The sequence below is a fragment of the Zingiber officinale genome, chromosome 7A (assembly GCF_018446385.1).
Source record: "Zingiber officinale cultivar Zhangliang chromosome 7A, Zo_v1.1, whole genome shotgun sequence".
Lineage (NCBI taxonomy): Eukaryota > Viridiplantae > Streptophyta > Magnoliopsida > Zingiberales > Zingiberaceae > Zingiber > Zingiber officinale.
The window spans coordinates 129405852-129475605 of NC_055998.1; the positions used below are offsets into that span (position 1 = coordinate 129405852).

General features: G+C 41.9%; 7 protein-coding genes and 1 pseudogene across 10 annotated transcripts in view; 5 read left to right on the top strand and 3 right to left on the bottom strand.

The window, feature by feature from the left end:
- Positions 1-2811: 2811 nt before the first annotated feature.
- Positions 2812-6186, top strand: LOC122002522 (mitochondrial import inner membrane translocase subunit TIM10-like). Of its 2 annotated transcripts, XM_042557722.1 has the most exons (6): positions 2812-2949; positions 3401-3515; positions 3674-3726; positions 3997-4035; positions 5513-5582; positions 5928-6186. In XM_042557722.1, exons 2-6 carry the CDS (start codon positions 3459-3461, stop codon positions 5976-5978), a joined length of 270 nt encoding a protein of 89 aa, XP_042413656.1. In that variant the 5' UTR covers positions 2812-2949; positions 3401-3458; the 3' UTR covers positions 5979-6186. The 2 variants fall into 2 exon arrangements, with proteins under 2 accessions (XP_042413656.1, XP_042413657.1); XM_042557723.1 differs by lacking the exon at positions 3401-3515.
- On the top strand, positions 6017-9313 carry LOC122002520 (universal stress protein PHOS32-like). 2 transcript variants are annotated; one of them, XM_042557719.1, is made up of 5 exons: positions 6017-6153; positions 6851-7224; positions 7316-7425; positions 7514-7632; positions 9001-9313. In XM_042557719.1, exons 2-5 carry the CDS (start codon positions 7059-7061, stop codon positions 9068-9070), a joined length of 465 nt encoding a protein of 154 aa, XP_042413653.1. In that variant the 5' UTR covers positions 6017-6153; positions 6851-7058; the 3' UTR covers positions 9071-9313. The 2 variants fall into 2 exon arrangements, with proteins under 2 accessions (XP_042413653.1, XP_042413652.1); XM_042557718.1 differs by lacking the exon at positions 6017-6153 and having other exon boundaries at positions 6454-7224.
- On the bottom strand, positions 9311-10361 carry LOC122002521. Of its 2 annotated transcripts, none has more exons than XM_042557721.1 (6): positions 10202-10361; positions 10066-10123; positions 9803-9978; positions 9653-9719; positions 9556-9574; positions 9311-9452 (listed from the first exon to the last, which is right to left on the bottom strand). In XM_042557721.1, exons 1-5 carry the CDS (start codon positions 10259-10261, stop codon positions 9558-9560), a joined length of 378 nt encoding a protein of 125 aa, XP_042413655.1. In that variant the 5' UTR covers positions 10262-10361; the 3' UTR covers positions 9311-9452; positions 9556-9557. The 2 variants fall into 2 exon arrangements, with proteins under 2 accessions (XP_042413655.1, XP_042413654.1); XM_042557720.1 differs by having other exon boundaries at positions 9317-9452; positions 9521-9574.
- Positions 10362-12637: 2276 nt separating this feature from the next.
- Positions 12638-16520, top strand: LOC122002523 (ras-related protein Rab2BV-like). The gene is made up of 3 exons (XM_042557724.1): positions 12638-12795; positions 12960-13143; positions 15746-16520. The coding sequence occupies exons 2-3, from the start codon at positions 12979-12981 to the stop codon at positions 16235-16237; spliced, it is 657 nt and encodes a 218-aa protein (XP_042413658.1). The 5' UTR covers positions 12638-12795; positions 12960-12978; the 3' UTR covers positions 16238-16520.
- Positions 16521-19047: 2527 nt separating this feature from the next.
- On the bottom strand, positions 19048-19893 carry LOC122002525 (small polypeptide DEVIL 11-like). Its single transcript, XM_042557725.1, has one exon. It carries the CDS (start codon positions 19530-19532, stop codon positions 19275-19277), a length of 258 nt encoding a protein of 85 aa, XP_042413659.1. The 5' UTR covers positions 19533-19893; the 3' UTR covers positions 19048-19274.
- A 33974-nt stretch (positions 19894-53867) lies between these two features.
- LOC121999721 lies at positions 53868-63071 on the top strand (annotated as a pseudogene).
- Positions 63072-63359: 288 nt separating this feature from the next.
- Positions 63360-68405, bottom strand: LOC122002526 (triosephosphate isomerase, cytosolic). Its single transcript, XM_042557726.1, has 9 exons — positions 68271-68405; positions 67366-67441; positions 66768-66891; positions 66505-66589; positions 66035-66167; positions 64974-65068; positions 64667-64745; positions 64378-64460; positions 63360-63595 (listed from the first exon to the last, which is right to left on the bottom strand). Exons 1-9 carry the CDS (start codon positions 68307-68309, stop codon positions 63557-63559), a joined length of 753 nt encoding a protein of 250 aa, XP_042413660.1. The 5' UTR covers positions 68310-68405; the 3' UTR covers positions 63360-63556.
- A 1285-nt stretch (positions 68406-69690) lies between these two features.
- Positions 69691-69754, top strand: part of LOC122002527 (probable protein phosphatase 2C 23) — a 2490-nt gene continuing 2426 nt past the window's right edge. The window contains exon 1 of the mRNA XM_042557727.1: positions 69691-69754. This exon is cut by the window's right edge and continues 1450 nt beyond it. The gene's annotated coding sequence lies outside the window, so the exon portion shown is untranslated.

The following is a 69754-nucleotide window of genomic DNA, read 5'->3' on the forward strand; positions in this document are numbered from 1 at the left end:
GAACTCGTTGAGGGCTGGTCGACCTAAGATAACCTTGTAGGCTGACTGTGCGTCTACCACAATGAAGTTTGTGGTCCTTGTCCTTTTCAGGGGCTCTTCGCTGAGTGAGATGACCAACTTGGTCTGGCCGATCGGCAACACTTTGTTATCCGTGAAATCGTAGAGCGAGGTCATCATCGGCAGCAGTTCGCTTCAGTCGATTTGCAACTGATCGAATGTCGTTTTGTATATGATGTTCACCGAGCTCTCTGTATCAACAAAAGTTCAATGGATTGTATAATTGACAATTACCGCTCGGATGATTAGTACATCGTCGTAAGGAATTTCCACTCCCTCTAAATCTCTAGGGCTGAAACTGATCTCGGGTCCTTCAGCTCTCTCCATGCTGCAACCAATAGTATGGATCTCAAGTCGCCGAGCATGCGACTTCCTTGCTCGGTTAGAGTCTCCGTTGATCGGCCCACCGGTTAGCATTCCTATCTCTCCTCGGGCGGCGTTACTCAGGTTTTCTTCCTCCCGTGCCGACGGTTTATTCCGCTCGGCAGAGACTCGAGCGAGACTTGGATTACTCCCACGCTGAGGTCGATGGTGGCGTGGTTCGACTGTTGTCTTATCTTCTTCCTATCGGCCGGTTGATCGGCGCCTTTGTCGCCCATCGGGTGATGGGGATTGATGACGATATCCCCGCAGGGCCGACCTGCTAGTTGCCAGGTCATATCAGTCCCGGGTGTTGTGTGTTGCCGACTGGTGGAAGGAGTAGAACATCGGTGTCCACATCTTGCCTTTTGCAGCCTTTGGACGAGCGGTCGCTACATGCTGCACGGTATGTGTCTTAGGTTTATTCGGTGGGGCTCCTCCTAATAGAGGCCCCTTGGGGGGTTGATGGCTACTCGACTATCGCCGTTCAGACACTCCTGCTGGCTCGGTGGGCGTCTCCTTATTCCTTGTCGCCTGGGCTTCTTCCATGTCGATGTATTTGTTGGCCTTCTTTTGTGGGTGGCCAAAGTCCCTCGGCGGGCTCCAAATGAGTGACCCAAAGAACTCTCCTTCGGTGAGCCCTTGGGTGAAGGCGTTCACCAACACTTCCGAGGAAATTGCCAAGATGTCCATCGCCACCTAATTGAAGCGCTAAATATAGACCCTTAATGTCTCTCGAGGCTCCAGATTCAATGAGAATAGATTCACACTTGTCTTATGATGGCAGCGATTGCTAGCGAAATGATGCAAGAAGGCCGTTTGGAAATCTTTGAAGCTGCGGATTGAATTGCTCGACAATCGCGTGAACCAACGTTGCGCCGATCCAGATAACATGGTGAGGAAGACCCGACATTTCACCTCATCCGTGTACTGGTGAATTGTGGTCGCATTATCAAACTTGGCCAAGTGGTCGTCAGGGTCGATCGCTCCATTATATTCCTCGATCATCAGTGGAGTGTAATACTTCCATAGAGGGTTATTTAGAATCCCCTCTGAAAATTGTTGATTGACCCACTCGGGCAAATTATCCTCTCTAGGTGCCTTCCTTTTTCTTATGTCTCAAGTGGGTGCCTCATCTGAGGAAGATCCCCGGTCTCTGTCCGCTCAGGCTCTCTCTTCTGCTGGAGTCCATAACGGCGCTTGGTGGAATGGGACCGGCGCATGAGGGGCTTCCCCATAGGTGTCGATCGGCCTCTTTTTTGGTTCCCGAATAGAAAGTTGTTCCGGTTGGTCCCCTCGCTCAGACTGACGTGCTGCTGTGGAGATTGCAGGCTCTTGCGCTTGATGCTCGACCAACGTCTGTTGTTGCTGTTGTTCCACTATCTTCATCGCTCGGGCCTGTATCAGTGTGTTGAGCTCATCTTGTGTCAGCGTCACCGTTGTGAATCGTCCGGTGTCTTCCATCTTCTCGTTCGGATGCATGTTATGTTCCCACAAATGACGCCAAAATGATCCTGTCAGAGACTGTGAAGCTGGAAAACTAGGGATGTGATAGTTTCGCTGAGTGGATGAAAACCTCGCTGCTATCTACAAAACAAACCAAACCAGGGAAGGGGTCCTTGGCGTTGACCCTCCGACGCTTAAATTAGAAACAGAAGAGAAATTGAAAATAATAGGGATAGAGATGAATCATGCCTTTCTTCATACCTAGCATACTCTTTTATACCTTTCTTAGTGACCTTCTATCTTCCCCTATTTAATGATATTAATTACCAACAGAAGATATTTTTGTCTTGACTTCTTCGCATTCAATAATAGATGGAGTGCTCTATTTTATTTTCTCTTCCCTTTATTAAATATATCAATTTTTCCTCTTTTTTTATTTTATCGGTTTATTACTAATATGTACGATGCCAATGTCATATCCCGAGTCAGATGAGTGGCCCGCTCGACCTGCTCTCCTGCCGACTAGGTTGATCAGACGTTGGTTCACCAAGACGGTCATATAGTGGTTCCTCTGATCGACTGATGTAGCATTTTCCTACTCGGGTCGTGCGGACGAACCTTACTTTCACCCTAATATTGATCGCCTTAACTTTGACCTAAACCATGATAATTGACTTGGGTCAGGTAAACTACTTATCCCCACATCAATTATATTTATTTTATTAGATAAATTAATAATGTTAATAGTATAAAAGATGATTTTATTAATCCGTCGATTTTATTTGAAGTATGTATTTATGAGATAAAATAATTAAGGGTTATTTTATTAATTTTAACTTTAAGGGGTATCTTGAAATAGGTGGTAGGCTGTTGGGGTCAAAATGGTATTTTGAATTTCAACCTATTTCATGTTTCAAAATAGAGACTATTCTTCGGCCGCTATGGTCAGTTTCTGTATACCGGAGCCCAACATAAACCCTAAAACCTGGAAGAATAATCTCTCGCAATCTTTCTCCACCGGATCGCTCTGGTGGTGCTCGTACGATGGGCGACGCAAGTTCGTCGGCTAATCTACTGAAGGAACAGGTACCCTTTCTTCTCTTCTTCAATTCGTCTAAACAACTTCATGCGGTGATCTCTGTCATGGCAACCGATCTTATTACCAGTTTAATAGAAAGAGTGCTCTCGTTCCTCCACTCTTTGTTCATTCCATTTCATGCTTTTGCACTCTGTGCCAGTCCTTCAGTCCCCAGCTGGACTAAATATCATATCTCGATCAGGATTCAGGGTAGTTGAATCTTTGTATTGTTTTAATGTTTCTATATCTGGCAAGTGGTAAACACAGGTCCGAATAGCTTGTTTGGAATAACTGTTAACAAAGAAATTAGTTTTTTGGTTGTTAAAAATTATTTTTTTCAAGACAGAAAACTCTAACTTTGTTTTTGGAGACATAGAAAATAGAGTTCTTTTTAGCGTTACTCTTCTGAATTTTACTAAACTGACGCTGTGCCTATCATTTATGATATGCTGAATTAAGGAATGGGCTGCGTAAATAAAAAGGACCAATAATCTCTCTGAAGATATTTGGAAGTTATATGATGCATACAGGTTGGAAAATTTGTGTCACCAGCTTTCTTGACCAAATCCTTCAAGTAATCTTTCAGCCAGGCTTCATTTTTAGGTGTCATCAGATTTGTTTTAAATTGTATTTTATTTCCTCCATTTCACAGTGCTGTCAATGCCATTATATGAGAATTGTTAATTTGTTATTTTCTTACTATTTTATCTCGTTTTTTGTTGAACATTGCAGAACCTTGTGAAACTGGAGCGAGAGCTAGAGTTCAGGATAGATCTTTTCAGCGGGTAATGACTTTCGATGTTTTCTAAATTCATTCACTTGTGAATTAAAATATCATGATTCAACATTAAAATTACAACTTATTCTTCTGGATTCTGGATCCTTTGTTTCACATTTTGTTTCTTATTTTGGTTTGTTGCTTGGTATCTGTCCATTTTTTTTTTGTTATTCTATTGATGTTTAATGTCGAGTTATATTTTCCTTGAGCAAATCACATACCTTTCTATTTTCAGGCAAAATCATTTCACAGCCTTCTTTATTTTTTGATTATGCAGACTTGTTAAGACATGCTTCCATAAGTGCATCGATAGAAGGTATACTATGTTCTCCTTCAATTACAACCATTCTTTTTAGTATAAGATTTTCTGCTTTGGTGTCTTGTCCATGGCTATCTTTTTTGATAATTGATACAAGAACAACAATTTTTTTTTTTCATAGATAGAAGGGTTAATATCTAAGCAAATCGCCTCCGGTCAACAACAACAACCTAGCTTTATCCCACTAGGTGAGGTCGGCTATATGGATCATTTAACAATAAAAAGGATTAATATCTAAGCAAATCGCCTCCAATCCAATTACAATAAAACCTGTGTTCAAATCCTTGGTGGTAGAGGAGAGATGACTTATAGAACTTGGTCAAGGATCATAAAATCATTGAAATAGTTGGAAGGAATGTGTCGACACCAGGTGCTAATGAGAGTGTTGTTGCCTGTGTCCACACCAACTAATGCAGCTGCAATACATATCAAGCAAGCATGAATTGTGGCTATCAGAATTAGCCACTGCACTTTCATTAAGATAGATACATTAAATTATTAGAAACTACAACCAGTATTTCTAGAAAAAGAAACATATCCAAAGTTTAGAAATTTATCACCAATGCATACTCTAAAGTCTCACCCATATGACTAATTTATTATCATCAGCATTTGTGAATGCATATTTTAGCTGCTCTCTGCTCTCATCTAAGAAACATTATTTTAGGGTCGTGTATAAAAAATATAATAGGACTTTAATACTGAATATGAGTCAAGAGGTTATATTGACTTTATGTTGATGGTATACAACGTGCTGATAACAGATGAGACAGTTTCTTCTTCTTCCGACAATGCTTTACTTTACTGCCTCGTGCTGCACAGAACCCATCTTACTGATGAGCAAAGACCTTTCCCATTTTCTCCCTTGTACACCTCCCATGGAAGATGCTCCATCACTGTTTAGTATCTCATTGTCTCTATCTTCTGGATAGTTGTTGCTATTTAGTAACTTTCCTCCGTATTTCCCTTCACTTGAACTGTAACAACTATCTAGTGCCAATTTTTTTTCTACATGAGGCTCCCTCCTATGTGTAAATCTTGCCCAAGATCATCACTTTCCAGCACTCTTGCCTCTTACCTCAGCATTGTGGGCTCAATGAGCATTGAGGTTTCTGTCACCACAGCATTGAGAGCTTTTCATATTGATTTATTCTCATGATAACGAGCAAAGGCAAGGCTAGCAATGAAAAATCATGAATCAAATTACTAATGCCTGGCAAAACTTAGGTTAATATGAAGCATTTACTGGCAATTTTCCTGTTTGAAGGAGACCCAGGAAAGTTCCAGCAAGTTAGCCAAAAAGCTGTAATTTTCGAATTGTAGTTGGACGGGGATTACAGTCTTGACAACATCAGATATTAGCATGCATAAAGTGATTATGCTTGCTATCAATAACGTCTAAGTAAATTCAATGTATTTTTTTTTCTTTATTATTTTCCAAATTTTTAAATATTATCAATATTTTTTTTCTCAGGTATAAAGAAACTGAACTATATATTGGTGAAAACAGTTGCATTGATCGCTGTACCGCAAAATATGTTCAAGTAAGTTCATTTCTTCGATTGCCCATTTACTCCGATGGAAAAACAATGTATTTTCTTAGAAAGGGAATGGAATTGCTTATCCTTTTGATTGTGTATATTATTAAAAGAATTAGTTTCCATTTTCATAAATGAAAGATTTGAAAGAGTGAAGTACAGAAAAATTGCCAAGTTTCCTCAATGTATCAAACATTCAAAAAGATTTACAATTTACATTAGTTGAAATTTTTTTACTTTTGTTTTTTTCATTATCTGTTCAAAAGCATGCCTTCCAGACTTAACATTTCTGTGGGTCATAAATTCTGCTTTAAAATATTAACATTTTTTTTTACTTGATCGAAATTTCAGGCATCAAATATGATTGGGCAAATTCTGGCATCTCAGAAACCATCTCCCTGAAGATTTGTTACTAAACTCATCATAACACCAGAGCTGATGACAAGATGAGATTTTCTTTTTCAACTTGGATCACATTTGTGAATTAATTTTGATTGAGATTTATAATTTTTTTAATAGCTATTGGCAAATCAATTTATGTTGCCCCATGAGATGTGGGAAACAATGAAATTCCAAGGTAATTTTAAGAACGCAGAGGAATGGATTTTGAGAGAGAATGTTGATCCAATATTTGTATCTTGATCATTTCCTGTTTTTCTTTAAGATGTTAACCATTTGTCTGTTTAATTGACAGGATAACAAAACTGACAATTATTAGAAGGAAAATTGAACAATTAAGCTTCTCTTTTCCTCTTTATATTTACACTTTTTATTCTTTCTATTAGGAATTCTTTAATGTACTTTAGGGTCTATTTACATCGTGAAAAATATTGTTCATGCCTCTGAAATATGATAGAGATGGGTTGTTGTTGTTTGTAGGGAGGCAAGAACTACTAATTTGTTTAAACATTTCCGAGGCATGAACCAAGCATTCTATCTCCTAAATTGGAACTAAAACGACATTATTTCTCAAATTAATTTTTTTATAATATTCATTTATTTTATAAAGAAAATAAAATCACTCTTGTTTTACTTCATATCATCATCCCTTTTTTCAAACATTCAATTTGCACTAATAAATGAATTAAAGGTCAGCTCAGGACAAATTTTTTCTAATTCTATGAATAAATCTCTCTCCTTTTTTGGTTGATTAATAAAAATATATATAATTTTTTCATAAACAGTAGGTCATGCATAATCATTTTAATCATATGCGTTTCTTTCTATTTATTAAATTCTTTTTTGTAAATGTCGTTCTTTCTTGCTGGCATCAGGAAGTGCGCCGGAAAAGAAGTCAAGCAGATCATATCTTCCGCATCTCTGTCGACGCCTGTCTCATCTTTGCTAGTGATGGGTTCGACCAACTCCACATGAAAGCCAGGGCATTATGACGCAATGGGATCTCCTTTTTCTCCTCATTTCTTCTCTGGGCAGTTAGAGGGCAAGGTCGAGCGACCGTAGCGGAAGAAGCAGGTGAAGGCAATGGCAGGCGATCGGAAGATAGGGGTGGCGCTGGACTTCTCCAAGAGCAGCAAGCGTGCTCTCGAATGGGCCATCGACAACCTGCTCGGCCAGGGGGAGACTTTCGTTGTCCTCCACGTCCGACATCCCAAGTCATCCTCCACCGCCGATCTCTCTTCCGACTCTGGTACGCTTTTGTATCATTCTACGCGCTCTCTTTCTCCATTCAACTTTGCTTTTCCCCTGATGACCGGACTGCATTTGTTGCCGATCTGCAGCTCTGATTCCTCTGGCGGAGTTCCGTGAGCCGGAGGTGTTGAAACGCTACCATTTGGAGACGGACATTGAAGTCCTTGACGCGCTCGACACAGCGGCCAGGCAAAAGGAGGTCGGCGATCTCGTCGCTAGGGTTTCACTGCATTGATTTTCTTCCCATCACCTTCTTTAGATTGAGATGAAATTAATGGATGAATCAGGCCAAAATTGTACTGAAATTGTACACGGGGGATGCGAGGGAGAAGCTCTGCGAGGCCGTGGAGGAACTGAAGCTGGACTCGCTGGTAATAGGCTGCAGGGGACTCGGCATGATCCAGAGGTAACAAGTAGCGTTGATATCATACTTGTGGAAACCCTGTTTCTTTCTTTCCATTATTATAGTCTTTGATCTCCTTTTGGTGAATTGCTTGTCGATATTTGCTACTCGATAATCAAATCTGTTGATTGGTGTATCATCTTGAATTCTATTTGGGTCATCAGTTGTTTTCTGCGTAGGATCATCAAATAATCTTTTGCTAGTATTTACGCTTAGTTCTTCTAATTTCTAGTTAGCTTCCAAATTTTTGTTGAAGGAGATGTTCCAAATCCACTTATAGTTTCAGTCTGCTTATCCATGCACGTTGAGTTTATGGAAGTTGCGGATAATAGAATGGTTCTAGTGTTTCTCATAAATATACGACTTTACCTGTCTAGAGAGGAAGAGTACTGTCGTCGTCACTTAGACTCTAATGAGGCAAAAATATAGGTTGTCAAGAGACTAAAGGTTGGATGTTTAGTTGGTTAGATCTTCTATGTTTCGTACTTGGATAATAGTTGGAGTCATCAGCTCTCCTACAGTTTCTTGATTTAGTATCTATGTGGAAGTGATCGAGGTTGCCCATGTGGAGGAGCACTTGCATTCTCAAGTCATTGGATTCGATTTCACCAATGTTTGTATTGCTGAGATCGTAGATTATTTCTTTCGCTTCATCGAATACTTGAGCGGGTGTTTTTACATCCCACAACTTTAGCAGATCACTTGGCCCCTCATCTATTAGGAGAATAAGATCAAAGGTTTGCAATTAAACAAAGTCCTGATTGAATCTTCAATTTCTTATGATCAAATATTCCTGCTCCACTTAATGCCTGAGTGGAGTTACTGATTACTTTCAGCATGATGTTGATATGGAACTTTTTACTACAAATAGCTAATGTTTATTGTTTCACAGATATCATACTTTGTGATGGTATAATTTGTAATGAAAGAAAAATGACATGTTTATTCATATGTTTTTATGCTAGCTTGAATTAGAGAGGGAATTTCTAAATAACTATTGATCTTAAGTTTGTTTAATCTGATGCATAGTTGTCTATACAAATGGCATATGAACTGATTGGTTTATCGCTAACTTTGGGAGGGAGCTTGGTTAGTTAGCATCTATATATTAGTTAGTATCTATATATTATTTCTTCTATATATTAGTTAGCATCTATATATTAGTTAGCATCTTTCTACTTGCTTTTTTCTTGTTTCAATTGTGAAGTCATGTATCGCCTCTACTAACTGTTGATTGCTTTAACAAATCTTATCTTTTGATGGCTGTCTGAATGCAACATTTAGAAAAAGGAATGGTACAAACTGTAGTAGGAAATTTGCTGCAATTTCTAAGTAACTACTATTAGTCTTCCAACTCCTTCGATGTTCCAGGATTCTTCTGGGCAGCGTATCGAGCCATGTAGTGATGCATGCAGCATGCCCTGTTACCGTCGTCAAATAAACCCTACTTCAAGCATTAGCAGATCCTATGTCCTTGACATACGTCACAGAGTAAGCAGAAAATTCATGAGTGAAGAACAGCATCCCTGAAGAGCATCCTTCGTTCTAAATAAATTTACGCGAAGTACGCGAACATTATATACTAGTCTAAAACTAAATCTTGCGAGCTTGAATGTTTCTTGAACTATGCCGGTAGTCTTATTGCAGTAGTATTGTTATTATTATTCTCTACTTGTGAAGCAAACACATGAAAATTACTGGAACAGATTCTTGCAAATAACAGACCAATTGATACAGTTTGTTGCTCACAAGCATCCTATTTTACTTAACAACACAAGCAAAGAAAACAATCTTTAGGTCACATCCGTCACCCCTGATAAAACCTGTGATCACCAATAATTTCTTTGATTATAAAAATATTTTTTCAAAAATAAAAATAATACTACTATACCTTCTATCGACATGAGGTAGAATAAACTTGCTCACCTTCAATAGTAAAGTGAACCTGGAGGAATAAACAATAAAAATAAATAAGAGACCCTCCAAATCTAAAGCTTAATACTTAGCATTAACTCCTACATACCTTGCCACCATTCACCTCTTGTGGCAAAGTCTGAACTTCCCAAATCATTCCCTCCATCTTTCCTATACTGTATAAACACAATTATATTATGATGTAGGAGACTTGGTTTAGCAAAATCGCAATCCAATGTTTAGCACACTGATGACTTACAGTGCTAGGAGTCTCAGAAGTGTTCATGATCAGGGAGCTTGTGTAGAAATCCCTGGCACCGTAATTCACCGACGAGCCGAAATAAGCTGATTCGATCGGTTCAGCCGGCTGTGCTGGTCTCGCATCTTTGCTCCCTTGCCTTCGGCTTGCACAACCCTGAGATTTGCCATCTTTCTCTGCAAGTATGCATTTTATGTAAAGTGGCAGCTCTATCAAAGGTAAGACCACATGAAGTAAAGCAACAAAAGGATTCAAATAGGAACCTGAAACCACTTTCTTTATATGATTCTCAGAGGTCGGATTATATTTACTCCCCTTCACCTAATGAAACCATAAAAGCATCACGTAATATCTAATTAAGAGTGAACATATTAACACATAGAGAGAGAGAACCAATACCGCAGGAAGCTTGGAGGTGGCACCGGCACCGGCCGATAGTGAAGTTTTCTCTCCTTCCATGTCTCCCCCCTTGTTGCTTTGCTATAGCTAGCCACTCCTTTTATAGACCTTTGAAAGCCACCAAATCTACAATTCATAATCTTTTGAGATTTATTCCAAGATTCCCCTAAATCTTTATCCTAAAACTGATCAATTCAATGGCATCTTGGGCTTCAATTCATAATCTTTTAACGATCCATGCTCAAATGGATAAGATTCATGCTGGTCCCGGCATGATGAGGCCAAGCAAGTGGATAGGCAACAATCAGGTTCCATCAAAGCTCGTTATCTTCTTCTATATCCCCGATAGAGATGAAACAGACGGCGGCAATGATCACTTTAGTTCGTTCATTAGTTTAAGTTTAACCTCGTCAATATCTGAAAAATCGAGTGATCCTTAGTTCGGGAGCTCGAGAACTCAATGATTGTGGTTATTCATTGAAGCCATAATGAAGGAAAAATATCATAACTTGGGATTGCTATAGAGCACAAATTTGAGACATCATATAATTGAAATTAAACAAATCAAAATTAGTGGCGCCATGGATATTATATTCGTGTGGGTCATAGTGGGAGGCCCACCTCAAATGCCCACCAGTATTTAAAGTGAAGAGATAGACTAGAAATAGGCCATGAGAGGAAAGTAGTGCTGTATTAAAAAATTTTTTGCCTACCTAGCGTTCACAAAATCAATCAGACTTAGCTAAAAATGAATCAAGGTCGAATGTCAATTAGTCCCCCGGATGATACGATAATTGAAATATAAAGTATTATCATATAAAGTTTTGGGATCAAAATTAGATGCGTTCGAGTATACCTTTTCTCATGTCTTGACCACTTGCATTAATGACTAGTGGTCATCCGTGATTAATTTTTTCCATATTAACCTAAGGATAAATTGATGAGAATAATAGGAGTGAGTGAATCATCTTTTATCACATGAAATCGAATGTCAATTAAGAACAAAACTAGCACATCGAGCCCACAAACAACGAAATCCTTACACATGTGTTTTTTTGGGTCTAAAGGGGCACTCAAATACCATGTAATTAGAATTCTCACTCGTTCATATTAAGTTTTGTTGGTAAATTAGAATTTGATGATATGGTAAGATTATTTGAAATGATAATTAGGATCATAGTACACAAGATTGATTTGAGATCAGGATCAAATCGATTAGAGTTGAATCAGTCAAGATCAACCGTGGAAATTATTGATTCCATTGATTTAAACATGAATATAAAAAAATAATCAATAAAAATATGTTGATTCAATAAAATACATATTAGGAAATAAGTATCCAAAATTCATAATTTTGAAAAAATGAATGAAAGAAAATATTCTTGAGGATCAAAACTATCAAATAACAACTAAACAAATGTTTTAAATACTCTCAAAACTTTAACTCTATAAAAAAACAAAATCCTAACTCTACAAAAATACAAATAACCTCAAAGAATATAAAGCATGAGTCTATGAAAAGGAATTAAACAATGTTCTTTGAGTTCAAAATAGGATAGTTATGAGTTACATCCGATAACAAATGTTGAGATATGAAAGAGCTTCAATTTGAAATATTATGGATCATGTGATTCAATTCGAGTAAAAAATTATAACATCTTAATATGTAGAATAATTATAATGTAAGATCGTATCAATCCTACTAATTCTGTTTTGACTTCGTTAAAAAAAATAATTCCAAGTGCTCCTGAATCGTTTTGGTACTTCTAGATCTTACGATCATAAAATCCTACGATCCGGATTGTTATTTTGCAAATCATGATTAAGATTCTCTTAGGTCTAAAAATTTATCTTATATTCATTTGATCTATGCTAATATCATATTAAATGGTCTTGAATTAGAACATCCACATTAGTTATCCTATTTAAAAATTTTACTCTAAATTTTGAATAGGATAACTAAAAATCTTTTGTATCATAATATAGTGAAAAGTGGATATCTAAATTTAATAAAATAATATTTTTATTCTAAATTATGTATTTTAGATAAAAAAAGTTGATGTGAATGCTCCAATATCAATTAAATTTACTTGCATCATAACCCTAATTATAATCAAGATTGCTCAAGTCGTAACCTAATTATATATAAACCAAAACACTACCAAGCATATTAGTTGAGCCAACCTCAAAACACTACCAAACAAATTTGTCATTTGCATTTCAACACCGGAAAACAAGTATTTAAATTAATGATTATTAAGTGAGTCTACTCCTGACAACTAGCAATGCAATTGGAGTCTTTAAATTACTTAATCCGAATTATTATTATTATTAGTATTTATTTTTTTAAAAAAAATAGGAATCAATTCAAAGCGTGTGAAACTTTTGCATATTTTTGGAAAAGAAAGTTTCAGAATTATTAACAAATTAGGCACCATTTTTATTAATTAATTCCCTTATTTATCATCGCAGAAGATTCATTTCCGTTCTCCTCGCCGTTGACGTCCTCACGGTTTCCTCCTCCTCCTCCTCCTCCTCGAATCTTCAAATCTCGCCCTTCCCCTTCGCTTCCTTCGATCCGATCTTCGATTTAGGTAACGTTCTCATCTACCAATCCCTTCCCGTTGCTTGCGTCTCCCGTTCGATTTCCGTCGTAATTCGTTGGTTTCCATGTTCGATTCCATTTCTGATCTCTTCGCGCGCCCGTTCCTTTGTTCGGGGATCTTTCTGGTCGGATCTGATGCGGATCCTGGGACAGGGAGGAGGAGGCGGTGGAGATGGCGCACCGAGTCGACCACGAGTACGATTACCTCTTCAAGATCGTCCTCATCGGGGACTCCGGCGTGGGAAAATCCAACATCCTTTCCAGATTTACACGCAACGAGTTCGCCTTGGATTCAAAGTCAACCATCGGCGTCGAGTTCGCCACCAAGACTCTTCAGGTGAGATGCCTCCGATCTCCGAATCTCTGTTTGCGCTCTTGGAGTTAGATCCGAACGTAATGATCTGTGAACCCTGCCATCCTTGTTTGCTGGTCTATTATGCGCCTACTGAATCTATTTCACGACTGTAAGCTCTTTGTGTGTGCCTCTTTCTGTACACGATCTATTGCCTTTTTGTTCATCGGGAAAAAATTATTCCTTTAATGTTTTGTGTTATTTCTTACTCTTCAATCTTCACCATGCATTATTTTCAGATATATACTTGTTGCAACGTTAAGGAGAATATGTAGATTTATATTGCCTTTTTTAGTTATGTTATTGCGATGGCTTGAGATTGCAACTGCCAATTGTTAAAAAGATCTGCTTGTCTTTAGCTACATGCGAAATTCCTAGTTCAATCCCAAACTTAAGCTGTCCTCCAATTAATGATTAAATGTTGATGGAATGAGCAATATTGACCATAGGCAACTAAATGAAAGCAACTTGACAAATACCCCTTTAGATGTTATCTTTTTTGTCCTCTGCTCAATCACTTAGCTTGGCGTTGGTAGATTTTAGGGTATGCATGACAGCATTCAGGATCGACTTAACCAAATATGAAGTTTAATTCTTCAATTGGTCAGAATTATCTTAAGTTCTCCTGTTGTTCGGGATTATCTTATTTACAATTTAGTCTTAAAAATAATATTTATGTTTTTATTAAATGCAAACATTGCTGCTAAAGTCTGCAGCAGATATAGAGCTGCTGATTGTGGGGGTAGACGTTTTATTCATCCATGTGTGGTAATTGGGCAATTAATCTTCAAGGTTAAACACTGTCAAACATCCTAGTAGGCGTAGTTTCTGGTATATACCTAAATTGTGATAGTTGTGTTGCATCTCTGTTATTGCATATCCATTCTTTTGCTTATCCTGCCTTTCAATTACTTTGAACAATGTCCATGTTCCTTGGTTCTTTGTGTATGACTTCAAATTGATTTATCATGATTCTGGTCATTCGTGGACAATCTATTGACCCTCTAAATGGTCTCAAGATGTTTGTGTTCTTTGATATTTTATGTTTAGATGTCATTGTGGATTCTTCCACACACGCTGCTAGTTGATACAAAATTGTCATTTTTCACCATGAATTCGTTCAAATCAGCTGGCGGGGTCAAAACTACAAGTTCATGAGAGATTAAAGTGTGAGGGATTCCTTTTAAGACTCACTTAGGTTGGAACTTAGGAAGGTATTAGATATCTAATTCATTTCATAAGCTGATTTGCAATTCGCTTGCATTTGGATTTCAGAGAGAACTTGAAAATCAAGATTAATATAAGAAAAAAAAAATGGGGCTTAATTAGGTTTAAAATAAACACTGGGATGTAATTTGGCAAAGAAAATACTAATAAAAAGGGTGTAATCTGGTAAAATGGACAACGCAAAATAGTATAGGTTAGCATTTCTTGCATAAAAAACATTTCAAATGGGAAATGAACGTAAATGTTCAAAACATCTCCAGTTATGCTTATCTTTAAAATTTCACAAAGTTCAAAAATGGAATGGAGTAATACTCTAGATCATTGAGATAAAAAAAAGTAAGGAAAATTTAATAGTTCATCTGAAATTACATAAATTAATCATTACTCTAAATGTGGCCAGACAATTATCTGTTCATTCATTGTCAATGAATTAGAAGTAAAGGCGAGGTATAAAGTATATCTATCTCCTCAAAAAGCAATATATTTTATCTGAATTAACTGGATCTTGGAGGAACCACTTTAAAAGAAAGCTACAGGGCTTCATGGGTAAAGAGTGCAAGACACTGTCTACTTTAAAATCCAACGAATTATTTCTGCGCATTCCTAATGACTTCCTTTCTCTCTCCCTTAACAAAGTCTTCGATCGTGATTTTTTTTTTTTCCGAAATTCATGCCACAAGATGATTTGCAACTTAGCTGTTGGGCCATTTTGTGCTATTTTTCACCATCTAAGCTTATTTGCCTGCAAAGTCAAGACCTCAGTTTATACAGAAGTAAGGTGTGAGAGAGGTCTTGTTGACCATCTTAAGTGATAAGGAACTTAAATATCCAGTTGTTTTTGATAAATTATGACCTAAGTTGATTTGAATCAACCTCTGACATGCAATTTTTCATATGTAAGTTGATTTGCAAATCAATTGCATGATTAAAATCCCGAGTTTATGCAAAATTAAGATGTAAGGTAGCTATTATTGACCATCTTAAGTTGGAAAGAATTTAAATATATCTAATTTTTATCTAGAAATCATTGCGTAAGTTGGTTTGCAAATCAATTTTCTGGATCTTTTATGTCATTTTTCTCCCAGTAAAAAATCAGCCTACGAGTGTAAACCCTAAGCTTATCAAAATAAGCTCTGACGCCCTGATAGCCATCTTACGTGGGAACTTAAATATCTAGTTTGTTTAGTTGTCAAGTTGCAAATCAGTTTGCATTTTGATTTTAGAGAAAACTTGAAATCCAAAGATAATTTGTGAAAAGTTTATGGTTGGTGTATGTTTGGCAAAGCTACTTTATATGCGAATTAAGAGTACTCTTTCTGATTCAATTGATTTCTGAACGCCAATTATTGGAAATTAACAGATAGAAGGGAGAACAGTGAAAGCACAGATTTGGGACACTGCCGGTCAAGAAAGGTACCGAGCCATAACCAGCGCATACTACCGGGGCGCTGTGGGAGCTCTTCTCGTCTACGACATAACGAAGAAGCAAACCTTCGACAATGTGCAAAGGTGGCTCCGGGAACTCAGGGACCACGCCGATTCCAACATTGTCGTCATGATGGCCGGCAACAAGTCCGACTTGACGCACCTAAGAGCCGTCTCCGAAAGCGAAGGCCAGGAATTTGCCGAAAAGGAGGGGCTCTCTTTCCTGGAAACCTCAGCTTTGGGGTCACTCAACGTCGAGAAGGCCTTCCAAGTGGTCCTCACAGAGATCTATCACATCATGAACAAGAAGGCCCTTGCAGCACAAGAGGCAGCGAGGAATGCCGGCCTCCCTGGTCAAGGCACGACCATCAACGTGACCGATTCTTCCGCTGCTGGTAGCTCAAAGAGTTATTGCTGTTCAAGCTAGAGATGGCTCCCTCACCTGGTAAGCACAACTCAGTCACACTGAAGGGTCTGGAGAATGGGAAATATTTGTAGATTGTATTATTTTTGTTTGCACTGTGTGTGGTTTAGAGCTTAAAAAATTAGATCTCTTTGGGTAAAGAAATTCCTCATCATGAATCAGTGTCATAGCACTGTGCAAATAGCTGAGTTTAGATCGTCACTTGAATTTTTCTTCATTGAGACGTATAGTTCAATTTGTGTTAACCTTTGTGTGCTTTCTTAAAGATGAACTAGCTTTATGTAAATGTTGTTTATGTTATCCGTGACACAACCCACCAAGTCCACTCTCTTTGGTCAAGATGGTAGTCAGTGCCATGGCAGAGCCTGAGTCACAAGTGGAAGTCAGGGCATCGCATGACTCCATTGCCTGCCTGCCTCGGTACTCTTCCACACATCGCCTCTCTCGACTGCTCCCTCCCTTGCGTGTCCTCATCAACCCTTGACATCGCACATCATATTTTACAGCTCACACTTAACCCTGCTTAGCTCTGTGCTTGCCTGCTATATATATATTTAAGCCTGCAAAGTAAGGAGGGGGAGGAAGAAGAAGGATTGGAAGCCATGGCATGGTTTGTGGTAGTGCCACTGTTACTATTGTTATGTTCGAGCGCTTTAACCGAAGGCATCGTCGCTTCTAGTGATCGAGGACAAGAAGAGCATTATGTTACCTTGGGTTACTATTATACTTCTCCTCCGAACTCCGGCCAACCTCCGGCAGAGCATGGCAGGCCATCCGCCCCACCGCCACAACACGGAGGCGCAGAGAAGAAAAACCCGGCGCCGCCTCCGCCAACTCCTTCATGTGGACGGCCGGTGCAACCGCCTCCGTACGGCAAGCCACCTCCGTCGCCGCCCCACCACGGACGCGCTCTGAAGAAGCCGCCCCCGGCAGGCGGCGGGCCGCCGTACGGTAAGCCACCGTGTCAGCCGCCGCCACAGTGTGGACAACCGCCTACGCCTCCGCCCTGTGCTCAACGGCCGGTGCCTCCACCGCCTCCGCCGCACAAGAATCCTTCTCCATCCCTACCACCGCCGTACGGCAAACCGACACTGCCATCTCCTCCCCGGAAGCACCCGCCACCGCACCATGCACGCCCCCCGCCTCATCATGGCCGCGCGCCAACAAAGCCACAGCCATGTCCGCCGTCCCCACCGCCACAAAGACAACCGCCACCTCACCATGCTTATCCGCCCCCGGCCTACGGTGCCAGTCCGCGGCCACCTCCGACGTCCTACTACCTGCCGCCTCCGCCGCGACGAGTTCCAACTCCGTCGTCGCCATACCAGCATCCACCATCGCCGCCGTATCTCAACTAAGTAAGCCTGTAGTGCAGTAGCTAATCAATATTGTTAAGCATAATATCGGAGATAATTATGTAGGCAACCGCGCGAAGTTAAGAACCATCGACGACGAAGAAGAACTACTCGTGTTTTAATTTGCAGTAAATAAACTGAAATAATTGCATCAAAATCCAAACTGTTTGGATCCGGATCAATGTCGACTCGGTTCAATGTTGTTTAACTCCATTAGCAAGTCGAGTCGCGCAAAGTTGTAGAAATCATTTATTAACGGAAAGATTGGCCTCCCAGAGGCCAGACGTCATCTCTCTAATTCGCCACGTCCACGTGACGGCACCCCGGTGTTCCCCTCCTCCGTACGTACGTTAGAGCGACCGTTCCTCGTGGCCCAATGGAATCGGCACCCGCCTTTACAATCGCGTGGGGCCTGCGTGCTCGGTGGTGCGGGTGCCGGTCCAATTCGCCACCAATTTCCGGTCCGTTCCTCTGATCCATTTTCGCCACCAAATGAAGATAAAAAAGGAGAAAAACCTAGTTCATTTGATTTTTTCTTTCTATTAAATTATTTTAGATCAAATTATGAAATTATAAAAATAAAATTTTGGATCCTTCGTTTTAGCGGTGATCACCGGTGGCAGGAGCCCACACGAACACATGCATCCCACGTGCCCTCAACTGCCAAACCGTACTCGACCAATCATGTGCCGATCACGTGACGTTATTATCGGTTCGACAAAATCTCCCAACGGCAGCCTCAAGGACTTCTCGCTTCCCTCTCTCCGTCTCGCCCTGTTCCTGTTCCTGTTCCTGTCCCTGTCCCCCACCAAGCATCTTCATCAACTTAATCCCACCATTTCACCGTTCAAAATCAATGATTTCCTCGAGTTCGATCTCCAAAAGCGCACCAGGAGACGATGGCAGTACCAATGCACAGGAAGAATCCGAGGCGAGGGAGGGGACGCATTGCAGTCGCAGACAGCGCCATCGGTTCTCGAGCCGCCCAAAGCGTCGATTTTGATCTCGATTAGTGGATTAAACTGTGCGTTATTTTTTGATTAATCGATGGAATGGCTTGTCAGATTGGGGAGGAACAGGGGGGAAGAGGACGACTGCGAGCAGCATCGCGAGGCCCCCCTTCTTCCGCCACACGTTGTTTGATTCCTTCTCAGAATTCCCGACGCCCTTAATTTATGATTCCAGCAGCTCCTCCGTTCCCATACGCTCCACTGACGCAACCCATTCAATGCGAGAAATAAACAAATAATTCGTCGCGGAAACCAACAACTCACCGTGTCAGTCGACGCCATCACCGCCACCGCCACCGCCACCGCCAGCTAATCCATCGGTAAAATCTGTCAACTCGGATCGGCGCGAAGAGGAGGAGGCGGAGGAGGAGGAGGAGCACCTAAAAAAGTGACGTTTTTGAGCAGAAATCGAATCATTCAACCAGCACGCACAATAAAAAAACAGAGGTTGAAGAAGAAGAACCAAAATTAATCAACTTAAAAAGGTGCCTTTTTTACGAAACACACTCGCTTTGTCTTTCCGCTCCTTGCCCCCCATTTGAACTCGACAGATCGCTGCGTTTTTCCCTAAAGCGGAAGAAAAAAAGGGGGGCAAAATCGAAGGTATGCACAAAAAACGAACAGATCTAATATATCATCATCTATCCTATTGTCTCGCTCCGATCGTTCGATCGATCAAGAGTAGTCCCGCCAGCAGATGAGCATGGTGACGCACCGGCGCACGATGTAGAACCTCGCGCGCTGCTCCTTCACCATCCCCGCGCAGCGGCTGGAGAACGACCTCGTCGTCGCCGCCAGCGCGTGCCTCCGCCGCCCCGCCACCTCCTTCGGTTTCAGGAACGCGCCTCCGGGACCTCCTTCGCACGCGGTCCTGCCCGCGCTCCGCCCGTCCTTCTTCGAGAGCCTCCACTTCCCGTCCGTGCACAGCTCCATGCTGCTCACCTGCCCGATGAAATGCTCGTGTGGGAACACAGAACAGAGAAACACAGGGCCGTTCTGCTAAGTAAGAATCTCAATGATGGAGTTCATAAAAGAGGAGAAAGAGAGCATAACCCTCTCTGCTGACTCTCTTACATCAGTACAAATTCAACATCTTTATTAAACAAGATAACCGGCAATTAAAAAAGCAATTTCTCTTCTAAATCCGAAAAGACAAATAGACAAATCTGGAAGTGAAGAAGGAGAACATGAGAACAAAAGAAAGAGAGGCAGGAAAACGACTTGAGAGCTCAAAATAGCCGCTCCTGCTGTTGCGCAGCAGTCGCCTGTTGCATGATTAAATCAAATTTCTGCCCCATCTATATAAATATTGAATGAGAAGAAGGAGATTCTTCAATGGAGAAAAACGGAAGAGATATAGAATTTTCATTATGAATAGATTTTAGTTTAATATTGAGAGCTCTAAGATAAATAAATTGATTTATATTGATTTACATGTATTAAAGATGTGAATAAATACATGAAGAGAGACTCTCTCTTACACATAGGTGCACAGGGGATATAAATTCAGGATCTGGATTACACTGAACCATGTTGACGTATACGGAACAAGCCGAATGCCGGGTCGATCGGGACAAAATTTGTTCAAATAGAACAACAAACATTTTCCCACGTAAACTTTTTTACTATTTGTGTAACGGATGCGTTAAAGAAAGATTAATACAACCGAGGGAAACAGATGCATTAAAGAAATATTAATGCAGCCGAGTGAAACGTATTAGGATCGATGGTCGCGGCTAGAGAGGGGGGTGTGAATAGCCGACCCCAAATCTTCGTTTCTTTCTACAAGTTGACGTTAGCGCAGCGGAAAATAAAACAAAGAAACAAAGACAAGAAGATCAAACCTCAACACGCAGCGATGTAACGAGGTTCGGAGATAAACTCCTACTCCTCGGCGTGTCCGTAAGGTGGACGAAGCCTACCAATCCGTCGGTGGATGAGGCCCCGGAGAACCGGCTAATGAACACTCCTTCTGGGTGGAGAAACCTCGCCACAAACTTTGCAACAGCAAGCAGAAGTACAAGTACAGCAAGAAGCTAAGAACATAAATGTAACAACACTAGCTTGCATTCTTCTCTTCAACTGGATGAAGCAGCAGCTTCACAAGACGCCTACAACAGCAGGAACCAGCCGATGAAGCTCACACGAAGCTTCAAGCAGAAGCGAGCTCAGCAAAGCTCAAATCACAGCAGCGAAGAAGAAGAAACAGAAGCTTCGAACCAGAAGAAAAGTATCTTGTAGCAGCCCTTGATCTCCTTTATATAGCCTGAACCTGCAACTGCAGCAAAGCAGACATCGAAGAAGACGGAGATACCCGTTGAATCTCAACGGATATACCTGGACCGATCAGGCTCCACCCTGATCGGTCCGAGACCTCCCTGATCGGTCTTGGGGACCGATCAGGGACCTATCTTGTCGGTCCCGGACCGATCGGCCTCTTCATGAAGAACTCGCCCAACTCTCGATCGTCTCCGATCGGCGTGGACCGATCGTGCATGGATCGGTCCACGCACCGATCCTCCTTTCTCTTTGCCTTTTGCTTTCGATCGGTGCAGACCGATCGATAACATACAAGAGCATACTTGTTTGATTCGATCGGTCACCGCATCGATCGATAGCTATCACCGATTGATCCATCGATCGATCCAGCTCTTGGTTTTTGTCCAAACCAAGTCCCACGCCTTCCAAACCAATATCCGGTCAACCTTGACCTATTGGTATCTCATGCTTAGCATCTGGTCACTCCCTTGACCTGCTAAGACTCCCTACCAAGTGTCCGGTCAATCCCTTTGACCCACTTAGACTTTTCTCTTCGTGCCAAGTATCCGGTCACTCCCTTGACCTACTTGACCTTCACAACACCAGATGTCCGATCAGCCTTGATCCATCTGGATTTTTCCTTGCCTGGCTTTACTCACCAGGACTTCCCAACTGCCTGGCTTCACTCACCATGACTTTCCCCAACTGCCTGGTTTCACTCACCAGGACTTTCCCCAACTGCCTGGCTTCACTCACCAGGACTTTCACCTGGCTTCACTCACCAGGACTTTTCCGTCTGTCTGGCTTCACTCACCAGGACTTTCTATCTGCCTTCCTGGTCTAGAGAACGAGCTACCGAGCCCTCTCTGACCTAGTCCGGAGAACGAGTTACCGAGCCCTCTCCGACTTCGTCCGGTCCAGAGAACGAGCTACCAAGCCCTCTCTGACCTAGTCCGGAGAACGAGCTACCGAGCCCTCTCCGACTTCCACATCCGGTCCAGAGAACGAGCTACCGAGCCCTCTCTGACCATAGTCCGGAGAACGAGCTACCGAGCCCTCTCCGACTTCCACATGCCAAGTTCCCATACTTGAACTTCTCCGTGCCAAGTCTTCATACTTGGACTTTCTCCCGTGCCAAGCTCCCTGCTTGGACTTTTCCCGTGCCAAGCTCCCTGCTTGGACTTTTTCGTACCAAGTCAACTCACCTCGGGTCAACCAGGTCAACCTTGACCAAGGGTTACACCCACAACCTCCCAAGTTTCTGTTCTTGTCAAACATCAAGATACAACTTGAGTCAGGTCAACTCGAGTCAGGTCAACCAGGTCAACCTTGACCTAAGGTTGTACCAACAATCTCCCATCAAAATACAACTCTTCTGTTCTCGTCAAACATCAAAATATAACTCGAGTCAGGTCAACTCGAGTCGGGTCAACCAGGTCAACCTTGACCAAGGTTGCACCAACAAAACGTTGGCGTTATACAGCTGGCAAATAATGATCATTAACACTATCATTGGTCTGAGCTCTTATATAAGGAAACTGCGACCACAAGCAAAAGGTTACGCAAATAGAAAAGCAGTAGAAGCTCTCCACTTACGTTCCCTCCTCCTATGTGGTGCAACTTTTGCTCGACGGAGCCCCCGTGATAGTTCGGGTACTACTCAGTTCACCGTGACCACCAGTGCTTGGGGGAATCACAGTTTACCGTTGTATCTTGGAAAACAAAAGTTCCGAGAAAGCCTCGAAGCACAGCCAATGGTGGGGCAAATATGTTTCAAGGAAACTGCGTTCGTCGCCGGCCTCGGTTCACTCAGTTCACTCGTCCAACCGCTTTCTAGCCTTCGCCCCGCTAATCGCATCGCTTAGTTGTTCGCTTACGCATTCGCTCGGCGGAAGCTTTCGACTCACTTGGCAGCAACTTGCTCGGCAGAAGCCTTCGGCTCGCTCGGCAGTAACTCGCTTAGTAGAAGCCTTCGACTCGCTCGGTCGGACTCTTCACTCGGTTGGCCTCTTGGTTCTATTGAGATGACTACATAACAGAATGTTGAGGTGCAACAGACCCAACACCTGAAGGCTCCCTCCGCCCCGATTTGAACTGTGCAAATCAATCATGGCGAAAAGCCAGAGAAATTCAATGGACTGAACTTCAAGGGGTAGTAGCAGAAGATGCTCTTCTACTTGACCACACTCAACCTGGTTCGTTTCTTGATCTAGGACCCTCCCAAGCATGCTGAGGATGTTGATGCGCATACCATCAGTCCAGTGGAGGCATGGATTCATTCTGAGTTCCTTTGTTGAAACTACATCCTCAACTGTCTTGCCGACTTGCTGTACACTGTGTATAACATGAAGAGAACGACTAAGGAGTTATGGGAGTCCTTGGACAAGAAGTACAAGACGGAGGATACAGGGGCCAAGAAGTTCATCGTGGGCTGATTCTTGGATTGCAAAATGGTTGACTCCAAAACGGTGATCAACCAAGTCCAGGAGCTTCAGGTGATCTTGCATGAGATCTATTCAAAAGGGATGGTTCTGAGTGAAACCTTCTAGGTGACTGCTATCATTGAGAAGCTGCCTCCCAGCTGGAAGGACTTTAAAAATTACCTGAAGCATAAGCGGAAGGAGATGAATGTAGAGAAATTCATTGTTAGACTTCGCATCGAAGAAGACAACAAGAGTTCAGAGATAAAGTTGTTCTCTTAGGCTACTATGAAAGCCAACGTGGTTGAGCACAGTCAAAACTCGAAACAAAAGAATCCCAAATCTCCCAAGATGGGACCCAGAGGAGGCATCAACAAGAGGAAGTTATCTACAAAGTGCTTCAACTGTGACCGAGTGGGTCACAAATCTTCGTAGTGCAGGAAACCGAAGAAGAAACAAAATGCCAACCTGAATGAGGGAATAGAAATGCATGACCTTTGTGCAATGGTCTCAGAACTGAACCTGGTCGTTTTAAACCTGCAACAATGGTGGATCGATACTAGAGCCACTAGACATGTGTACTGCAACAAAGAGTTGCTCCATAACTTCGAAGAAGTCACTGGAGACAACTGTTCATGGGGAACTCAGCAACCTCAGACATCATGGGCTAAGGAAAAGTAGTGCTGAAGATGACATCGAGCAAGGACCTCACTCTGAACTGTATGTTGTATGTTCCGGAGATTCAAAAGAATCTAGTGTCCAGATCATTGTTAAGTAAGTATGACTTTCGCATTATTTTTGAGTCGGACAGAGTTGTATTGTCCAAGAATAGAATGTTTGTAGGAAAGAGCTATGTATATGATGGACTATTTAAGCTTAATGTAATGACAATTAAGCCTAAGATAAATAAAAATGAAAGCTCTTTCACTTATATACTTGAGTATTCGTGTTTGTGGAATGGTAGACTAGGACATGTTGACTACGATGTGTTGGGTTGATTAATAACCGTGCAAAGCATACCTACATTCCACCTTGACTCAAAACACAAATGTGAGATTTGTGTTGAAGCGAAAATGACAAGGTCATCCTTTCAACATATTGAAAGAAGCAACGGACCACTTGGACTAATTCACACTGACGTGTGTGACCTCAAAGGTACACCAACACGTGATGGGAATAAATACTTCATCACTTTTGTAGATGATAACACAAAATACTGTTATGTGTATATTCTCAAAAGTAAGGATGAAACTATAGAGAAATTTGCTCTCTATAAAAATGAGGTTGAAAATCAACTTAATAAAAAGATTAAGGTGGTTCGAAGTGACCGAGGCGGTGAATACGTATCACCATTCGCTGAGTTGTGTGTTGAACATGGGATCAGACACAAAACAACAGCTCCTTATACTCCTCAGCAAAATGGAGTTGCTGAGCGAAAGAATCGAACTCTAAAGGATATGATGAATGAGCTCTGGATTGCCAGAGTTCATGTGGGGTGGGGTTGTGTTAACAAGTAATTACCTTTTAAATAAGGTGTCTCGAAAGAAAATAGATAAGAGCCCTTATGAGTTGTGGAATGGATGACAACCGTCCTATAAATATTTACGAATATGGGGGTGTCTTGCTAGAGTGTTGGTGCCTCATCCGAAAAGAATTAAGATAGGACCAAAGACTGTTGATTGCATATTTATTGGATATGCATAGAATAACAGTGCATATCGATTAGTTGTGTATGAATCACAAATACCGAAGATACACAAGAACTCGATAATAGAATCGAGAAATGCCTCATTCTTCGAGCATGTGTTTCGATAATAGATCCGAGAGGATGCTATCTTCTCAAAACGAGCATATGAAACACAAGGTGAAGATGATGATGAGGAACCAATATAGGTTGAGCTTAGATGGAGCAAAAGAATTTGGGTAGAAAAATCCTATGGATCATATTTTATCACTTTCATGTTGGAAAATGAGCCCCAAAGTTATTCAGAAGCTGTAAGCTCTTCTAATGGACCTCACTGGAGAGAGACAATTATATCTGAAATAGACTCTATCTTGCAAAACCACACTTGAGAATTTGTGGATCTTTCTCTTAGAAGTAAACCACTAGGTTGCAAATAGATCTTCAAGAAGAAAATGAAGTCAGATGACACACTTGATAAGTATAAGGCCAGATTGGTAATCAAATGATACTGACAACGAGAAGACCTTGATTACTTTGATACGTATTCTCCGGTGTCGAGGATAACTTCCATTAGAGTATGGTTGACTAATATTGTGTTTATATCATGATTTGCGAGTAGAATTTATTTTGGACTTAAATGTAAATTTCTTACAATTATGAAATTTAATCGCATGTTTTTATTTTGGTTTTGTAGGAAATTCAAAGAGCCATGGATTAGGGTCGAGCCGGAATGAATTGGGCTTGATTTGGAGGTCAAATGGAGAAAATCAAGTTGAATCAATATGGACCGTTAATCCTGATCTAGAGAGATCCTGCTCCTTCACTCAGATCTAGTCATTCAGCCCTCCATCAAGATATAAAGCGATCTGGGTCGTTCATAGAGATCAAAGCATCCAAGGGTTCATTTAAAGCTTCAATTCAATTTGGATAAGAGAGGAATCCAATTTCAAAAAACCAATCCAAATCTCAAGCTCACTCTTAAAGCCCAATTTCATCCTTATTGATTATTGGATCCAGATCTCACTCAAACTCCTCACCTCCTTAACCCAAACCCGGAACCCGTTAAGAAACCCCTCTTCTTCTCTCATGCGGACGCACAGTAGCAACCCTTCCTCTGTTCGCGACGTCTTCTCCGCGGCAGCTAGGTCAAACCTCTCCACACCGTCGGCACCTTTCTTCCTTCTCTCCAACCGGCTACTTCTCCTCTTCTATTCACTATCGTCGGCCGGCCATCCACAGCCACCCTTCCTCTTCTGAATTCCAACGGCAAGCGACAGCAGCAATCTCAGCGGAAATTGCAAGCAGCGGCGACAGATCCGGCCAACTCCACCTCACCGGAGGGGTTCTCCGCTGAGACCTCCACACTCCGGCAGCCTTCTGACAGTTTTCCATCTGGAAATCAGGCGGTAGAGCAAGGGAGCAGCAGCCGGCTGTGTTTCCAGCTGCAATTCCAGTTAACTTCCATCCGAGGGGGTTCCTTGGTGGAAGATTCGTTCATCCCATCATCGTTGGCGAAGTTTGGAGCCACCAGCAGTCCAACATCTTGTGCACTGCCCACCGGTTTTGGGGGTTCCGAGCCGGGTCTTTCGTGTGACGGCGAAGGATAGTTGTTGGAATCAGTAGTTGAAGTGTGAACTGTGGTGTAGATTTTCTTAGTTAAATTTTGTTAATTGTGTCAATTTGTTTGTGTGGATGCTTTTTGTTGAATGCTGGTAGCTAATTTGATTTTCGTCATATTTAAATTGCACGTTCTATGTTAAATTAGTTTTACGCCTACAACGTGTTCGATCAAATGTTTCAACCAGTAGTTAGGTTTATTTTGATGCATTTTAGCTTGCTTAATTCTAATTTTGACTTGTTCTTTCAATTTTGTGAAGTTCTAATCTTTATTCTAATGCAATTAGGATAGATTAGTTTAGGTTTTGTTTTATGGTTTAGGTTTTGTTACATGCTTAGTTTCGTTGATGCTTTACTTCACATTGCCTTTTATTTTCTGCAATTGTAGTTAGGTTAGGCTTAGCTTTATTACTTGCATTGTATTTCATTTACTAGATTAGGTTTCATTTGATGCTTTGCTATCTCATTCCCTAGATTAATCGTGTTGATGATTAACCCATAGCGTAGAGTGATAATGCGTTGTGGATTAATTATTTGCACTTAGTTAGATTTCATTCCGCATTAGGGTAATTTCCTACTTGTCTTGCTTTTAATTTGTTAGGTTTAGAATCAAAATCTAAACCCCCATTTCCATATTAAAAACCCCTAAAAATAGAAATAACATACGATCCTAAGTTTACCATCCTATTGTTACTTTCGTTGGCGGATGACCTTAGTCATTCCTGTGCTACATTAGCGTAGGAGGGGTTTGGTACTTCATTATTTGATGCTCAATTCGCGACAAAATTGGCCCATAATCAGTAAGCCCTATTCTGGATGGCCGATATCACCCAAGCAAGCGGAGCCGGACCGAAAGACCCGGACCGAGGTGAGTTGAACCGGAGCAGAGCGCCCGGACCAAAAAAGTCAACGTTGTTGGCTTTCTTAGTCCGAGTGCCCGGACCAGTCCGGGGCGCCCAGAACCCTTCCGGGCACCTGGACCTGGATTTTATCCAGAGCGCAGTCAAACACGATCTATGCAAAAGGGATAAAGTTTTATCCCTGGCCTTCTAGGCACCTGGAACGTTTCCAGGCACCCTGACCAAGGCTATAAATCCAGTCTTGGTCCAGAAGCTACAGAACAACAAGCAATTCGATATTCAACACTTATACGCTTCTCTTGTTTAGTTTAGCTTCTCATTTTCAGTGCTTGAATGCTGTAAAAGACTTCTCCACCTGAAGGAGATCTTTATTGCGCTTCAACTTCATTGGATTAACAACCTCCCCGGTTGTAACCAAGTAAATCCCGTGAGCATCGTCTTTCTGTTTATTTAATTATTTATGCAAGTATTTGTTTAAAGTTATAAGTCCGAAAAGGGTATCTCTTTTAATTTGTGCAGGGTTATTCAACCCCCTTTCTAGTCGGCTACCAACGACCCCAACAAGTGGTATTAGAGCCAGGACACCTCAGAAGGACTAACTGACGACTGAAGAAACGAGATGGTCAGAGCTAACATCTATCCACCAACGTTTGAGGGGGAGTTCGCGTTTTGGAAGCGACGAATGGAGGTATTTCTTAAAACAGATTTCAGTATATTACTAATAATGAGATATGGTTATTGATATGGCTTGTAAGAAGTGGAGTCCGTATAATAATGTGAAAGGGAGCGTGAAGAGAAAAGGGAAGAAGTAGGGAAGCCCGGGTAAGATGGATGCACCTAGGAGGTAAATCCTGTTCTAGAATATAGATTGGCCGAGATAAAACTAGCGGAGCACACGATCTGGATGGGTATATTCGGCAGACAAAGTTCGACCAAGCAGATAGTGCTGGACGAACCCAAGTGGGAGAAGTATTAGCAAAGCACACCAACGCCCAGCAGGAGAACCTCGATCGAGCATGAAACACCGACCGAAAGTATACGTCCAGTCGAGTATATAAGCCCGAACAAGCATACCCATAACTCGCTCGGTAGTGTAATCTAAGGTGATCGAGCAGGCATACAAACCAAGGTTGTCAGAAGAGACCCAGCTTAACACGGTTGGTAGAAGAAGCCCAGACGAGCATACACATAACTCACTCGGTAGTGTAATCTCGGGCGATCGAGCAGGCATATGAACCAAGGTTGTCAGAAGGGACCCGACTTAAAACGGTTGGTAGAAGAAGCTCGAACGAGCATACACATAACTCGCTCGGTAGTGTAATCTCGGGCGGATATACCAACACACACCTTTAGGAGACTATTAGTATAAAATCGACCTGGCAAAATATGGTCGGGCATAAAGACACTCACATTAATTAAATCTCATGAACATAGCCAGTAAGGAGTATTACAACCAAATATAGGTGATGTATGAATAATATACAATCATATGGCAACCTGGTGGGAAACGACTTCTAGAAACCTCTGTAAATGTACTAGACGACAAAGAAGGTACATCTGGGGTATGAAAAAGATTCCTTAAACTATTATTGTAGGTACTTACGTCATCTCATAACAAACTCTAACAAACCAGGGTCCACTTCATGACTACGGAGGTTATATGAAGTGGTATAAAAAGGGGAATCCTCTCCGTTGGCCAGGTACGCGTGCACAACTCCACCACTGAAACCCTAAGTTCCATTTGTGTTCACTGTACTTTTTCTTCCTCTTTCCACCTGAAACAGAAAAACTAACTTGAGCATCGGAGGGCCTAGCCAGAGATTCCCACCCCGGTCTTAGGTCACTAATGCTTTGTCAGTTGGTTTCATAGTGCACAGGAGGCGATAGCATCCACCAGAACAACGAGCTGTGATTTTCTTCGTCACGGTGCTTCAATTCGTCAGAGTTTTCCCTAGATCTGCTTTGGGTTTCTCAGATCTAGCTTCGACCGATTGCTCTCGTCGCTGGAAGGTATTTTTGATCAGATTTCTGCAGGATCTGCTCTGGTTTTCTTAGATCTGTGGCTATTCATCTTCCCTGGAGTTGTCGCCTACCTTCTCTCCAGAGTTTCCGCTCGCCATCCCTAGCTCTTCATCGCGTCAAGCTTTCAGACAGGATCAGTTATGAAGCATTAAAGAATGCGAACGGAGAAGAAATTGAAAACGCCTCTGGACCAAAAAGCAGCGCGACGATTTCATGTCAAACGGTAAGGCTGAATATCATCTCATAAATGTACTACCGGTGGAGGATCTCGACAAAATCGACAACTACCAAAGTACAAAAGAACTTTGGGAAAAGTTCTTGAAGCTCCACGAAAAACTGATTGAAGCCGAATCCGACTCCTCGATGGACACAGAGTCGTCGTCAGAAGAATTCGAGACCGAAGAAATTGCCGGGACGACCCTTATAGCCGAATTCCTTCCCAAGGACACAGAAAGTTCATCCTAGATGAGCATCGATGAAGGGGGAGAGTCTTCGGAAGAAAGCAGCTCAACAGGGGGAGCATCATAAATCAACAAGGTAAGTCAAATACGATCTCTATCACCTGACCAAATGTTTAAATTTGTTAAATTATTAACTAAAGATAGTTGCATATTAGAAAAAGAAAATAAAAAGTTAAAATTAATTTTAGATAAATCTTGTCTGTTAGAAGGTTTTAAAAGATTAGAATTAGAAAATGATAAATTAAAAATAGAAAATGATAATTTGAAAATACAAGTAGATATTTTAAAAAATCATGCATGCTCAAATAATCAACATATTAGAAAATTTTATGGATTCACTACAACAAAATCCTCATTCAACAACACTGAAACGACAATGATTTTATGCCAAATCGTTATTATTTTGCCTTTTAACAACGGTTTTAACAAAAACCATTGTCTTTTAGCAGTTTTTTTTGGCCTACGACAACGATTTTTAAAAACCGTTGTCTATTTATATTTTTTTGGGGCTACGACAATGATTTTTAATGGCTACGACAATAGTTTTTGAAAACTGTTGTCTTTATGCGCTTTTTTGGAATTGCGACAACGGTTTTGAAAATCGTTGTCTATTAAGTGATGTTGAATACCGGTGTTTTTTTCCTTCACCATTTTTTCCCCTTCGCCATTTTTTACCGTCGCTTTTTTTCTTTCCCTCTCCCTGAAATTTTTTTGCCGCCGCATTCCCCCCTTACCTTCTCTATTCCTAAGCATTTTCGTCCCTCTTTTCTCACAATCTCTCGCTCACTGGAGCCGCGTAGGAGCAACAACAGCCGGGAAGAGCGATCGCAGGGCGATAGCGAGGGTCCGGATCATGGGAGCATGCACGACGGAGGCCAGGACGTGATATGGAGTTCCAGATCTACTGATCTAGGTTACTTTCCGTTTCTCAGTTTGTTTGGGTTACCAATTCCTTCTTTTATTTTTATTTGTTCACCTTCTTCCACCTGCTTGCGCCGCCGATCGAAAAAACTGATGTCATTCTAGGTTTTCTCCCTCATTTTTTTTGTCGCATTCACCCTATAGCAATGGGATCTCTTTCCCATGAGAGAAAATATGATACCTTTGCTCCTCCCTCGTCTCCTTGTGCGTTGAAGTACATCGAGCATCATGTATCCAAGTTGGACACACTTGCAGGCGTCGCCATAAAGTACGGTGTTGAGGTAATTCGGATTTTTCTTTACTAAATGTTGATCTTGTTTCAGAAATGAGGGGAAAAAAGTTTCTTTTGATGAATATTACTAAAAAAATCTTGGTTTTACTTATTTCTCTTGAATCCTAAATTAGTAAATGTGTGATAACTATTAGATGTTGCTATTCTTTCTCTCCATTATGTAGTCCTTTGATTAATATTTGTCAATTTTCCATAGTTTTTCACTTTTAGATCTTTCAAGCATATAGTGACAAGTGCAGATTGGTTAGCACTGAGAGAGTTCTCTTTTGTTTATGAAAGATTGCAGATATCAAGAGAACTAATGGTCTAACAACAAATCTTCAATTGTTTGCTCACAAAATATTACTTATCCCTCTTCCTGGAAGACATCCACCATCTACTTTAATTCAGTGTAATGGTTCTCTCGATGACAGGTACTTTTTGCCATCATATTTTATGAGGATTAGTTTAAAGACAAATTAATTGTTTTTAGGTAGTAATCAACAATTGATGAATTCCCCTAGGATTAATAAAAGGGAATCTTGCAATGAGAAAAAGGATCATGATTCCACACCATAATATCTGGTCTACTATTCCTGATATTTGCAATGAGCAAAAGGATTATGAATTTTGGAGAGAGGAATGATCCTCCACACAAAGGAGAGAAGGTAATTGGTAAATAATGATATTATTCACTTTAATAAATCTATCTAGTTTCCATGCTTTAGTCTTGTTTCTTTGGTTGAGTAGGAAGTTCCAGAAGGTGCTCCTGACTATTTAGCTGGTCAGGCATTCGTCATAAGTGGCACACTTGACAGGTAATCTAGTATCATTGCAAAAAATTTATATCTAATATGACACTGTAAGTTGTATCTTTTGGCATATTTGTTTGTTTTGGATTAAGATCCTATCTAGAAATATTGTGGAGTCATAGGATCTTAAGATCCCAATGCTTAACAAAATATTTATTGAAAAATTATATTTGGTATTTGTGATTTTATCATATGGATTATCTTTCAATATCTAGTTTTGTTAGCCAAAATTTATGGCTAAGGATGACTAATATTATTCATGTAGGAGATATATGAACAATGCATTATAACTAGTAGGGGTTGCATTTTTATATGGTACTCCTCTAAGATGGATGATGATTACAAAAGTTAGTAACGCTTCTTATACTCTGAAGTTAAAATTGGTTATCATATATGATCCTGTCCGAACCGGGATTAATGGACGCTGGGGATGTGACGCTCCCTGCTGTATCCTCGAGTGCTCCGGCGAACCTGCAACAAAACCGAGCTGGGGGGGGGGGGTGTCCCGGCGACGGCCCTCCGACGCTCAAGTTAGGCGAAGGAATAAGAAAGTGGCTTAGAAAATATAGACTTGTGTACCTCCGGTTGAAGAAATGGAGGCCTTATATAGACCTCTCGAAGGAGCCTGGGCACACCAATCGAAGCAATCACCTGCTTTCGACCATGCCTAGGTGTGGGCCTGTCAGAAGGGCATCCACAAGACCATACTGCTACTGTATCAACCTGTCCGTGACGTGATGGTGAGGCCTTTAATAGTGTCATCTTGCGTACAGTCTAATCATCATGCCTTTGCTGACATATCATATCCCGAGTCGATCGAATAGGTCGCTCGGCTAACCACTGTTCCCTCGCCACGATTCCGGCCGAGCGGACACCTCCGCTCGGCCATTCGGCTCCGGTTCTTCTGCTTTGGCGTCGGAAACCCAAACCTTTGGCTGGGTAATCTCTGGTTCCGCTCGGACGGGACCCCATTTGTGGGTCCCCCATTCTTACCGCCGGATCACTTGCCTCCCCTTCAAGTCTAGTCGAAGGAGGCAGTGAGTCCGACTGATTGGACTGTGTGTTCGAGCGGGCGGTCGTCGCCTTATCGCTGCTGCTGATATCCCTTGAGCCGTTCGGCCCTCATGCCAAATTTATCCGCTCGGCTCTTCGCTTTGTATGCCTTGGCGCCCAATGTGGATGTTTGCTTGTCTAAATCCTCTTGAAAATCACGCAAGTCTTTTTCATTAAGCCGAAGCATGCGCGGTATGGGCACATCAATTGCGCTTGGTGACAGAGCGCCACGTGGCTTGTCTCTAGTGGCGGTGACGCTCCGTACGATGGGACGTCCTTTGTTTTGAAATGAACGGCTAGATGATGACCTCGTCTCTATCTTGTTTTTGCGTTTCTTACGCCCAGCGCAACTTTTGGTACTTGCCGTCCGGCATGCTTTCCCTTTAATGCAATTATGTCTTTGCTTGCGTCTTCCTGATCATTATCCATAATATTCTTCTGTTTGCTTAACGTTTATGCTTAGAGTCAGTCATGCTCTAAGTGTTCTCCGTCACGCGGCCGATCAGCTTAACCCATTAAACAAAGTCCGAGCGGGAGGGCCTACTCGCTCTGCACGTATCTAGCCTGTGTGAAGTCAACAAACGCCAAGTATCGAAGGACCAACGCCCGAGCGGGCCTAAATGTTTTAATACTTGTGGTTTCCGCGGTTTCTTATTCTCTGATATTCATTCGTCCGCCCGGGGTATTTATAGTCGCCGGACCGACTCTCGATTTTTAACGTCGGAGCTCGTCGGCACGGATATTTATAGCCGGTCGGCGCGGCTCTCGATCTTTAACGACGGAGCTCGTCGGTCTTCCGCTCGGGGATTTATAGATGCCGGCTCGTCTCTCGATTTTTAACGTCAGAGCTCGACGGCGCGGATATTTATAGCCGGTCGGCGCGGCTCTCGATCTTTAACGACGGAGCTCGTCGGCGCGGATATTTATAGCCGGTCGGCGCGGCACTCGATCTTTAATGACGGGGCTCGTCGGTCTTCCGCTCGGGGATTTATAGACGCAGGCTCGTCTCTCGATTATTAACGTCGGAGCTCGACAGCGCGGATATTTATAGCCGGTCGGCGCGGCTCTCGATCTTTAACGACGGAGCTCGTCGGTCGCCCGCTCGGAGGGTTTATAGACGCCGGCTCGTCTCTCGATATTTGACGGAGCTCGTCGGTCTTCCGCTCGGGGATTTATAGACGCCGGCTCGTCTCTTGATTTTTAACGTCGGAGCTCGACGGCGCGGATATTTATAGCCGGTCGGCGCGGCTCTCGATCTTTACCGACGGAGCTTGTCGGCGCGGATATTTATAGCCGGTCGGCGCGGCTCTCGATCTTTAACTACGGGGCTCGTCGGTCTTCCGCTCGGGGATTTATAGACGCCGGCTTGTCTCTCGATTTTTAATGTCGGAGCTCGACGGCGCGGATATTTATAGCCGGTCGGCGCGGCTCTCGATCTTTAACGTCGGAGCTCGACGGCGCGGATATTTATAGCCGGTCGGCGCGGCTCTCGATCTTTAACGACGGGGCTCGTCGGTCTTCCGCTCGGGGATTTATAGACGCCGGCTCGTCTCTCGATTTTTAACGTCGGAGCTCGACGCGATTTAGCTCGGTCGGCGCGGCTCTCGATCTTTAACGTCGGAGCTCGACGGCGCAGATATTTATTGCCGGTCGGCGCGGCTCTCGATCTTTATCGACGGGGCTCATCGGTCTTCCGCTCGGGGATTTATAGACGCCGGCTCGTCTCTCGATTTTTAACGTCGGAGCTCGACGGCACGGATATTTATAGCCGGTCGGCGCAGCTCTCAGTCTTTAACGACGGGGCTCGTCGGCTCGGATATTTATAGCCGGTCGGCGCGGCTCTCGATCTTTAACGACGGAGCTCGTCGGCGCGGATATTTATAGCCGGTCGGCGCGGCTCTCGATCTTTAACGACGGGGCTCGTCGGTCTTCCGCTCGGGGATTTATAGACGCCGGCTCGTCTCTTGATTTTTAACGTCGGAGCTCGACGGCGCGGATATTTATAGCCGGTCGGCGCGGCTCTCGATCTTTAACGACGGAGCTCGTCGGCGCGGATATTTATAGCCGGTCGGCGCGACTCTCGATCTTTAACGACGGGGCTCGTCGGTCTTCCGCTCGGACGTTTATAGACGCCGGCTCGTCTCTCGATTTTTAACGTCGGAGCTCGACGGCGCGGATATTTATAGCCGGTCGGCGCGGCTCTCGATCTTTAACGACGGAGCTCGTCGGCGCGGATATTTATAGCCGGTCGGCGCGGCTCTCGATCTTTAACGACGGAGCTCGTCGGTCTTCTGCTCGGGGATTTATAGACGCCGGCTCGTCTCTCGATTTTTAACGTCGGAGCTCGACGGCGCGGATATTTATAGCCGGTCGGCGCGGCTCTCGATCTTTAACGACGGAGCTCGTCGGCGCGGATATTTATAGCCGGTCGGCGCGGCTCTCGATCTTTAACGACGGGGCTCGTCGGTCTTCCGCTCAGGGATTTATAGACGCCGGCTCGTCTCTCGATATTTAACGTCGGAGCTCGACGGCGCGGATATTTATAGCCGGTCGGCGCGGCTCTGGATCTTTAACGACGGAGCTCGTCGGCGCGGCTCTCGATCTTTAACGACGGAGCTTGTCGGTCTTCTGCTCGGGGATTTATAGACGCCGGCTCGTCTCTCGATTTTTAACGTCGGAGCTCGACGGTGCGGATATTTATAACCGGTCGACGCGGCTCTCGATCTTTAACGTCGGAGCTCGACGGCGCGGATATTTATAGCCGGTTGGCGCGGCTCTCGATCTTTAACGACGGGGCTCGTCGGTCTTCCGCTCGGGGATTTATAGACGCCGGCTCGTCTCTCGATTTTTAACGTCGGAGCTCGACGGCGCGGATATTTATAGCCGGTCGGCGCGCCTCTCGATCTTTAACGATGGAGCTCGTCGGCGCGGATATTTATAGCCGGTCGGCGCGGTTCTCGATCTTTAACGACGGAGCTCGTCGGCGCGGATATTTATAGCCGGTCGGCGCGGCTCTCGATCTTTAACGACGGGGCTCGTCGGTCTTCCGCTCGGGGATTTATAGACGCCGGCTCGTCTCTCGATTTTTAACGTCGGAGCTCGACGGCGCGGATATTTATAGCCGGTCGGCGCGGCTCTCGATCTTTAACGACGGGACTCGACGGGCACCCGCCCGGACACCTATAGCCGCCGGCTCGTCTCTCGATTTTTAACGTCGGAGCTCGACGGCGCGGATATTTATAGCCGGTCGGCGCGGCTCTCGATCTTTAACGACGGAGCTCGTCGGCGCGGATATTTATAGCCGGTCAGCGCGGCTCTCGATCTTTAACGACGGGGCTCGTCGGTCTTCCGCTTGGGGATTTATAGACGCCGGCTCGTCTCTCGATTTTTAACGTCGAAGCTCGACGGCGTGGATATTTATAGCCGGTCGGCGCGGCTCTCGATCTTTAACGACCGAGCTCGTCGGCGCGGATATTTATAGCCGGTCGGCGCGGCTCTCGATCTTTAACGACGGAGCTCGTTGGCGCGGATATTTATAGCCGGTCGGCGCGGCTCTCGATCTTTAACGACGGAGCTCGTCGGTCTTCCGCTCGGACGTTTATAGACGCCGGCTCGTCTCTCGATATTTAACGTCGGAGCTCGACGGCGCGGATATTTATAACCGGTCGGCGCGGCTCTCGATCTTTAACGACGGAGCTCGTCGGCGCGGATATTTATAGCCGGTCGGCGCGGCTCTCGATCTTTAACGACGGGGCTCGTCGGTCTTCCGCTCGGGGATTTATAGACGCCGGCTCGTCTCTTGATTTTTAACGTCGGAGCTCGACGGCGCGGATATTTATAGCCGGTCGGCGCGGCTCTCGATCTTTTACGACGGAGCTCGTCGGTCTTCTGCTCGGGGATTTATAGACGCCGGCTCGTCTCTCGATTTTTAACGTCGGAGCTCGACGGCGCGGATATTTATAGCCGGTCGGCGCGGCTCTCGATCTTTAACGACGGAGCTCGTCGGCGCGGATATTTATAGCCGGTCGGCGCGGCTCTTGATCTTTAACGACGGAGCTCGTCGGGCTTTTAAGCCTAATTTGGACAACGTTTACCTGGCCGAACGGCACAGGGTCTTCGGAATTGAGCCTTTCTCTCGTACAATATACCTCCGGCTGAGCAGCTCGGGGCCTTCGTCGTCGAGCGCTTGGCTCCGATAATTTACCTCCGGCCGAGCGGCACGGGGCCTTCAGATAACCAACCGTTCGGCTATGAACACAGAATGCCTTGGGAATAATTTGTTTCCTGCGATAAAAGGAGTACAACTATTTTGAATTTACACAAAATAGAGCAAAAGCGCACCTCTCACCCAGCTCTATATGGCTGAAGGTGATTTGCACTCCATGGCCGATCCAGCATCCGACCTTCTGCATCCTTGAGGTAATAATCGCCCGAACGGAGCTTCTCGACTACTTCAAAGGGTCCTGCTCAGGGAGCTTCCAACTTGCCGACATCTCCGACCGGCTTGACTTTCTTCCAAACTAAGTCGCCTACTTGAAAGGCTCTGGGGATCACGCGCCGGTTGTAGTTCTGTTTCATACGTTGCCGGTACGCCATCAGCCGGACGGATGCTTTAGCTCTTTCCTCTTCGACCAAGTCTAGCTCCATGCTCCTCCGTTCGGCGTTATCTTCATCATAATTTTGTACTCGAACGGACTCCACCCCAACTTCAATCGGGATGACTGCTTCGCCTCCATATACCAAGTGAAATGGAGTGACGCCTGTTCCCTCCTTTGGTGTCGTGCGGAGAGCCCATAGGACGCCCGGCAGCTCGTCTACCCAGCTGCCTCCTTCATGGTCGAGCCGAGCCCGTAAAATTTTGAGAATCTCTCGGTTGGTTACCTCGGCTTGACCGTTACTCTGGGGGTATGCCACCGATGTGAAGTGCTGCTCGATGCCATAACTTTCGCACCACTTCCCGAGCAGCTTCCCATTGAATTGACGTCCGTTGTCGGAGACGAGTCGTCTTGGGATGCCAAAGCGGCAGATGATATTTTGCCATATGAATTTTTTAACCATCTGCTCGGATATTTTTGCAAGTGGCTCAGCTTCTACCCATTTTGAGAAGTAGTCGACCGCCACCAATAAGAACTTCCGCTGCCCGGTAGCCATGGGGAAGGGTCCCATGATGTCCATCCCCCATTGGTCGAACGGGCAGGCCACAGTTGATGCTTTCATCTCATCTGCCGATCGGTGGGACATGCTGTGATACTTCTGACAGGATAGACAATTTGCAACAGTCCGGGCAGCATCCTTTTGAAGTGTTGGCCAAAAATACCCGGCTAGCAAAATCTTCCTGGTTAACGACCGTCCGCCTGGATGTCCACCGCACGAACCTTGGTGTACTTCTCGAAGGATGTACTCGGCATCTTCCCAGCTGACGCATTTTAGGAGCGGACGGGAGAAGGCCTTCTTGTAGAGTTGATCTCCCACGAGGGTGAACCGACTAGCCCTTCTCTTCAATAAATGAGCTTCTTCCCGGTCGGATGGGGTAGCTCCCGAGCGCAAAAACTCCACAATAGTTGTCCTCCAGTCGCTCGGGTATGTGATGCCTTCCATCCGATCGACATGTGCTACTAAAGATACTTGCTCGATCGGCTTCTGAGAGCCGACCGGGGATAACGCGCTTGCCAGCTTGGCCAATTCATCCGCCACTTGATTCTCCGCCCGGGGGATCTTCTGAATAATCACCTCCCTAAAGTTGAGCTTAAGTTTTTCAATGGCCTCCACGTAGAGCTTGAGCCTTGTACTATTTATCTCGAAAATCCCCGAGATTTGCTGAGCAGCCAACTGGGAATCTGAATAGAGGACAACCCGGACGGCTCCAACGTGCCGAGCGGCCTGCAATCCAGCAATAAGGGCTTCATATTCTGCTTCGTTGTTGGTCGCTCGGTAATCTAGCCGGACGGACAGCTGCATCCGCTCTCCTTGTGGGGACAGCAAAACTATGCCAATTCCGCTCCCGTGTCTAGTGGACGATCCATCCACGAACACTTTCCACACAGCTTCGGGTTCCGGGTCCTGCACCTCCGTCACAAAATCGGCTAAGGCTTGTGCCTTGATAGCCGAGCGGGGTTGATATTGGATATCAAATTCGCTTAGCTCAGTTGTCCATTTGATGAGCCGTCCGGAAGCTTCTGGATTTAAAAGCACTCGTCCCAACGGGCTATTGGTCTTAACGATAATCGTGTGCGCTAGGAAATAAGGACGAAGTCTCCGAGCGGCCAGGATCAGAGCAAAGGCCAACTTCTCGAGTCCGGTGTAGCGGGTTTCAACATCTTTCAAGATATGACTAAGGAAATATAAAGGTTGCTCCTCACCTCCCGACCGGACTAACGCTGATCCCACTGCCTGCTCGGTTGAGGATAAATAAATGTGCAACGGTTCGCCGACAGCTGGCTTGGCCAGCACAGGTAGGGAATTTAAGTACGTCTTCAGTTCTTCAAAGGCCCGATCGCAGTCTTCATTCCATTGGAACTTTGTAGCTTTGCGGAGGACTTTGAAGAACGGAAGGCTCCGGTCGTAGTCTTGGAGATGAAGCGTGATAGCGCTGTAATCCGACCGGTCAGCCTCTGTACTTCCCTCATGTTTCTAGGCGGTGGCATGTCCTGAAGAGCCTTCACCTTGCTAGGATTAGCTTCAATACCCCGTTCGGTCACAATATAGCCCAAGAAACGTCCTCCTTTGGCGCCGAACAAACACTTATGAGGATTTAGCTTGACCCCATATTTTCTGAGTGTACGGAAGGTTTCTTCCATATCTTTGCATAAAGTGGCCGCTCGGAAGGATTTGATGAGGATGTCATCTACATAGACCTCCAGGTTGTGTCCGATTTGCTCGCGGAAGACCCTATTCATCAATCTTTGATATGTTGCTCCGACATTCTTCAGTCCGAACGGCATCACCGTATAACAATACGTCCCGTCCGGTGTAACGAAGCTAACTTTTTCCTGATCCTCCGGGGCGAGCGACACTTGATGATAGCCTTGGTAGGCGTCCAGCATACATATAAGCTCGCATCCGACTGTAGAATCTACGAGCTGGTCGATTCGGGGTAGAGGGTAGAAATCCTTCGGGCAAGCTTTATTCAGATCTCTGAAGTCGATGCACACCCTCCATTTGTTGCCCGGCTTGGAGACGAGCACCACATTTGCTAACCAGCTTGGGAATTGAACCTCCCGTATGTGGCCAGCCTCTAAGAGCCTTTCTACCTCCGCTCGAATGATAATATTCTGCTCGGCGCTGAAATCTCTTCTCCTTTGTTTTATTGCGTCCGGCCGGACGTGAAGCTTATGTTGGGCTATGCTAGGGGAGACACCGGGCAGCTCATGCGTCGACCAGCGAAGACGTCATGATTCATCTGGAGGCATTTGACCACTTCTTCTTTCTGTTCGTCCTCCGGTCGGCGGCAATAAAGGTTGTAGCCTCCGATCGGCTCGGATGGATCTGAACCTCCTCCTTTTCATCATAAATTAAAGCGGAGGTTTCTCGTTTATCGTTCGCGCGGCGCTGGATTCGGCTCGGACCATTTCCACATAGCATTTCCGAGCTGCTAACTGATCTCCTCGTACTTCACCAATTTTGTCCTCGACCGGAAATTTGATCTTCTGGTAGAACGTTGACACAACAGCTCGGAATTCGCTTAACACCGGTAGTCCCAGTATCACGTTGTAGGATGAAGGGGAGTCGACCACCACAAAGTTTGTTGTCCTCGTTCTCCGGAGCGGTTCTTCCCCTAAGGAGATAGCCAATCTTACCTGTCCGACCGGAAGAACCTCATTGCCCGTAAACCCGTAGAGGGGGGTTGTCATGGGCAGCAGCTCGGCTTGATCGATTTGTAGTTGATCAAAGGCTTTTCTGAAGATGATGTTGACCGAGCTGCCAGTGTCAATGAAGATACAGTGGATGGTGTAGTTGGCTATCACTGCTTTGATGATAAGGGCATCATCATGCGGCACTTCAACTCCCTCAAGATCCTTGGGTCCGAAACTGATCTCGGGTCCGCTCGCCTTTTCTCGGCTGCAACCCACCTCATGGATTCTGAGCTGCCGGGCGCTGGCCTTCCTCGCCCTGTGTGAATCTCCTCCGGTCGGCCCACCCGCAATAATATTGATTTCTCCCCGGGAGGTGTTGTTTCTGTTCTCCTCTTCCCGAGCGGACTGCCTAGGTCGCTCATTGGACCTTCGAGAGCGATCTTCATGCCTTGGAGGGAAACGCTGTTCGGGAGATCTTCTATATGTTCGCCGACCGGACTCTTGATGCCGCTGCCGGCGGCCGGGTGAAGGCGATCGACGAGGGCCACCCCATCGTACGGGATGGGTGATTGAAGGCAGGCCCCGACAGTCGCGGGTGTTGTGGGAGTCAGTATTATGGAAAGAGCAAAACATTGGGGTCCATACCCTCTTTTTATTTATCTTTGATCGCTCGGCCGCTACCTCTTGGACCACCGGGGACTTCGCATGATGTGCCCGGGATGCCTCAACTCTTGGTCCTCTTGGTGGCTGATGGGCAGCGGGCTGCTTCCGTTCGGCATGGGCCGGACGTTCGGCATGAGTTCCCTTCCGCCGGGCAGCCTCCGCCTCTTCCACATTTATATACTCATTCGCCCGGTGTAGCATGTGGTCGTAGTCTCTGGGCGGTTTGCGAATGAGCGCGCGGAAGAAGTCCCCTTCCGCGAGGCCTTGCGTGAAGGCGTTTACCATTGTCTCCGAGGTGGCTGTGGGGATGTCCATCGCTACCTGATTAAATCGCTGTATATACGCCCGGAGAGATTCTCTTGGTTCTTGTTTGATGGTGAACAGACTGACGCTTGTCCTTTGATAACGTCGGCTGCTCGCAAAGTGATGAAGAAATGCCTTTCGGAACTCCTGGAAACTAGTGATAGAGCCGTCCGGCAGCCTCCGAAACCACCTATGTGCAGATTCCGATAGAGTGGTGAGAAATACCCGGCACTTTACGCCATCGGAGTACTGATGCAAGGTGGCGATGCTGTCGAACTTCCCCAAATGATCGTCGGGGTCGGTCGTCCCATTGTAAGCTCCGATCGGCGGTGGTGTATAGTATTTTGGTAACGGATCCCGATGTATGGCTTCAGAGAACTGTCGGTGAACCTGCTCGGGTGGTGCGTTCGCTCGGGGAGCTTTGCCCTTCTTATGATCCCGAACGGGAGGCTCATCGGATGAAGATCCTTGCTCCCCGTGAGCGGGCGCGATTTCTGGGGGAGTACGGAAGAGTGCCTGAGGGAACCCTCCTGTTGAAACATATTCCGGGCGGTCTGCTTGCGCCGCCCGGCCTGCTGAAGCCGAGGTTGTTTGCTGTTGCGCTCGCTCAGCCTCGCCTCGACTATAGCGTCAAACTCTTCTTGTGAGAGTGCCACGGTATGTAGTCTTCCAGCCTCGTCCATTGCCTCTGCTCGGATGCAGGTGCGTTCCCACAGACGGCGCCAAATTGATCTTGTCCGAACCAGGATTAATGGACGCTGGGGATGTGGCGCTCCCTGCTGTATCCTCGAGTGCTCCGGCGAACCTGCAACAAAACCGAGCCGGGGGGGGGGGGTGTCCCGGCGACGACCCTCCGACGCTCAAGTTAGGCGAAGGAATAAGAAAGTGGCTTAGAAAATGTAGACTTGTGTACCTCCGGTTGAAGAAATGGAGGCCTTATATAGACCTCTCGAAGGAGCCTGGGCACACCAATCGAAGCGATCACTTGCTTTCGACCATGCCTAGGTGTGGGCCTGTCAGAAGGGCATCCACAAGACCATACTGCTATTGTATCAACCTGTCCGTGACGTGATGGTGAGGCCTTTAATAGTGCCATCTTGCGTACAGTCTAATCATCATGCCTTTGCTGACATATCATATCCCGAGCCGATCGAATAGGCCGCTCGGCTAACCACTGTTCCCTCGCCAAGATTCCGGCCGAGCGAACACCTCCGCTCGGCCATTCGGCTCCGGTTCTTATGCTTTGGCGTCAGAAACCCAAACCTTTGGCTGGGTAATCTCTGGTTCCGCTCGGACGGGACCCCATCTGTGGGTCCCCCATTCTTACCGCCGGATCAATATATAAAAAAATTTCTTAGGTGACATGGTACGAAATGATCTACTCTGAAGTTAGCAATACTGTAATTATATATTTGATTAAGTGGAGGCTTTCAAGACTTAGATCTTAAGTAGGATTGGTGAATGAGCATATATAGGGTTGGATCATAGTGATCATGAGTTCCTACTTTGTATCCAGATTTGTTTGGACCATTTTGGGCTGGAGCATCAGAAATTCGTGAGACAAATTGTGATTAACAACCATGCCTGAATTATATTATTCTTGTTACAATTTTTTTATTCCTGTTCATGGATGTATTTTTTAACATGGATGTATTATTCATGGATGTATTTTCTTTTATCTGTATTAGTATTTTAGGTTTTCGAAGCTTGGCTTACCAATTCCTATTTCCATTGTAGTGACTTTCCTTATATGCAGCTCAGTGGCATCATCTCCCTAAGCATTGGCCGGATTCGGAGGCTTCAAAGATTGTAAGCACATTTTTCTTTTAGCTCCTTTTTTTCCTACTAGAACACCTTTGAATGCATGGTGATTCTGACAAAAAAAAAAAAACATGAAACGATGTAATATGAAATATGAAATCCCAAACAAGGAGACTGTGAACCACCATTTGGTAGATCACCATATTAATTTTTAAACTATTCTATTCAATATACTAGTACTCTTTCTTAATTACATTTCTCTTGCTAATGTTTGATCTAGATTTGAGATAGTACTAAAGATGAAATTTATAATCTTAAGTAGCTATAGAGATGGAATTCTTTCAAGGATGAAATTATCATTGTGGCAGGGCTTTGCACCAAAACCGTTTGTACGGTCCTATTCCATAAAGAACTGCACTGAGCTAACAACATTGTATGCGTTTTCTTCTATTCATATATTTTTTTATCGATTATAGTTATTGACAATGAGAATTTACTATATATTGTTGCATGAAGTTTTCACATTACTTATTTTTCAAGGTATCTGAGAGCTAATTACCTTCAAGGGAACATTCCACCCGAGATTGGAGAACTTGTGCACCTTACCATCTTGTTGTTTTTACATCCCCTTGTTTTCTTTTGTTATATAGTTGTTTCTTTAATCAGTTTTCTTGAGCTTGATGTAAAAAAATGTAGGGACTTGTCAAGCAATTTGCTCAGGGGCACAATTCCTCCATTTATTGGCTCTCTGAACCAATTACGATTTCTGTGAGTCTTCATGTGATTATTGGTGGCTAGGCAGTTTGTTGTTGCAGAGTTAACTGTTTGACGATAATTTTTTTAACAACTGTAGGAATTTATCAACAAATTTCTTGTCTAGTGAGGTTCCAACAATTAGAATCCTTGTAACTTTCCAAAGCACTTCATGAGTAACTCTTCTATTCTCTCTGATGCTTCATTGGCTTGCTCCATTAATTGTTACATGTTGTCCAATTGTTTTCTACTTGGGCAACTGAAGTTTTTTCCCTATTACACAAGCGTTCTCTTCTATTTTTTTATTTGACATATAGTGCATAACTGGGTGAACATATCTTATTAGTTCTGTTCAGTGTTGGAATGTGTTATGTTAGTACTTTGCATTTGACCTTTCAGTGTTTGTTGAATAAGTTTTATGACATTGCTAACCTTAAAGTATCATGCTTTGATTTGAATATGCCACTGGGCTAAATTGAACTCAATGAAGAACCATATGATTTATATGATTGAGATTGTTGCAAATTGCCAAATAGCTGTGGATGTTATGCGATTTCAATTCCTTCTATACCAGTTGCTAATTTCCAATAACATGCTGCACAAATAAGACAACAGTAGTGCAAAGCTTAATTATATCATCAATTCGTATGTGTTTCAGCAGGTTAAGATAATTCTTATTCTCTTACATGTATATTTTATCTTTTAATGTCTTTATAATTTGTTTATTTTTATCAGCTCCTACAGCTTAATTCTGCAGATTTGATTGCCAAGGGAAATTTGTATACTCGGTCACGTGAAGATGCATCCAGTAAGTTGCTGGAAAAGGCTTTAAAGATTCAGTTGGGAAGAGGATTTTAGCTGGCATATTTTGGATTTCGATTGCACAGCTATTATTTTCTCATTTTGATGTGTGTAGTTAATTTTTGAAATTTGAAGATAACATTTTCATGGATTGAATGTAGTAAATATTTAGTTTTGTATTGGTGGTTTCTTTATATTAAATAAAGATTGGTTGTTTGTTATTATCATGTTACAACATGAACATTAAAGACAACGATCAGAAACGTTGTAAAAAGTACGCAACCACAATGGATTTTTTTTTTGTGAAAAGTGATAAAAGATAGCGGTTTTATTCGTTGTAAAACATATTAAAATTATATACCACAATAGTTTATATCTGTTGTAAAAAGAGTCTACCACAATGGTTTATATCTGTTGTCGAAATTATCTATCACAACAGTTTTAAAACGTTGGCGTATCCTTCGTAAACAAATTTTGAGCATATAAACAACAACGGATAAAAACCGTTGTCGAATGTCTACAAAGACAACGGATTCAAAACCGTTGTCGTAGGGCAATACATTTTACAACGCCCTCAGTTATAACAATTTATTGACCCTACGACAACGGATAATATCCGTTGTCGTTTGCATTTTTTGTTGTAGTGATTAAATTGGTACCTTAGATACCATAAGGGACAAATTATAAACATTTCAAAGAAATATGTCCCGAAGAAGTTTCTAATTAATCCAGTTGGTTGGAACCTATATTGGGTTCCAAAGTCTTATTTTACTTGAACTTTAATTTAGACTTAGCGCTTTCAGCGAGAAAATTAAACATTTAATTTCCTTATGAGGCTTTGTCTAGAAGTGGTTGATGATCCAATAACCAAGAAGACCTAGTGCCTCGTCATAGCCTGGAAGTCAAATATTAAAATAAAATGTTTAATTGACTAACTGATAAAGTATTAAATTTAAATTATATAATACTTTTAAAAAGTCTTTTCAAATTTTTTTTTTGAAAATTACTCAAATTTTTTTTTGCAAAGTTCTCTAAACTTATTTTGCAAAGTTTTTAACTTAGAAATTTTCTTTCTGCTTGAATTTTACTTAGAAATTTTTCAAAGTTTAAATTTTCTAAAAATTATTGCAAATTCTTTTGGTGATATCAAAAATAATTTTCAAAGTTTTCAAAGTTATTACCCTTAGACTTGTTGTGATACCCCATTTTTTATGTAATCAAAGGGGGAAAAGGAAAATATTAAGTCTAAGGGGAGGGTAGATCAAATTTTTGCACTTTCATGCAAAATTTATTACTCTTGATTTATGTTGGTTTACCCTACCTTAACTTGGGTTACTCACATCAAAAAGGGGGAGATTGTTGGAACCCCAGGTTGTTTTGATATGATCAAACAAAGTAAGTTAGGTCATGTGGTATTTTGGCCCTGTGTCTAAGTGTGCAAGAACTTAGGAGAACAGGAAGTAGAGCGGAAGACGCAGCTAGCGAGAAGGACAACATGAGAGAGAGAGTCGACAGGCTCGGTGCGTCTGAGGGATGAGGTGCTGCGGAAGAGTACACCGGCGGATGAGAATGGAGCGTACGGTGTTTCCGAGGGACGAGAAGCCGGAGCGGAAGATTGCTCAAGGAGCAAGAGACGCAACAAACGAGAAGGTCGGCACGGGAGAGAGCCGACGGGCTTGGTGCGTCCGAGGGACGAAGAGCTGCGGATGAGTACGCTGGCAGACGAGAAGGAAGCACGCAATGATTTTGAGGGACGAGAAGCCGGAGTGGAAGCTTGCTCGAGAAGTTCGGAAGTTGGGTTCGAGTGAGCCTTATTCCGGATGGCCGAGATCACCCAAGCAAGCGGAGCCGGAGCAGAAGACCCAGACTGAGGTGAGCTGAACTAGAACAGAGGGCCCGGACTGAAAAAGTCAACGTTGTTGACTTTCTTGATTCGGGTGTCCGAACCTGGATTTTATCCAGAACGCAGTCAAGCACAATCTATACGAAAGGGATAAAGTTTTATCCCCTTCTAGGCACCTGGAACGCTTCCAGGTGCCCCGACCAAAGCTATAAATACAGCTTTGGTCCATAAGCTTCAGAACAACAAGCAATTTGATATTCAACACTTGTACACTTCTCTTGTTTAGTTTAACTTCTCATTTTCTGTGCTTGAATGCTGTAAGAGGCTTCTCCACCTGAAGGAGATCTTTATTGTGCTTCAACTTCGTTGGATTAACAACCTTCCCGATTGTAACCAAGTAAATCCTGTGAGCCTCGTCTTTCTGTTTATTTAATTATTGATGCAATTGTTTGTTTAAAGTTATAAGTCTAAGAAGGGTATCTCTTTTAATTTGTGTAGGGTTATTCAACCCCCCTTCTAGCCGACCACCAACGACCCCAACAAACATCTATCGAAAAATCAAGGTGAAAGTATCTCGCAGATAGAGTATTTTCGAGTGATTGGAAGTTTCATGTACCTGATGAGTTGTACACAACCAGACTTGACCTACGCAGTAAGTAAACTAAGTAAATACATGAGTAATCCTGGTGTTGCACACTGGAAAGGAATAACAAGAGTACTGAGGTACTTGAGGTATACTCGTGAATATGGACTGCACTATTCGAGATATCCTATTGTGATCGAAAGATACAGCGATGCGAGTTGGATATCTGATATAAAAGACTCTAAGTCTACGAGTAGATATGTATTCACTCTAGCAGGTGCAGTCATTTCCTAGAAATCTTCTAAACAAACCGTAATAATCAAATCCACGATGGAATTTGAGTTTGAAGCTCTTGACAAATGTGGTGAAGAGGCTAAATGGCTACGACAATTCTTAGAAGATATTCCTAGATGGTCGAAACCTGTGCCGATAATTTACATACATTACGATAATCAATCAGCAATCGGTTGAGCACAGAACCATCTGTATAATGGTAAGTCTAGACATATATGTCCTAGACATAATTTGTTGGATTGAGACGCGCTAGAGGGGGGGGGGGGTTAATAGCGCTCGTGGTTTTCACTTTTCGTATCAGAAAACTATCGAGTAAAGCAGCGGAATAATAAAGAACATAACATAGAAAGACCCAAGTATTTACTTGGTTCGGAGCCTAGGGCAACTCCTACTCCAAGGCACACGCTCGTTGAGCGTTTACTTTGGACAACAACTATAATCGCGTAAATAGGATTACAAGAAATGATTACAATTAAGTGCACTGGAAACTTATACCAACAATAAGAAATCATAAAATCGCAGCTCCAGGTCGTCAGGAACTTGTCGTAGCTTAGCCGGAATGTCTTGTTAGTAGCACACTGAAGAAAGATGGCTTTTCAAGTGATTGTTAGAGCTACTAGTCGAGATCTTCATATAAGGACTGTTAAAGGTGCCTCCAAGCCCCTTGAGGGCACCTCCATCACCTCCAGATTTGCAGTGTGGATCAACTCCGAAGAAAGCTTCGCCTATCAACTTGAGGGCGCCTCCAATCCCCTGGAGGGCACCTTCAATGTCGTCCAAGGCGCCTCAAGCCTCCATGAGGGTGCCTCCAGCCTGGCTTTCTGTGCAGCTTCTGCCTTGCACCCGAGGCGCCTCCAAACTCCATGGAGGGCACCTCGGGTACTGTTCATCCGAGGTAAAACATACTCTTTTATCCCTGCAAGACAGGTTAGTCCACAGAACAACAACATATCCTGCAAAACAAAGTTAGTATATAATAAACATAATAACAAAGATATTTTGATAGTCTCCAAACTGTCGGGTTCTGACTTTGGATTTCTGACTGGAAACCCTAGGTTAAACTGACGCCTACTGTTCCCTCAGCGGGGAACGCGTCCTCACCTACTCCACTCAGGAGAAGTTACCTTTTTCCAGTTCGATCCTCCAGACCGACTGGACTTTTGCTTGGCGCTCGAGTCTTCCGTGTTGGGGCAATTTCCCTTGGTCAAGTTTGACTAAGCTTCAGTTGAGTCAAGCTTGAGTCAGGATTTGAGTTTTGATGTTTGACAATATATGGAGATTGCTAGGACAATCGTCCGATTATGGAGATGGTCAAAGGGTTGACCAGGTTGATGAGAATACAAGTCAAGTAGGTCAAGGTTGATAGGAGACTTGACTAGGAAAGTCCTAACTGGAGTTTAGGCAGTGGTGAAAGTCCTAACTGGAGGTTAGGCATATAGAAGTCCTAACTGGAGTTTAGGCAGTGGTTAAAGTCCTAACTGGAGGTTAAGCGTATGGAAAGTCCTAACTGGAGTTTAGGTAGTGGATAAAGTCCTGGTGAGGAGCCAAGCATTTGGGAAGTCCTGATGAGGAGTCAGGCAACTGAAAGTCCAAGTGTGATCTTGTCAAAGGAGAAAGTCCTGGTGAGGAGCTAGGCAACGGAAAGTCCAAGTGTGATCTTGGCAAAGGGTGTAAGTCCAAGCATGTGGTCTTGGCATGGTAAGTCCTAGTGTGGCTTGGCGAGGAGAACTCGACAACTAGGATGAGGCCAAAGAAAGCTCCTGAAGGCAAGGCATGAAAGATGGGAGATATCCGAGGGACACAAGGCTGATGGAGGAGGCTAAAAGGCTAGTTCGAGGTTGGTCGAGTGTGGGCCAAATGCTAGGCACGGAGACCCAACAGGTCACAGTTGACCAGGAGTTGGGTTGGAGATTTTGGACTTGAGTTTGAGTCAAGTCCAGGTTGGTCAATCGATTGGACGATCAATTGAACCAGGGTCCAATCGATCAGTCAATTGATTGGAGTGTGCTGCGATTATGGGAAGGCCCAATCGATCGGTCGATCGATTGGAATGTGAAATCGTGAGCACAGAAGCGTTCCCAATCGATCGAGCGATCGATTGGGAGCTGCCAATCGATCGGTCGATCGATTGGGCAGCAGAAGCTCTCGCGCGATCGCGAGAGCACAGAAAGGCTCTGAATGGATCGGGCAATCGATTCAGGCAATTCCAATCGATCGGTCGATCGATTGGGAAGTAACCATTGGGCAGGAAACGAGTAATGGACGGCTGCGATGGAGCGGTGCTGACGTGGGAATCGATTGGGGATGGATTGGATCGATTGGGAGCACTGTTTAAAGCCTTGGCGGAGCGTTTTCTTCAATAGTTCTTTGCGAGCTTTCTTCCTACTATTTTGCTGCGATCTTCAGTGACTTTTTCTGATCTTCACTACCAGTTCTTGAAGGCTCTTGTGAGTGTTCTCTCAAGGTTCAAGAGGCAACAACAAGCACAAGTAAGCAAGAAGAGAGTGTATTCATTTGTATTTGTATTTCTCTTTCTTGTGTGAGTTTGTACGAGGCTTCTCCGCCTCCGGCTGTGACCGAGAAGGAGATTTTCATAGTGGAGATAGCGTGTCATGTGTGGATCCTTGGATTAGTCACCTTTTCTTGAGGTGGATACCAAGTAAATCTACTTGTTAGCGTTGTGTGAGTCTTGTACATTATTTCCACTGTATATCATCATCAAGATGAAGCAAACCGACGCAAGTGCGACGAGCCGCTATTCACCCCCCCTCTAGCGGGCATATCGGTCCCAACATTCCGGTCTTCATGCTGGACACCCGCTCCACGACCTGTCCGGACTTCCACCTGGTTCGCGACACTAGGATTTCCACCTAGGGTTACCGCCCCCTAGGACTTTTGCCCAAAGCTTCGACCCACGAAGACTTTCTGCCTAGGGTTACCACCCTCTAGGACCTACGGTTACCGCCCCCTAGGATTTTCCCTTTTCCTAACCGCAGCTAGGACTTTTCTTCACCTAGGGTTACCACCCCCTAGGGTTTTCCACCTACCTAACTGCAGTTAGAACTTTTGCCTAAGTACACTTAGGAATTTTCCTACAAAGCTCATTCAACATATCATATAACAAAACATCTTAACTTTGAACCCTTTGACATAATCAAAACACAGGTTCGATCGTCGGATGCTTCCCGCACCAACATAATGTTATTAGACAACTACTCTCAACAGAAGTTATCACTGTTAACTATGTGAAATCAAAGGATAACCTAGCGGATCTGATAACCAAAGGGTTAAACAGAGAGTTAGTTGGAAACTCATCACGTGGAATGTGCTTAATGTCATTGTCAGCATTTAGTGCAGAAGACATCCAACCTATGCTGACTGGAGATCCCAAGAAGTATGTTCAAAGGGATAACTAATTTGCACTAATTATACGCACTGTGGGGGGACAACCTAATGAATCAATGAAGGATGGAGGTTAAGCACATGGTTTTTAATGATCCAAGAAGAGCAATGTGGAATACTCTTAAGGGATCACCTATGTGAGAAAGAAGTAGGGTTGCTTCGAAGAGAATTGGAGGCACAATTCTTAGAGCTTCTCACAGAACCAGGCGTGTTCATGGACAAGAACGAACACACTTATGAGAACTGAGTTGTATCAGGAAGAGTCATGGGTGAGATATGTCAATGCTTGCATAGACGACAGAATAGTTCAAGGACATCGTGTCTACTATCAGCCAATAAGCAAACAGATCTTCACAAGGGAAAGTTCAAAGGGTAAAACCTACCTGTCCTATACTGGACTCAACTGTTGAATGATATCACATACCCTATCTCCATTCATGTGAGTGATTGTTGGAGATTTGAGAATGGAGAAGAGGTGGAGGAGACATGGAGCTCCATTGTGAATGGGACTTTAGTCTCACATTGGAAGCTCCAAGGTAAATAGGTTGATTTATATTGATTCATATGCATTAAGGATATGTACAAATACATGGGGGAGACTCTCTCTCATCCGTGGGTGCGCAGGGGGTGCAAATTTAGGGCCCGAATTGCACTGAACCATGTTGACTCGTGTGCGGGCACGACCTACGCGCGCCAAATGCCGGACCAGTCGAGGCAAAATTTGCCCAAGTAGAACAACCAATATTTTACCACGTAAACCTTTTTACTGCTTGTGTAACGAATGCATTAAAGAAAGATTAATGCAGCCGAGTGAAATGGATGCATTAGAAAAAGATTAATGCAGCCGAGTGAAACATTGCCTTTATACAGCTGGTAAATAATGATCATTAAATGATCATTAATATTTTCATTGGTTTGAGCTCCTATATAAGGAGGCTGCGACCATAGGCAAAAGGTTACGCGCATAAAAAAAGAAGCAAAAACTCTCCACATACGTTCCCTCCTCATCTGTCGTGCAATTTTTGCTCAGCGAAGTGCCCGTGATAGTTCAGGTACTACTCAGTTCATCATGACCACCAGTGCTTGAGGGAGTCATGATTCACCATTATATCTTAAGAAACAGACGTCTCGAGAAAGCCTCGAAGCACAACCGGAGGTGGGGCAAATCTGTTTCAAGGAAACTGCGTTCATCGCAGGACTCAGTTCACTCAAGGATGGCACAGGAGAGAGCCGACGGACTCGGTGCGTTCGAGAGACGGGGTGCTGCGGAAGAGTACGTGGGCGGACAAAATGGAGGCTTGCGGCATTTCCGATGGATGAGAAGCCGGAATGGAAGACTGTTTAAAGGTCGGAAGTTGGGTTTGGGTGAGCCATATTCCTGATGGCCGAGATCATCCAAGCGAGCGGAGTCGAAGCGGAAAACCCGCACCAATACGAGCGGAACCAGAGCGAAAAACCTGAATTAGAAAGTCAACTAGTTTACTTTCTAATCATGGCCCCCGGAACCCTTCCGGGCGCCCGGAAGGGCCGAATTTTATCCAAATGCAACGTGTTGCATTGCGTTGTGATAGGGATAAAATTTTATCCCCCTAGAGGTGCCTGAAACCCTTTCAGGCGTCCCGATCGGGGCTATAAATATAGCCCTTGTCCCAATGATTCAAAACAACACTTGTAATGATTTCTTTTCAGTCTTGTTCTGTAATTGACTGCTTTAACTACTGTAAGAGGCTTCTCCGCCTAAAGGAGAATTAGTGAGATTTTTATCTTCTTTGGATTAACAATCTCCCCGGTTGTAACCAAATAAACCTTTTGTATCTCTTCCTTTCTTTATTTAGCTTCTTATTTTTTTTATACAAGTGTTGATTCTTATAAAGCTATAAAGTTCGAGGAAGACTCATTTTTCTTTGCAAGACTATTCACCCCTTCTAACCAATTCATTTTTCTTTGCAAGACTATTCACCCCTTCTAACCAGTCGCCAATGGTTATACAAGTGGTATCAAAGAGGGTTCACTTTAGGAGAACTAACCGCCGAACGAAGCACACGAGATGGTCAGACCGAGCATCTACCTACCGAAGTTCGAGGGGGAATTCGTGAGCTGGAAGAAAAAGATGGAGGTATTCTTTAAGACAGATTTCGATTTACTTTTAATAATGAAATTCAGTTTTATAGTGCCTGAGGGTAAAGAAGAATACCAATGGATGAAGAAGAAGAAAGCCGATTTCGTGGAAAACGGCAAAGCGGAGTTTCACCTGTTTAGTGTTTTACCACCTCTAGAAGTCAACCGAATCAGAGTCTACAAGTCAGTCAAGGAGCTCTGGGAGAAATTCCTAGAACTACACGAAGGGACCTCGGAGGCAAAACTCGCGAGACGGGATCTGCTCAGGAACTAGATCAGCAACATCAAGTTAAAAGAAGGAGAAACCGTCGCACACCTTCACTCAAGAATAAAGGAACTCATCACCGGACTCACGAATCTCAGGGAAAAGGTAAGCAACTGAGATTCGTTAAGGTACGCGCTTAACGCATTTCCTAGAACTACTGAATGGGTATCATTAGTAGATGCTTATTATATATCTAAGGATCTAGAATCAAGTACTTTAGAAGAAATATTTTCAACTTTTGAAGTATATGAAACGAGATATGCAGATATGAAGAAGGAGCCAAAGCACAACATTGCCTTAAAGGCAAAGATGGACGAACGAGATTTTGAATCTTCTCTCGATGACAATGAAACGACATTCACAGTAAGTAGATTTAAAAAATTATTTAAATCTAAAAGATTTAATCAAATACAGGGTACAAAATGAAAAATAAAAGTAAGATGCTACCACTGTAATGAAAAAGGGCATGTGAACGATAACTGCCCAAAATTGAAAAGCAAGAACAAGGACAAGGAAAAGAACAAGCAGGCAGCCTAGAACAAGTATACAAGTCTAAAGGCGACGTGAGATAAAACATCGTCCAAATAAGAGATCAAAGCAATCGTTGGACTTGCGCTAGTGGCAAGTCACAAGAAGATGAAGACGAAGCAAGCTCGTCTAAAATGAGCATCAAGAGCATTGATGAAGGGGGAGCGATATTGGAAGAAAACAACACTTCAGAGGAAGCTTCTGATTACGGGATCGACAAGGTAAGTCAGATACGGTCTCTTCCTCCTGACAAGTTATTTCAGTTTGTAAAAATATTATCAAAAAATTACTGTAAGTTAGAAAAAGAAAATAAGGAATTAAAATCAACCTTAGCTGGTTCTTGTCGATTAGAAGATTTTGATAAAGTAAAAATTGAAAATAAAAAATTTAAAAAGGAAATAGAAAATTAAAAAAATCATGCATGCACACATATTCAACATGTTAGAAAATACAATGCATTAAATTGGTACTTTAAATACCATAAGGGCCAAATTAGAAAAATATCATAAAAATATATTCCTAAGAAATTTTTGATTAATCCTGTAGGAAGGAATCTATTTTGGATTCCAAAATCATATTTAGATTGATTTTTTTTATCCAAGGCTTTCAGAGAGCAAATTAAATATTTGATTTCTTTAAAAGACTTTGTCTAGAAGTGGTTGTTGTTCCAATAACCAAGAAAGTCTAGTACCTCGCCACAGCCTGGAAGTCAATTACTGAAATAAAATATTTAATTGACTAACTGTGAAGTATTTAATTAACTAATACTTTAAATTGTTTGTCAAAATTTCTGTTAGAAATTATTCAGAACTTAATTTCTCCGATAAAGAAAATTTCTTCACTTATCAATAAAATTTATTTTCATTTTTTAAAAAAAATATCTCACAGAGTTATCTTTAGCAAATTTATTTTTCTGTGAAACTTTATCTAAATAAATTTTCAAAATTTTTTTATGAATTAGTTATCCAAATGTAAAAGTAGAGTTTTTTTTTAAGCTTAAAACTCTCACATTTTTTAGAACTTAAATCTTTTTTTAAAAAACTTCTTGATGTTATTCCTTAGATTTTGTAGAGTTTATCCCATTATAATGTGATCAAAGGGGAGAAGTGAAGATTAAATCTAAGAAGAGGGTAATGTAACTTATTTAATTTTTTACACATTATTAAATTACTAATTTGATTACCTTGTTATTATTTGTTTTTGTTATTACTCTAACTTAACTTGGGATTGCACACATCAAAAAGGGGGAGATTGTTAGTGCCCCAAAGTAGTTTTGATGTGATCAACTAAGTCAAGTTAGGTCTTGTTGGTATTTAACCCTGTGTCTAAGTGTGTCGGAACTTAGGAGCACAGTAAGTCGAGTGAAAAACGCAGCTAGCGAAAAGGACAGCATGGGAGAGAGCCGACAAGTTCGGTGCGTCCGAGGAACGAGATGCTGTGGAAGAGTATACGGGTGGACGAAAAGGAGGGGCGTGGCGTTTCCGAGGGATGAGAAGCCGGAGCGGAAGATTACTAGAAGATCGGAAGTTGGGTTCGGGTGAGCCCTATTCCTGATGGCTGAGATCACTCAAGTGAGTGAGCCGAAGCAGAAGACCTAGACCAATGCGAGCGAAACCGGAGTGGAAGACCCGGACTAAAAAGTCAACTAGAAGTTGACTTTCTGGTCTGGGCGTCCAGAATTGAATTTTATCCAAATGCAACATGTCGCGTTGCGTTGCGACAAAGATAAAATTTTATCCCCCTAGAGGCGCCTGAACCCTTCCAAGCACCCCGACAAAGGCTATAAATACAGCTCTGGTCCCAATAGTTCAGAATAACAGTTGTAATTGATTTTCTTTTCAGTCTTGTTCTATAATTGAGTGCTTCAACTACTGTAAGAACCTTCTCTGACTGAAGGAGACATTAGTAAGCTTTTCATCTTCCTTGAATTAACAAACTCTCCGGTTGTAACCAAGTAAACCTTTTATGTCTCTTCCTTTCTTTATTTAGTTTCTTTTTTTTTATACAAGTATTGATTCTTATAAAACTCTAAAGTTTGAGGAAGATTTATTTTTCTTTACAGAGTTATTCATCCCCTCTAGTTAGCCGACAAGACTGTACAGCCATACAATTTCAGTCAAGTACAACATGCGTGTCTTTGAAACATTTTCTTAGTAAGAATCAAAACACTAATTTAGCCAATTGGAAATTTGTTTCTCGTTTACCACTCAAATTTACCAAATGTATTGAAGCATGTCTTGATAAGCTTTCTTTTAAATAGGATAAGCAGACGAATGTCTTTCAAAAATATTTTGCAAATTCTACTGTTACCGAGAAACTCAAATTTGTCATCCATCATCCGTAGTTGCCATGAAATGCCATCTAAAGCTCTATACCTAGAATTTCCAGTGGCCAAAAAGAAAGTTCAACTTTGTTGTCACTAAATAACATTAGTGCTTCGGACAGATTGAACCAAGCTTTACTAGTGAATACTGAACACTGCCTTCGCTATCTTTGAATTTCTGCTTTTCTAGGTCAATCAACTGTTTCTTAGATAAGTAGCATAAAAATAGGCCTTCTAGGGTCCTACTATGATACCCAGTGTAGCAGTGGACCAGGTCAAAATACACAAAGTTGTGGGCTAGAGTTGGCAAACTTTATGTCTTCAAAAGTCACAAGCAAGCATCGCCGACGGGCACAGGCTTATGTTGAGATCAGTCATGTACCTTTAGTGATTGTGAGGTATATGTTGATGCTCATATAGTTTGCAACAGAAGTTGTGAAAATTTTAGTTCTTATTTATTTAGTTATTCATTTGAAGTAAAAATTGTATTGCTGAATAACACAACTAAAGCCATTTCACCTAGTAGTTCTAGTTCACAAGTACGAGGTCTCTCTTGAGATCCCTACCTCATTTCCTAATAATCATTTGAAGTATTAGTTTAGGAGTTTGCTTCAAAGTTGTTTAAATAATCAGACAATATTTCATAAAATTAAATTTCGCAATCTCTTTGGAAGACAGTGTATCCTTGCTATAGGTAGGGTCAAAAAATTCAACTTAGAGTCGTTACATGCATCTGTTGGTTGCTACTCGAAAAATCTAATGATTTCACTGTACAAAATTGTGTACAAAGATCTGAACCTTTTCCTAGCTACCATGTGTTCTTTTAAATTAAACTTGGATCGCCTGCGGAACTTAATACGTTTGATCCTAAGTTTAACTTATTTGTTCTTTTAGGTTTAGACTTGGATCTCCTGCAGAACTTAACACGTTCGATCCAAATCACCTAGGTCACGAAGATAATTAAATATCTATTTCCAAAATCGGCTTCCAATACTGCATGGCGAGGCATTAGACCTTCTTGGATATGGGAGCAACCACCACCAACTAGACAAAGTCTTTTAAGGAAATTAAATATTTAACCTTCCCATAGTAACCCTAGGTTAACCACTAAGAACAATCAAATCACAAGAAAAAGAAAAAACAAAAGAACACAACTTCGAAAATTAATTCGAAAAACTAGAATCGCATGCCTCTTATATTTGGTATTTTTACAAAGAAACAAAACTAACATGATGCGGAAAATAATTATTAGTTATACCTTTCTTTGTGGATAATGACCTCTTGATCTTCTACCGTATTCCTCTTCTAATCTCGGACGTTGTGTGGGCAACGATCTTCCGAGACGAGAACCACCTAGCACCTTCTTCTTCTTCCTTCAAGTTTCGGCCAAGCACAAAACCTCCTAAGGATGAAGAACATTTTCCACCAACCAAGTTCCAAGGGATGCAAGCTTCCTTTTCTTCTTCTCCAAGCTAGGATCCGGCCACCACTTGATCTCCAAGAGGAAGAGGAGGTTCGGCCACAAAGATGGAGAGAAGAGAAAAGGAAGAGGCCGACCACACCAAGGAAGAAAAGAGGGAGAAATAGAATAGAGGTTGTCATCATGAAGGCACCCAAAACCCCCTCTTTTATAATCCTTTAGCCTTGGCAAATAAGGAAAATTTAATAAAACCTTCCTTAATTCTTTTGCCATTGAAAAGGAAATTTTAATTAATTAAAATTAAAATCCTTTTCTTAATGCATATGACCGGCCACATCAAAACAAGCGAACAAGGAAATTTTTCGCTAGAAAAATTAAAGCTTCCTAATTTGCTTCCGGAAAAATTTTAAAATAAAATTTCTCTTTAATAATCCCTTCATGGTTGATATTATAAAAGGAAATTTCTATAATTTTAAAATTTATCTTTTCAACATGTGGATGATTTATAAATAAGGAAAGTTTTTACCAAAATTAAAATCAACCTTTTAATCTACAAATAAGGAAAGAGATTTAACTCTTCTCTTAATCTTTTGTAGAATCTTATAAAAGGAAATATTTTAATTTTTAAACTCTCTTTTAAATCATATATTCCACATAAGAAAAAAATTTAAAATTAAAATTCCTTTTATATTTTTAATGGCCGGCCACACATAGATTGAACCCATGCTTGGGCCAGCCACAATCATTCCCATCTAAACATGGTTTGGCCGGCCCCTTCCTTGGCCTCCAAGCAAGGCTTGGCCGGCCCCGTTTAGATGGGTACGAAAGTGAGTATAGGTGAGTATAGTACTCTATAATTAAGAGGCTACGATAGGGACCGAGAGGAGGAATTGGTTTTTGTCTCCCGATAAAATTAAGCATCCCGTGTTCGCCCCGAACACACAACTTAATTTTATCAATAATAATTCATTCCACTAGAGAACTATTATTGAACTACCGCACCAATCCCAAATTATATTTTTGGGCTTCTTCTTATTATGAGTATGTAAGTCTCCCTGTGTTTAAGATAATGAATGTTCACTAATTAAATGAGTTACTGACAACTCACTTAATTAATATCTTAGTCCAAGAGTAGTATCACTCAACCTTATCATCATGTCGGACTAAGTCCACCTGCAGGGTTTAACATGACAATCCTTATGAGCTTCTCTTGGGGACATTCTCAACCTAGATTTCTAGGACACAGTTTCCTTTTATAATCAACAACACACTATAAGTGATATCATTTCCCAACTTATCGGGCTTATTGATTTATCGAACTAAATCTCACCCATTGATAAATTAAAGAAATAAATATCAAATATATGTACTTGTTATTATATTAGGATTAAGAGCACACACTTCCATAATAACTGAGGTCGTTGTTCCTTTATAAAGTCAGTATAAAAAGAAACGACCTCAGATGGTCCTACTCAATACACTCTAAGTGTACTAGTGTAATTATATAGCTAAGATAAACTAATACCTAATTACACTACGACCTTCCGATGGTTTGTTCCTTTCCATCTTGGTCGTGAGTTACTGTTTATAATTTATAAGGTGCTGATAACATTATCTTATGTATGTGACATCACATACTATGTTATTTACAATATAAATTAATTGAATAACTACAAATAAATGTAGATAATTTGACCAAATATGATTCTTTATTCAAAATAAATATTTACAAAATCTTAAGTTTTCAGTATACACTCTAACAACATCACCTTTTGGATATTCTGTAACTAATGTGAAAATGTCTTTCAGCTAATTGCTACTGCTGAAGCCCTTCATTTGAGGCAGTATTGTTGTATCCAAAATAAGCCTGTCTGTTCTTTTTTTATGATTATGATGTTACAGTTGTTCAAATTATTTAATAGCAAATATTCACTTTAATTTTTCCATTTCAGTTTATTTACTATGTTTGTTTGTTTATATAGGATTCAAGCACAGATGATTTTGAAAGATTTCAGGAAAACCTATCGAAGAATTCGCAGTGTCCTCTATCCCTTACTTTTACTGGGATTGATGCTTTTTTCAAATTATTTTGGTTCCTCTAACCAAAGAGAGGTTCGTAGGGATCTATTAGTATATTATTTTGTTCACTGTAATAACTTATAAGATTTATAAATCAATGGAAAATAAATCATATTATCTATTGTTTTATTAGTGTCTCTGTCACCCAAGATCTTTCCATGTATTAACACCGTGGCAGAAGAATGCCAAGAAATAAAGTCTAATACAGTTTATCAGGAATATTAAGCTAGAATAACTGTATTGTTTGTTTCATTAAAAAAAATTCCTTTTATGTATTTAATTCCCCTTTGATTTTAGTTCTGAAAAACAATCAAGTTCGATCTTGAGATTATTGTTTCTCCGACTCTAGGATATGCATAAGTTGAGTGGTATTAGATTTAGCATGGACCTATAGTTGATTATGCAGCTATTTTCAGAGTTAATTTATCTCAACACTCTTTTTAGCAATGTCAAGAGTTGCTAGAGCAAATAATTTTCATATTTGTTACTAGAGTCTAGAGGAAGATGATTGCTTGGATTGACCTAATCTTTTCTCGGCGTCAACTAATTTAATCTGTCATTTCTTTCTATCAAATTAAAGCATATAGGATCTTAACTTTTTGGTAGGAGCACTCCATCAAATTTAAAGCAATGATAGTAATACGTGATAACAAAACTTCGACTTGCTTAAATTACACAAGGCTGATAGTTCGGTTTGCTTAAAGTTATACTCTTCGAAATGTCAAGTATATATTTCTTAGCGCAAACACAAGATTTATTGTTTTAACATAATTAGTCGTGGACTCTATAATCTGGATATACATTAATTTTTTTTTAATAGTTCAGTTTTATTTTCTTTATATTTTGAATGCTATTTTTTGCAGATTAGTTTTTAGGAGTTCAAGAACAAGCTGTTGGAACCTGGTTTAGTAGATCACATTGTTGTGACTAATAAGTTAGTTGCAAAAGTTTATGTAAGGAATTCTGGATCTAGTAACAATCAACACAAAGACAATGAAATCCAGGAAACTAGAACACCTATCCTTGTCTCTACTACTAGCCAATACAAGTACTACTTCAATATTAGAAGTGTTGAGCATTTGAGGAGAAGCTGGAAGAAGCTCAGGAAGCAAGAGACCGTGGTGGATTCTAAGGCTCCAATGATGAACGTGAAAGCACTCTAGATCAGTTGCTTGTTGAGATGGATGGATTTGGGACAACATCTGGTGTTGTTGTACTAGCTAGCACCAATCGGCTAGATATTTTGGATAAAGCTTTGCTGAAGCCTGGAAGGTTTGATCATCAAATTGCTCTTGATAAGCCTGGCATAAAAGGATGTGAGCGGATATTCCAAATCTATCTCAAGAATAAGCTTGATAAGGAATCAGAGTATTTACTCTCAGAGACTAGCAGCACTTACACCTGGTTTTACTGGAGCTGACATTGCTAACGTCTGTAATGAGGCTGCATTAATTGCTGCAAGAAGTGAGGGTACTAAAGTCACAATGCAGCATTTTGACGCAGCTATTGACAGGATTATTGGAGGCTTGGAGATGACTTTCGGCTTAACCACAATTGCAAGAGTTTTATTCCTCGTCCTCTGGATATACATTCCACACTTGATTTTGCTGCATCATCATTGCAAATACCACAAGCTTAATCATCTAATGCTTGTTGATTGCCACAATGATAACATTTTTTTGATGTTCTTTTAGATATTTCTTTACCCTTCTTCCTTTATGCTATCATCTTATAGCGGCCATGACATTTCAAAGCAGAAATTTACAATTCACAACTTTTTTTTTCAGTGTTTCAGCTACAAAAATACCAAGTAGCTGCCCAGTTGGCATCTAAAATTTTGTGTTTACAAGTTTGTGCTACTAAAGTGTTTCTCTAGCTTATGCATTTTTGGGCCATTTTTTGAGTGACTGAAACCATGCCTTTTTAATGCAAATAAATGCAAGTATCATGTTATACTAATTACAAGTGTTAGCGGTTGATTGCTCTGTCTATTCACATGATTTGACCAAGCTCACAACTAATTTGGATGCACTTAAAGTTGGATTTTTTTGGTGTTATTGAGAACCAATCGTACTACTATTTTCTGACTTGCTACAATGTTTTCTTTTACTTTCTCATTTGATAAAAATTCCTCTCTTTGTGGGTTTGCTTGGAACAAACATCATACGTACTCAGGTAGGATTTACCAGATAAATCCCGCCAACCAGTGAGAAAAATGTCCGACAGAGGAGTGGCGATTGCTAAAGGTTTTTGATGGGGTTGGAGTCTGCTAGTTTTTGTTGCTAGTTCTAGGATGGTTCTTGAAGCACGCGGAACCTTTACTCAAAGTAATGATAGTTCCTCGCGGAACGGTGGCACTGGGATTTGCTCAATATGTGCCAAATGAAAACCTCCTGTTAACCAAGGAGCTGCTCTTCGACACAACATGCATGACATTAGGCAGACAAGCTTCTGAAGCGATTTAGTTCTCTTTGTTTTCTTCTGTTCTCTCATCTCGTTCTGATAACTAGATTCTGTCATGGTGATTCGATGTTCTATATGGTTTTCCCAAATGTTAATTTGTCATTTTTATTGTTCTGACCTGCTTGAATTTCTTGATTTCAGCTACTGTTGGGCAAGATCTCTACTGGAGCTCAGAACGACCTCGAGAAAATGACCAAGATGACATATGCCCGAGTTGCAGTTTATGGTTTCAGCGACAAGGTTGGCCTTCTGTCTTTTCCCCAGAGGAATGCCTTACAACAAGAAGACATGGAAGCATATGCAAAGACGGTGGAATTGATCAAGGAACATAAGGATTAGGTTGCCCAGATTGCGCAGCTGCTGCTTCTGGTGAAGGAGGTGCTGCACCAAGAGGACTTAATCCGGGTTCTCGGAGAATGCCCATTCAAGTCAGTCGAACCGACAAACTACGATAAATTTGTTCGAGGTTTTTGAGACAACGACAACACGAGCAAGGATGCCTCCAAGCAAAAAAACAGTAGCGGAGGAAGATGGGTCATCATCGGTTAACGGGGAGATTGTGCAAGGAATTGTACAAAATTAAACACAACAAACTGCATTAGAGAAAAACCACACTGGACTGGTAGATTAATCATTTCAATAATGTTGCACAAATATTTCAATAAATGTATTTTGGAATGGCAGCCTCCTACTGCAAGAACATTGGAGATATAACTTAAGTCTAAACTTTTTTTTTTTAAACTATTTTTAACTTCTGTTTTTTTCTCTCGAGATTTTTAGGACTTATTTGTAGATAAATTTGACTGAGAAATTAGGTAGGGGCAATGGTCTGGTCTCAGGTCACTTCAAATTATTGGAGAATGCAAACAAAAAAAAAAGACAAAGTGAATTTAGGTGGATGAGGAGGAAAGTATCCAAGCAAAGAGTTAAAGACATGAATACTTGAGATAAGAGACGGAATATTTAACATCAGCTAACAAGCACTCAATTTGATTTGAATTCTGATATTATACCAAAAATTGCATGTGATGTACCCCAACATGCTCGGGCCTTAATAAGAAGTATTACATCAAGGCTTATTCATATCGTTAGCTTATCCCAGTCACAAGAAAAGCTCCGAATCCAAAATATTAATATCATGAGACTTCAACTGGAAAAAGAGGCAACAATTTCTCAAGCAGAGGACTAGACAGTAGCGGCATTGATGATGTCCACAAACTCAGGCTGTGAAAAAGCAGAAGAAAATGATCAGATTTAACAGCAACAAGCAGCAAATTTCAGTTTAAATTTAGAGAATGAATGTTAATCCAACCAAATCAACAGAATTCACTAAGTCGTCACATGGCCTCGTCTAATTCAATCAAGTCAATAGTATCAATCAAGAAACAGACAGGATTATTATGAGGTCAAACACGGGTTTGGCCTCATAATACAAGCCAAATGAAAATTTCAATTTGACAATTTATTGGTTTGGTTTCAATTTAACAACTAGCTAATTATGGGTTTCGGTTTGGTTTTGATTTGAGGTAATACAAATTGTAAAATCAAAGGCTTTTATAATATGTATATGAATATAGATGAATTAGTATTTATATGTTAATTAGTACAGTTTCTTATTATTTGGTATATTCAGTAATCAATATAATCATTAAATTACAATAATATTAATAGTGTTATTCTCATAAGAAATCGTGCTTGAAAGTAGTTTTTGATTGGTTAGTATGTATTTATTTTGCAATTTCCGGTTGCAAACAGAACAACGTCAAAACCAAACCAAAATGGTTTTGATTTGAATTTTTCAAACCAAATATTTTGATTTGGTGTCGATTTTTCTCATCAAACCAGTAAGCCAAACTGCACCCACTTCTAGCTGTATGGATTTAGTTAGTGAGCCAACTTGTAATCTATACGATTACTGGTTAACTATTGCAAAAGCCATATGACTATTTACCGAAACTAAAGCTTAAACCATAGGTACATGCTAACAATCAAAGAAAGATACAAACCTTCAAAGAAGCCCCTCCGACGAGAAACCCATCAACATCAGGCTGTGCTGCAAGTTCCTTGGAATTAGCTCCATTTACAGAACCTGCGGGATTTCATGTGTGCTATCAATCTTACACGTAGAACACAGACAAGGGTGGGAAAGCTAATTGAAACAATTATTTAACCAAAAACAGAAGCAAAAGAAGAAGAAAATGATGGGAATGGTTTTAATTCACTTTGATGAATGCAAATCATAAAAATTTTGGTGGAAAGAAACAGGGGAAATCGTGTTAATAATGTATTATTTACCTCCATAAATGATCCTAGTTGATTCTGCAACTTCGGCGCTTACGTTTTTCTGAAGCCACTTTCGTAATTCAGAGTGGACCTAAGCATCAAGGGAGTTCATTATACAAAGGATCTATTCAGAAACTACTTTTTTTATTAAAAAAGAAAAAGAAAAGAAAAATTGAACATAGCTCGGCAGGAAAAGTTATTGGTGAGACATTTCAGCATCCAACATTTGCAGAGTACAAATAGTGCACAAGCTATTGGCTGTCAATCTGTTATCTAGAGAACTTAACAGGAAACTTATTAGCATGGCCACAGAAAGTACCTCCTGAGCCTGAGCTGGAGTAGCAACCTTTCCAGTTCCGATTGCCCAAACTGGCTCATATGCCACGACTACATTGGTCCAGTCAGAAATCCGTTCTGTAAGATTGCGAGCAATAGAGGTAAATTAGAAATATAAGTGCATTCTGTATGAGAGGTCCATACTTCACTAGTAGTTAAAGCAAGAACAATAAAAGGATTCTCTTCTTTTTTTTCTGAGGTGCACAATTAAAGGAATTTGTTTGGCATCACTTGAAAATGAAGCTTGGTTTCCAAGGTATATGACATTTTCAATTTTGGAGGATAATCCTAGTTTTCTTCAATTCAACATATGATACTACATAAGCAGCTGAAGCTGCAACTAGGAGTAGAAAGGTTCACTGTATACCTGAATTGTCCTCTACAAAGGATGTCTTACCTTAGTTTTCAACTTTTTCTTTTAATTAAACGAGGATGAGAAACTCACTATACTCCAAATCACAGAAGAACACAGATTGCTAATTCATGAGATTCAGATTAGATAACTACAACTTTTAGTGCATTATAATCTAAGGGTGCATTGTTGATTAGAGCTGATGCTAGAATTTATCATTTGAATCACATAGATTTTATTCTGCAGTTCTATAATCCTTTTATGGTCTTGGTTCATGTCCATAACTTAATTGAAGACCTTTCTTCTCCATCAGTAATCAACAAGTCATACTTGAAAAACAAGACCTAACACAATACTGTTTCAAATAAACTTAACATATCCTATTCTTGATAGGACTCGTCAGGGTCGTTGAGTTTGAACTGATCAAACATGTTGTAAAGAAAAAATTGTAGACAAAGGGTAAGGGGCTTTTCAACCTATATCTGTCTAACCTTTGTCAAGTAGTGTCACAAAACTGGTGAATGACCGCCTCAGAGAAAATATGGAAACTTGTTTTAAAATAGCTAGGGATAAATCACACTACCCAATGAGAACAACTATGCAAAAAATTTTATTAAAAATAGTATAACTATCTTAGTTTGGACATTTACTAAAAACACAACCAACAAGTCTGAATAGCTCATGCAGAGTACCTGCAATAGCTTTCGTTTGTGCAGAAACAACCTCCGTGGTGGCTCCTGACTCACGCTGCTCAAGTGTCTCACCAACACAAGCAATGACCTTTAAACCTTTAGAGACTGCGTATGCAACCTTGTCTCCAACAAACTAAGCCAAGAAAACAATGAATCACATTAGCAGAAACTTACTGTATCAAATTTATAGACTTCCTAAGAGTTGAACCAATTGCATCTAAGTGATGATAGTAATAAGAAAAAAGATTACAAGAAACATAATCCTTCAATATCAGTTCCAATTCTGGCATTGCAAATCAAAATCTTCAACAGTATTCAGTCAAATGACTCTATATGTTGATGTCAAGAAAACCAATTCGTAAGTCATAAATTGAACTTACAAATAAAATTTAATCCGGCATTTGAAGTATTTCACAGCTCTTTTATGATATAGATACTCTCCACTACTCCACACTCCAAAGGAAAATTACCTCATTTGATTCGCTCAACAAAGCCCTTCGTTCAGAATGTCCAAGAATGACCCAAGGAATGTCAAGATTTACAAGCATCTCAGCACTGCACAAGGAAATCCAAACAAATTTAGAAATAGAAATCAGAAAGGACTTGTCTCACAAAATAAGGAACCTTGTTTTATTTTTCCAATCATAGATCATGAATAACAAACAACAGTTTATCTCTTCCTTCAAACAGTGAGATTAACAATTGTACTCAACAAAGAAAAACATAATCTTACCTGATCTCACCAGTGTAAGCACCACCTTTCTTCACCCAACAATTTTGTGCCGCAACATGAAAATCAGATCGCAATGAACTTTTCACAAGAGGAAGAAATACAAATGGTGGGCTGACCACAACCTCTGCATACGTGATAAAAATACAAGGATTCATATATTTATAAAGGTTGTCTGTATACTATATTCACTTGCAAAATAGAAAGCATCAAGACGAACATTCTACAACAACACCAAGTCATTATATTTGTCTAAGAATGGAGATGCTTTGGCTTCAGAATATACAGTCAATTGAAGATAACGATTGTAATAGCATGTAAACTTAGGGGAACTACAACGTTGAATAGACAGTAAATTATACATGCAATGTTGCTTACAGACTAATTGCACACTTGATTTTCATCGTCAATACCACCACAACCAAGAAATAGGTCCAATCTATGGTTACAATGGTCAAATTTAATTGTCAACAAGACAGCCTCTCTTCCTTTAGTAAATCAAATCAGGAACGCATGCACTCCATTACCATCCAAATAACGAACAAGTATGGTGTGGTTTCCAAACAAACTCTAAGATCGACAGAAAGATTCATAATCATACCAACAGCATCAGGTGATGTAACTTTGCCATCGTTCAGTGTGGTGACAAGTTTTGTCACTTCCTCACCCGTCCCATTCTGCAGACAAAAAAGGTCAAACACCACAAATTTTCACATCATCCCATCAAAAAAGTTTTTTTTTTCAAATCGTGCAGTAAAGAGCACACGGGGTTAGAGGATCGAGAGACAAAACTAACTAAAATCGAGATAGATTCAAACAAAATCAACCAGTCAAGAAACCAAACAGATTTTACAAGGAGATTGATAATAAACACAAATTTTGGACCGAGCACCGAATCCACAAACTATTAGCCAGAATCAAAACTGAGGTACCAGTGCAGCAAAGATACGATCCCGACCTATTAAAAATAAGAATAAGGAGGGGCAAAATTCAGAGCTTTCGCATTTCCAGTTCCTGCCAACGAAGAGCATGGAACATACAGATCGTACCACAAAATTCACAAACTATTAGCCCAAATCAAAACAGAGATACAAGTGCAGCAAAGATACGATCCAGATCTATCAAAAATAATAACAAAGAGCGGAAAAATTCTGAGGATTACGCATTTCTAGTTTCCGCCGAGAAGGACATGGAGATCGATAAGGGCCATAAAATCGTACCACGCTTCGGGACTCAGAAACTATTAGCCAAAATCAAAACTGAGATACAAGTGCGGGAAGGATTCGATCCCGATCCATCAACTAGAAGGACAAAAGTGCATGAAAATTGCATTTCTAGGTTCCGCCGAGAAGAACATGGAGATCGATAAGGGCCATAAAAATCGTACCACGCTTCGGAACTCAGAAACTATTAGCCAAAATCAAAACTGAGATACAAGTGCGGGAAGGATTCGATCCCGATCCATCAACTAGAAGGACAAAAGAGCATGAAAATTTCGAGGATTACGCATTTCCAGTTGCCGCCGACGAAGAACTTCCGGGCCATTTTCCGCAACCAGAAGCTTTGACGATGAAACCTAATCGAGATATTTGTCAACACTCGCGCTCACAGCGAATGCTGATCTATAAAGGGCAAAACCGAGTAACTAAATTACGATTTTACCCCTTATTTTTCGGTCGACCGATCCGATCAGAACAGACGACTCTTGAGATCTGACTCGGCAGATCATCAAAACCGGAATTCGTCGCGTCCTTTTACGTCCCCTAATTCACTCACCCGACAATTGTACCCGCCCATTCAAAATGGTCTCGTAAGAGGGTAGGCCTCCATGATGGGCCGATGGCCCATTATGTTTCAAGTGACATCATGACATTGTTGAACAAAAGTGTTGCCCTTCAACCATCAATTTCGTGTGATTCAAATTTTGTTTCGTGCAGTGATCATGCTTCCAATCTACCATCGCTAGAATAGGTTTGAAGTTTTAGGGTGTTAAAGGTTTTCGGTTTGATGGGAGACGCAACAATTCGATGGTTTGTAATAGTCTTAAGTTATGATTTAAAATTTAAGGTTTAGAGATTTTGGTAGTAATTAGGCATAAGTAGGTTCGGATGTGTTGCTAAACAAGCAAACGATAAAATCATTTTGATTGATGTGAATGAACTTTGAGTGTAAATCAAATAAAAATATAGCAAATTAGATAAAGACGAGGGAATAAATTTGAATATGCCAAATGAAATAGGTGGATTAGGTCAACCAAAGGATCAAATGAGGAAAAAAAACACTAATTGAACTAGGCAACACAGTAAAGTCAAGCAATTGGAATGAGCTAGGTTGACTTCAGACATACTGTCATACCCATATCAAACATAATTAGATAGATAAGACAAGCTTAGTGAGGTAAATGATAGAATGACTAGATAAGAATGAGAATGAAAATGATAGAAATAGGGAATGAAAATAGAAGAACTTTCATACCCTAATAGGCTGAGTAATAACACATTTTAATATTTAAGGAATTGAATAGGTAGGATCCACCATCAAAGTATCAACTTTTCATTTCTTTCACATTTTCTATTCCCATTCCATCCAACCAAGTATTCCCTTAACCCACTAGAAGCAGGCTTCGATCCCCTGTGCAATCCCAACCGCAACACACGCCAACAGCCACTCATCTATCCGCCACGTCAAAGAAGCTCTCCCCTCCGGCCTGTGGGTCCCACCGCGATACGCGTCCCAATAGCCCTGGATTTTGCACCACCCTCGCAATCGCATCGAATGCGGTTTGACCTTGATAATTAAACTATTTAAAAAATAAATAAAAAACAATTATCGTGTGGCTTAAATTAATAAATTAGTTTTTCGTCTATAAATTAATATTAATTTTAATGATAAAAGCTATGGAGATAGCCATCTTAATGTCAACGACAGGAATGAGAGTTTTCTTTAAACTATTTTAATGTCAACTCTCCATTCTTCTCCTTCTCCATTTT

Excerpts from the sequence above, each read along its gene's own strand:
- LOC122002522 (XM_042557722.1), top strand. The coding sequence starts at position 3,459 with ATGATGCATACAGGTTGGAAAATTTGTGTCACCAGCTTTCTTGACCAA. Across the intron at positions 3,727-3,996 it reads AGGATAGATCTTTTCAGCGG|ACTTGTTAAGACATGCTTCC; the intron begins GTAATGACTTTC and ends TTGATTATGCAG. Across the intron at positions 4,036-5,512 it reads CATAAGTGCATCGATAGAAG|GTATAAAGAAACTGAACTAT; the intron begins GTATACTATGTT and ends TTTTTTTCTCAG.
- LOC122002520 (XM_042557719.1), top strand. The coding sequence starts at position 7,059 with ATGGCAGGCGATCGGAAGATAGGGGTGGCGCTGGACTTCTCCAAGAGC. Across the intron at positions 7,225-7,315 it reads CGATCTCTCTTCCGACTCTG|CTCTGATTCCTCTGGCGGAG; the intron begins GTACGCTTTTGT and ends GCCGATCTGCAG. Across the intron at positions 7,633-9,000 it reads GGACTCGGCATGATCCAGAG|GATTCTTCTGGGCAGCGTAT; the intron begins GTAACAAGTAGC and ends TCGATGTTCCAG.
- LOC122002521 (XM_042557721.1), bottom strand. The coding sequence starts at position 10,261 with ATGGAAGGAGAGAAAACTTCACTATCGGCCGGTGCCGGTGCCACCTCC. Across the intron at positions 9,979-10,065 it reads TATAAAGAAAGTGGTTTCAG|AGAAAGATGGCAAATCTCAG; the intron begins GTTCCTATTTGA and ends GCATACTTGCAG. Across the intron at positions 9,720-9,802 it reads CTTCTGAGACTCCTAGCACT|TATAGGAAAGATGGAGGGAA; the intron begins GTAAGTCATCAG and ends GTGTTTATACAG.
- LOC122002523 (XM_042557724.1), top strand. The coding sequence starts at position 12,979 with ATGGCGCACCGAGTCGACCACGAGTACGATTACCTCTTCAAGATCGTC. Across the intron at positions 13,144-15,745 it reads TCGCCACCAAGACTCTTCAG|ATAGAAGGGAGAACAGTGAA; the intron begins GTGAGATGCCTC and ends GGAAATTAACAG.
- LOC122002525 (XM_042557725.1), bottom strand. The coding sequence starts at position 19,532 with ATGGAGCTGTGCACGGACGGGAAGTGGAGGCTCTCGAAGAAGGACGGG.
- LOC122002526 (XM_042557726.1), bottom strand. The coding sequence starts at position 68,309 with ATGGCCCGGAAGTTCTTCGTCGGCGGCAACTGGAAATGC. Across the intron at positions 66,168-66,504 it reads TGTTGAGCGAATCAAATGAG|TTTGTTGGAGACAAGGTTGC; the intron begins GTAATTTTCCTT and ends TTCTTGGCTTAG. Across the intron at positions 64,746-64,973 it reads CTCCAGCTCAGGCTCAGGAG|GTCCACTCTGAATTACGAAA; the intron begins GTACTTTCTGTG and ends CTTGATGCTTAG.